This window comes from Lolium rigidum, chromosome 6 (assembly GCF_022539505.1).
Source record: "Lolium rigidum isolate FL_2022 chromosome 6, APGP_CSIRO_Lrig_0.1, whole genome shotgun sequence".
Taxonomy (NCBI): domain Eukaryota; kingdom Viridiplantae; phylum Streptophyta; class Magnoliopsida; order Poales; family Poaceae; genus Lolium; species Lolium rigidum.
Window position 1 is genome coordinate 95,569,834 of NC_061513.1, and position 72,089 is coordinate 95,641,922.

Genomic DNA, 72,089 nt, shown 5'->3' on the forward strand with positions numbered 1-72,089 from the left:
CTAATCTGTCTGAAATCTTTTCGAGAATTTCTCAATCTCGATTCACCATTATGTTTTGAGTGAAATCATGAACAATATTTAAACTTGTCTTGTAGGCAATGGAAACCAATTGAAGATAGATTTGAAAGAAAGCTAAGTAGTTGGATTGGAAAATTGTTGTCTTATGGTGATCGTTTGATCCTTATTAATTCGGTATTGACGAGTTTACCAATGTTCATGCTTTCCTTTTTAGAAATACCGATAGGGGTAAGAAAGATGTTAGGTTACTATCGATCACGATTTTTCTGGCAAAGTGATGGACACAAAATAAAATATCGTCTGACAAAGTGGAACATCATATGCAGACCAAAGGGTCAAGGGGGGCCTGGCATTGAGGTGCTTGAGGTAAAAAATAAATGTTTGCTTAGTACATAATTATTTAAACTTTTGAATGAAGATGGGGTATGGCAAGAATTACTTCGTATCAAATACTTACATGGTAAAACTTTGTCACAAGTGACAACCAAACCACTTGATTCTCCTTTTTGGAAAGGTTTAATGAAAGTTAAAAATGAATTCTTCAGTTGGGGTTCTTTTAAGGTCGGTAATGATACCACAACCAGATTTTTGGAAGATATATAGTTAGGTGACGCTCCCCTATCTCAGCAATATGCTTCCCTTTATAATATTGTCAACAGGAAACAAGTTTCGGTTGCTCATGTATTAGGTAGTACCCCACTGAATGTAAGCTTTCGTCGAATGCTCACACCCAACAAGTGGGTGCAATGGTTGGAGCTCGTAGAGCGCCTCATGGATATTCAACTTTCGAATGATAAGGACTCTTTTGTATGGAATCTTACTACCTCCGGTGGTTTTACTGTTAAATCAATGTACCTAGATCTCCTTGATGATCAAACCAAATACCTACGGAAATATATTTGGAAGATAAGGTTCCATTGAAGATCAAGATTTTTATGTGGTTCCTTCACCGTAGAGTTATTCTAACAAAAGACAATCTTTCTAAAAGAAATTGGGAAGGTAGTAAGACTTGTGTGTTTTGTGATAAAGATGAATCCATTCAGCATTTGTTCTTTGAATGTCCATTAGCAAAAATTATATGGCGTATAATTTATATGCCATTTAGTTTTTCTCCTCCAGCTAATGTTACAAACCTGTTCGGAAATTTGTTAAACGGCATTGCCAAGAAATATCTAGGTCAGATTAGAGTGGGAGTTTGTGCCATGCATCTTTTGGGCTATATGGAATGTGTGGAATGACTTTGTCTTTAACAAACAGAAATCTCAATCCTTCTTGCAGGTTATACCTTTGGCTATTCAATGGATCCGTAGTCCTATCTCCAACCAGAGGAACATCGGGATGCCATGGAGATTGGGTGCAACCGGTTGGAGACGGTAGCGCGGGATTTATATAGCCGGTGCGGTTGGCGACTTGATCGTAGTATCAACTTATGATGTATCACTGGCATCTGTTGTTTTGCTTTTTTCGCTGGTTGATCTTTGTATCGATCTTAGCTGATCTTTGAACTATAATAAGTATGATGTTGATACTCTAAATAAAGTAATAAAATGGCCATATGCATCATTTTGATGCAGAGGCTGGGTATCCCCATTTCGAAAAAAAAACTTGTCTTGCAGGTGAAATCTATTCCTCAAACTCGGGAACTGCTCCATTTGGATCATGAAACTTGAAAAGGGATCTGAATACTCTTCAGAGTAGTACTAGAGGCCTAGATCCTCCTATCCTCAATGTTCCCCGCTTTTTCCTAGATGCACCATAATTCCCATGTCAACTAGGTAGAGAGCTCGTTGACACCCAACAACCGCGGAGCTTAGTGCATGTCAACACAGTCCCCCAAGATTGGTACATGCATGAAGTTTTTTTTAGAACTTAGAAGAAATTGTGTGTTTAGCCTCCCTAGAAACTCAAAAGGACAAGTGAGAGTAACTATTGGCATTCCGAGCGTTACATGCTTGACAACCTCATAACCCATAAAATTCAACCCACAAATGCTATATATACGAGAATCATACTCCACTATAATATAGTGTTTTTTTTTCGAAGTCTACTTTTGTAAAATTTGACCAAGGATATAGAAAATTATCAACATCTTCAATAGTATCAAACACATACAAATAGAAGTATATCTCATTTTCTAGTACTATTTGTTTATGTAATAAACATTGATATTTTTCATATACTTGGTCAAAGGTTGACTTTTACCAAAATCAATATATAATGTACTATATTTTAGCATTTGTGAGGGTAGAAAACCCGTTTAGGAAGTTATAGAAACGAAGTAGAACATTCATTACTCCTAAGTTGAGGACCATATGGATAAGCTCAATGGTTGTAGATTCCCCTTTTGTTTTTTTTAATATACTTAATTGCTAGTTTATAGTAGACTGGAACGAAACTTGTGTTTAGTAGACTCCTGCAATGTCGAAGTTGCATCGTGATTCGTACATATGAGTTGAAAGTAGGTTGTAACTAAGATTTTTTCAGTTGCAGCCCTAGATGAGATTCTAACTACAAAAAATATCTCCAAACCATTAGATTTGCTTCGTGATTCGCGGTAATGGTCGATTGCATCATGGTTGCAACTGAGACTCCATGAAGTCATTCTATTGAGAATGAAGTTATTTCTCACTAAAACGAGAACGAGTCACACCCTAAAATATATCGTCGCCGTGACAGGCCTGTCAACTTAGCAGTTCTTCCTCCATGATGATCTTGCTCAACTTTGAGCAGGTACGAGCACATCTGTAGACCTCTTAGCGAAAGAATTAAGCATCCAACTTCTCGTGGCCAATCCTATATAATCTTCAATAGCACCGCCATATGGCTGGTCGTCTTCTTCCTCGTGAGTGTCATGGTTGGCCCAATGCTCCTGTCCTGGAGAAAATGCAGAGATTATAACAAGCAAGCAATACGAAATGCATAATTCGAAACGGTGCCACCTACGAAAGACGATGATCGACACTTCGAAACTGATCCCAACCAGGTTGTTGTTGCATCAGGTCCCTCCGGAAACGAACAGCAATGGTGGCACGGGAACATGAAGAACAGAAATGGCATATATAAGATAGCGCAAGTCGCCGCAAGGTATGAACGGTCATCTGATCGTCCGAGACGCTCCGCCGCCAGCGGGGGTGCGAGGATCGGACGAGGGAATTTCTAGGATGCCTCCGTCTGATAGAGCATAATAAAGAAGATTTCGGAGCGATCAAAGCGAACCGCGTAGCGACGGGGAGGGGAAGACTTGACCGCGCTGGGGAATTTCTGTTCCTTTTCCATCCATTTTCCTTAGTTATTCCGGGGAGTTGCTATGTATATTGCACTGCTTTCATGGGACTGCATCTCATCGGAATTACATAGCTAGAGTCTCAAGGTTCTGGAACAGATCGGCCGACCTTTCTCGGGTACGCGTTCTTCCGATTTTTTTTTTTTTTTTTAACTGGGTTCTTCCTAGAAAGTTTAGCACGGTTTCGAGCGTTTTACAACTAGCGACTTTTCTGCATTAGCCAGTTAGCTGGAAGATTTTAAATGTATGAGTTTCCTTCACCATCAAATTATTAAGAAGATTCTGTCCGTGGAGTAGTTGTCCCTTTTCGCGAAGCCAGAGCCTATGTTGAAGTGAGAGTGCTCAAGGGAGATAACGTGGGACACGAACGAAAATTGCCTCCACGTCGCTCGTGGCCGACCCCGGGGTGAACCTCTTCTCCCCCAAAAATATCCTAGCTCGGGCATCTGCTCGCCGCCGTCGCCGGTGGTGGTGGTGGTGGCGGCGCTCCCACCGTCGAAGACGGTGTGGGGTGAGGATGGGCACCGCCGCTCCATCTCTTCGCGCGGTGAGGTCGTGGTCTCGGCGGCAGGATGTATCGGTGGTGGAACAGCGGGCCATGGCAGCCGGGGTGGTGCAGGACAGCGACGCAATGCCTGGGAGGTGGCCTAGATGCGGTTGCCTTGCAGCGGTCGACCCTTTGCCTGGATCTCCGCCGCAGCGCTGCTCCACATGGTTCTCGCGGGCGTCGTGGCCAGGGTCGCTCTAGATCTTCCGACCTAGTTCCGGTGGGTCTAGCGTCCACTGGCGGTCGGTAGTGTGGAGGTTGCTGGCTTGGCTTCTAATAAAGAGGGTCTAGCCTTGCTGGGTTTCAAGCACCATGGACAGGTGAGTTTCGTTCTTTCGCTCGAAGATTTCCAAAGTTTGGCGCATGACGGTACTGGTTATCTAGAGTGGTCGTCTTTTCCACACTGTCTACCCAAGTGGAAAAGCGCTCGCGCTGCCTCCGCAACACCTTCAAGACGGACGCGGCACCCAAGGCACTCGACACCGTACATCCTGGTCAGCGACTAGGGCTAGGATTTCACCCGACGTTGTGTCACAAACAATAGACCATCGGACCTTCTAGGGTTCCGTAGCAGAAAAAAAAATCTACCGACAAAATAACATAGCCAAGATCTACTCTATGCAGATGTAAGGTAACGGGGGGATTTCAGTGTTCATACCCTTAAAAAACGAAAGCGTTGCATTCCAAAACGAACTTTGTTGATGAAGGTGTACGGCGTCGTCGATCTCAAGATTGAGTAGAAGTATAGACGATGAAGTGATCCAACTTGCAGCACCTCCGGATTTCTACACACGTACTTTGTATATATAGACGTTCCTCGGGCTTCGGTCCAGCAAAGCAGAGGAAGAAGATTGATCCGGACCGAGGCTCCAACAACATGATGGCATGTCAGGATGGGCATTCAGTTTTAACCGAAATTTCGGTTCGGTTTTTGCGGTTTTTGAACACATTCGGTTTTCAAAAATGGTAACCGAAATTGGCATGAAAATTTAGGAAACCGAAGATTCGGTTAACTGACAAATTCGGTTCGGTTTTCGGTTAAAACCGAATGAACCTACTCACTTGAACAAATAGTAGGCATCACCGAAGAAAGCAAATAGTGATTGACATATCAACACAAAAAGCATCAACTGCGCAAGAAATCGACAAATGAGCACCAATCGTGGAGGGATGTTATTTGGTAGGCTGCGACACTCGTGGTACAGGTGCATCACTCGTGAGCGATTAAAAGGGGTAGCTAAGACTTCGAGCGACGTGTTCTATTATGCAGGCTTCACGCTATATTCAGAAAAAGCTAGTACATCAAAGACCAAAGTCATACATTGAATGAACAATTTTTGGAACATCAAACGCAATTGGGCTTCTATGGAATGATCGGTTTATGCACAAATTGATGGTAGGTTACTCAATTCGGTCTATTCGGCCTTGTTCGGTTGGTGGGGCTAAAAACCGAATTCTACCAAATTTAATTCGGTTAGTATAAATGGAAACCGAAAAAATAGCGGTTAATGGAAAAAACGGAGATTTCGGTTAGTTCGGTTTCGGCTTCGGTTCGGTTTTCGGTTTCACGGTTTTTATGCCCACCCTGAATGGCATGCGTATGGTGGAGAGCTCTCACGCAGTATGCACATTTCAAAACTTGGGAACCACGCATGAAGGAGAGAGAGGGAGAGGAAGGTGGAGCCTCCACCTCAAGCCGCCGCACACCCATAGGGTTTCGGGTGGGCCGGCCCAACTGGGCCGCCGGCCACCTCCTTACCTTGGGACTTGGCGCACCCCTTAGTGGGATGCCACATGGTGGCGCATTTTGGGGGTATCACTATATTTAATAAATTTTTATATTTAATTCTATTAATTAAATACTATAACATATTTATTAAGTCTCCAAACAATTCATAGACTCCGGAACTTATTCTGATACATCTCCAGAATAATTCTGGTGTTCTCTCGTACTATTCCGACGATATCGAACCAAACCTAAGCGTGCCACCCTATGGGCTCGGAAATGCCTAGATCGATATGATCGAGGCATCTCTCCGATCAATGACCACCCGACGTTTCAAGAAAACCATAATGGCCCTGACACTTTCCACGAAATATCTTTATCAGTCGAATCTCAACGTCGAGTCATATTCCCTTTTTCTTACGATAACTAGTTTGTCCGAGATTTGATCTTCGGTGTTTCTTATACCTAGTTCGATCTCGTTACCGACAAACACATTTAGTCGATCCCATGATATCACATCCTCATGACATGGTCACACGCTTGCAAGCTTCGTAGATGTAATATCACCGAATGGGCCCAGAGTATTATGGTGTCATGGAAATTTGAAAAGGAACTAAGCAATGAGATTAACGGTAGAAGAGCGAGATCTTCATCATCATATTTTACCTCCATGGACAGCAAGTTAGAAACGATCTCCCTAAATATCGATAGGTGATTCATCACCGACACACCTTATTGCAACTTGTGCAGAACAATTTCATCTTCACGTGCATCTTACTTGTTAGGTCTTTTGACATGCACATCGTATCCAACTTCTTTCATATCTTTCCTGCAGATTTATCTAGCAAAACTTTCTTCAAAATATTATTGGATAGATGAAGTTGAGTTAAAGATAAAGCCTTACGGTTTTCCTCAGCTGTCCATGTTGGCGGATCTTTCTTACCAAATCCATCGAGCGCTTCGTCCAAATCATAAGGTTGGGCGAGGATCGCCCTTATCTTCACTTGCCACAGAGAACTTTATGGTGTAGCCCAGCTCCTGTAGATAGAACTTCAATGCCGCCATGTTGCAAACCCTAGATCAAACACGGGCTCTCATACCATAAGTTAGACAAACAACAACTTGTATTGCAAGGGGCCAAATGCCACAATATATAGTACAAAATACTTGAAGCACAAGAATAGAAACCTAAATAAATATGTACTCATAGAGACCTACACCGGTAGTAATAATTGTTAACGGCACAACCCTCAAATGCAAAGCATATGCAATTGTAGGATAACGTTGCATAGAAAACAAAAATTTTCCTACCGCGAACACGCAATCCAAGCCAAGATGCAATCTAGAAGACGGTAGCAACGAGGGGGTATCGAGTCTCACCCTTGAAGAGATTCCAAAGCCTACAAGATGAGGCTCTTGTTGCTGCGGTAGACGTTCACTTGCCGCTTGCAAAAGCGCGTAGAAGATCTTGATCACGATCGGTTCCGGCGCCACGAACGGGCAGCACCTCCGTACTCGGTCACACGTTCGGTTGTTGATGAAGACGACGTCCACCTCCCGTTCCAGCGGGCAGCGGAAGTAGTAGCTCCTCTTGAATCCGACAGCACGATGGCGTGGTGTCGGTGGCGGTGGAGAACTCCGGCGGAGCTTCGCTAAAGCACGCGGGAGCTATGGAGGAGAGGGGGCGGCTAGGGTTTGGGAGGGGGTGGCCGGCCACTCAAGGGGGGCGGCCAGGCTGTGGTCTTGGGGTGGCCGGCCCCCTCCCCTTGGCCCCTCATTATATAGGTGGAACCCCAAGAGGTGGTGTCCAAGTCTTCGAATAAGACCCGAACCAAAAACCTTCCATAGGAGGGGGGAAACCTAGCCAAGCTAGGACTCCCACCAAGGTGGGAGTTCCACCTCCCATGTGGGGGGTTGGCCGGCCCCCTAAGGGGGAGTCCACTTGGGACTCCTCCCCCACTAGGGTTGGCCGGCCATGGAGGTGGGGTCCCATGTGGACTCCACCTTCCTTGGTGGTTTCTTCCGGACTTTTCTAGAACCTTCTAGAACCTTCCATAGAACCTTCCGCGACATTTTATTCACATAAAATGACATCCTATATATGAATCTTATTCTCCGGACCATTCCGGAACTCCTCGTGATGTCCGGGATCACATCCGGGACTTCGAACAAATATTCCAACTCCATTCCATTTTCAAGAACTACCATTTCAACATCCAACTTTAAGTGTGTCACCCTACGGTTCGTGAACTATGCGGACATGGTTGAGTACTCACTCCGACCAATAACCAATAGCGGGATCTGGAGATCCATAATGGCTCCCACATATTCAACGATGACTTTAGTGATCGAATGAACCATTCACATATATTACCAATTCCCTTTGTCTCGCGATATTTTACTTGTCCGAGGTTTGATCTTCGGTATCACTCTATACCTTGTTCAACCTCGTCTCCTGACAAGTACTCTTTACTCGTACCGTGGTATGTGGTCTCTTATGAACTTATTCATATGCTTGCAAGACATTAGACGACATTCCACCGAGAGGGCCCAGAGTATATCTATCCGCCATCGGGATGGACAAATCCCACCGTTGATCCATATGCCTCAACTCATACTTTCCGGATACTTAATCCCACCTTTATAACCACCCATTTACGCAGTGGCGTTTGGTGTAATCAAAGTACCTTTCCGGTATAAGTGATTTACATGATCTCATGGTCATAAGGACTAGGTAACTATGTATCGAAAGCTTATAGCAAATAACTTAATGACGAGATCTTATGCTACGCTTAATATGGGTGTATCCATTACATCATTCATACAATGATATAACCTTGTTATTAATAACATCCAATGTTCATGATTATGAAACTAATCATCCATTAATCAACAAGCTAGTTAAGAGGCATACTAGGGACTCTTTGTTGTTTACATATCACACATGTATCAATGTTTCGGTTAATACAATTATAGCATGGTATATAAACATTCATCATAAACATAAAGATATATAATAACCACTTTTATTATTGCCTCTTGGGCATATCTCCAACAGCTCTCCCACTTGCACTAGAGTCAATAATCTAGATTACATTGTAAGGAACCTAACACCCATGGCATTCTGGTGTTGGTCATGCTTTGCCCTAGGGAGAGCTTTAGTCAACGGATCTGCTACATTCGGATCAGTGTGTACTTTGCAAATCTTTACTTCTCCATCTTCGATGTACTCGCGAATCGAGTGGTAACGCAGCTTGATATGCTTCAGCCTCTTGTGTGACCTTGGTTCTTGTGCATTGGCGATGGCACCCATGTTGTCACAAGTATATGACTAGTGGGTCCAATGCACTAGGAACCACACCGAGCTCTACAATGAACCTCTTCATCCATACCGCTTCCGATGAAGCCTCCGAAGCCGCTATGTACTCCGATTCTCGTTGAAGACTTCGCCACCGTGCACTCGCTTAGAGCTTGCCCAGACTCATCGCAGCACCATTCAATATAAACACGTACCCGGATCGTGACTTAGAGTCATCGGGATCGTTGTTCCAACTTGCATCGGTGTAACTTGTTACAACGAGCTCTTGGTCACCTCCATAACAAAGAAACATATCCTTAGTTCTTTTCAAGTACTTCAGGATATTCTTGACCGCTGTCCAGATGTTCCATTCCCGGATCACTTTGATATCTCGCTAGTCAAACTAACAGCATGCGCTATATCCGGTCTTGTACATAGCATGGCATACATAATAGAGCCTACTCGCCGAAGCATAGGGGATCCGATTCATCCTTTCTCTTTCTTCTGCCGTAGCCGGTCCTTGAGTTTTACTCAAAACCTTGCCTGGTAACATAGGTAAAAACCCTTTCTTACTTTCGTCCATTCTAAACTTCTTTAGAATCTTATCCAGGTATGTACTCTGTGATAGCCCTATTAGGCGCCTTGATCTATCTCTATAAATCTTGATGCCTAATATATACGATGCTTCACCAAGGTCTTTCATTGAAAAACTGTTATTCAAATAACCTTTTACACTGCTTAATAGTTCTATATCATTCCCAATCAATAATATGTCATCTACATATAATATCAGGAATGCTACAGAGCTCCTACTCACTTTCTTGTAAATACAGGCCTCTCCATGACACTGTATAAACCCGAAGTCTTTGATTACCTTATTAAAGCGTCGGTTCCAACTTCTTGATGCTTGCTTCAGTCCATAGATTGAACGCTGAAGTTTGCATACTTTGTCAGCATTTTTAGGATCGACAAAACCTTTGGGTTGTACCATATACAACTCTTCCTCAATGTCTCCATTAAGGAACGCCGTTTTGACATCCATCTCGCCAAATCTCATAATCGAAAAATGCAGCTATTGCTAATAAAATCCTTACAGATTTTAGCTTCGCTACGGGTGAGAAAGTCTCATCGTAGTCAACTCCTTGAATTTGCTCGGAAACCCTTTGCGACAAGTCGAGCTTTATAGACAAGTAATATTACCATCAGCATCTGTTTTTCTCTTGAAGATCCATTTATTCTCGACAGCCTTTCGGCTATCGGGTAAGTCTACCAAAGTCCATACTTTGTTATCATACATGGATCCCATTTCGGATTTCATGGCTTCTTGCCATTTGTTGGAATCTGGGCTCATCATCGCTTCTTCATACGTTGCAGGGTCCTCATCATTGTTATCCACAATCATGACATTTAGACAAGGATCATACCAATCAGGAGTGGCACGTTCCCTTGTCGATCTGCGAGGTTCAGTAGTTTCCTCGTTCGAAGTTTCATGATCATTATCATTAGCTTCCTCTGGTGCCGGTGTAGGCGGTACAGGTACAACTTCCGGCATCGCGCTACTCCGATCAACGAGTATAGATTCATTAATCTCATCGAGTTCTACTTTTCTTCCAAGTCACTTCTTTAGTGAGAAATTCTTTCTCAAGAAAGGTTCCGTTCTTAGCAACAAAGATTTTGCCTTCGGATCTCGTGATAGAAAGTGTACCCTATAGTTTCCTTAGGGTATCCTATGAAGACGCATTTCTCCGCTTTGGGTTCTAGCTTGTCCGGTTGTAACTTTTTTACATAGGCTTCGCAACCCCAAACTTTAAGGAACGACAGACTTAGGTTTCTTATTAAACCATAATTCATACGGTGTCGTTTCTACGGATTTTGATGGTGCTCTATTTAAAGTGAATGCGGCTGTCTCTAATGCATAACTCCAAAATGATAACGGCAAATCAGTAAGAGACATCATAGAACGAACCATATCTAAGAGAGTTCGATTACGACGTTCGGACACACCGTTTCGTTGTGGTGTTCCCGGCGGTGTCAATTGTGAAAGTATTCCGCATTTCTTTAAATGCATGCCAAACTCATAACTCAGATATTCACCTCCACAATCAGATCGTAGAAATTTGATCTTCTTGTTACGTTGATTTTCTACTTCACTTTGGAATTCCTTAAACTTCTCAAAAGTTTCGGATTTATGTTTCATGAAATAGATATACCCATATCTACTCAGATCATCTGTGAAGGTTAGAACATAACGATAACCACCGCGCGATGCTACACTCATTGGTCCGCACACATCGGTATGTATGATTTCCAATAAGTCAGTAGCTCGCTCCATCATACCAGAAAATGGAGTCTTAGTTATTTTTCCCATTAGACATGCTTCGCATCTATCAAGTGACTCAAAGTCAAGTGATTCAAGTAATCCATCAGTATGGAGTTTCTTCATGCGTTTCACTCCAATATGACCAAGACGACAGTGCCACATATAAGTAGAATTATCATTCAATTTAATTCGCTTAGCATCAATGTTATGTATATGCGTATCACTACTATCGAGATCTAATAGAAATAAGCCATTCTTTTGTGGTGCTCGACCATAAAAGATATTATTCATAAAAATAGAACAACCATTATTCTCAGACTTGAATGAATAACCGTCTTGCATTAAACAAGATCCAGATATAATGTTCATGCTTAACGCAGGTACATAATAACAATTATTTAGGCTTAAAACTAATCCCGAAGTAGATGTAGAGGAAGTGTGCCGACTGCGATCACATTGACCTTGGATCCGTTTCCAACGCGCATCGTCACTTCATCCTTCAGCAGTTGTCGTTTATTCTTTAGTTCCTGTTTCGAGTTACAAATATGAGCAACCGAACCAGTATCAAATACCCAGGTACTAGAACGAGAACTAGTGAGATAAACATCTATAACATGTATATCATATATACCTTCTTTCTTCTTCTTGACAAGGCCGCTCTTCAGATCCGCCAAATACTTGGAGCAATTACGCTTCCAGTGTCCCTTCTCCTTGCAGTAATAGCACTCAAGCATCGTGCTTAGGGCCGTTCTTAGGTTTCATAGGAGGCCTGGCAGCTTTCTTGCCACCCTTCTTGAATTTTCCCTTAGACTTGCCCTCGTTTCTTGAAACTCGGTGGTCTTGTTGACCATCAACACTTGGTGCTCTTTCTTGATCTCAATCTCAGCAGCTTTTAGCATGCCAAAGAGTTCAGGTAACTCCTTGTTCATGTTCTCGCATATTGTAGTTCATCACAAAGTTCTTGTAACTTGGTGGCAGTGATTGAAGGACACGATTAATCCCCGATCCGTTAGGAATCACTATTCCCAAGTCACCGAGTTTCTTCGCATGCCCTGGTCATGGCGAGCATGTGCTCACTAATGGAGCTGCCTTCTTCCATCATACAGCTCGAAGAAATGTTTCGATGCTTCATAGCATTCCACGGCCGCATGAGTCTCAAAGATAGCTTTCAGCTCATTCATCAACTCATGAGGATCGTGGTGCTCAAAACGTTTTTGAAGATCGGATTCCGGATCGCACAGGATGGCACACCGAACTTGAGAGTACCGAGTTTTCCGAGTCTCGTAAACAGCTTTTACTTCATCGGTTTCAGTTTCGCAGGAGGGTCACCTAGCGGTGCATCAAGCACATATTGCAAATTTCCGCCGCAGAGGAAGATCCTCACATGACGGAACCAGTCGGTGAAGTTGCTACCGTTGCTCTTAAGCTTTTCTTTCTCTAGGAACCGGTTAAAATTGATTGGGGACGCCATCTCTACAACATATATTTGCAATAGTTTAGACTAAGTTTATGACAAATTGAGTTCAAATTTTAATTCAACATAATTAAAAATCTAGGTGAACTCCCACTCAAAACAATATCCCTCGCATTGTCTTAGTGATCACACGAACCAAATCCACCGCACCTAAACTCGATCATCACGAGAAAAAGTGTGATTTCAATGGTGAACACTCAAAGTGTTCATCATATCAATCATATGATTCATGCTCTACCTTTCGGTATCATGTGTTCCGAGACCATGTCTGTACATGCTAGGCTCGTCAAGGCCACCTTAGTATACGCATGTGCAAAACTGTCTTGCACCCGTTGTATGTACTTATCGAATCTATCACACCCGATCATCACGAGATGCTTCGAAACGATAAGACTTGATAACGGTGCTACTAAGGATGAATACTTTATTATCTTGAGATTTTAGTGAGGGATCATCTTATAATGCTACCGTCGCGATCTAAGCAAAATAAGATGCATAAAAGGATTAACATCACATGCAGTTCATATGTGATATGATATGGCCCTTTTGTCTTTGCGCCTTTGATCTTCATCTCCAAAGCACGGACATGATCTCCATCATCTTTGGGCATGATCTCCATCATCGTCGGCGTAGCGTCAAGGTCAATGGCGCCGTCTTCATGATAGTCCTCCATGTAGCAACTATTACAACTACTTTCAAATACTACTCAACATGAAATTTAAAGACAACCATAAGGCTCCTGCCGGTTGCCACAATACAATAATGATCATCTCATACATATTCATCATCATATTATGGCCATATCACATCACCAAACCCTGCAAAAACAAGTTAGACGCTCTCTAATTTGGTTTGCATATTTTACGTGGTTTAGGGTTTTCGATATAGATCTAATCTACCTACGAACATGAACCACAACGTTGATACTAATGTTGTCAATAGAAAAGTAAATTGAATCTTTACTATAGTAGGAGAGACAGACACCCGCAAAGCCTCTTATGCAATACAAGTTGCATGTCGAACGAGGAACAAGTCTCATGAACGCGGTCATGTAAAGTTAGTCCGAGCCGCTTCATCCCACTATGCCATAAAGATGCAAAGTACTCAACTAAAGATAACAAGAGCATCAACGCCCACAAACCATTGTGTTCTACTCGTGCAACCATCTATGCATAGACACGGCTCGATACCACTCGTAGGATAACGTTGCATAGAAAACAAAAATTTTCCTACCGCGAACACGCAATCCAAGCCAAGATGCAATCTAGAAGACGGTAGCAACGAGGGGGTATCGAGTCTCACCCTTGAAGAGATTCCAAAGCCTACAAGATGAGGCTCTTGTTGCTGCGGTAGACGTTCACTTGCCGCTTGCAAAAGCGCGTAGAAGATCTTGATCACGATCGGTTCCGGCGCCACGAACGGGCAGCACCTCCGTACTCGGTCACACGTTCGGTTGTTGATGAAGACGACGTCCACCTCCCGTTCCAGCGGGCAGCGGAAGTAGTAGCTACTCTTGAATCCGACAACACGACGGCGTGGTGTCGGTGGCGGTGGAGAACTCCGGCGGAGCTTCGCTAAAGCACGCGGGAGCTATGGAGGAGAGGGGGCGGCTAGGGTTTGGGAGGGGGTGGCCGGCCACTCAAGGGGGGCGGCCAGGCTGTGGTCTTGGGGTGGCCGGCCCCCTCCCCTTGGCCCCTCATTATATAGGTGGAACCCCAAGAGGTGGTGTCCAAGTCTTCGAATAAGACCCGAACCAAAAACCTTCCATAGGAGGGGGGAAACCTAGCCAAGCTAGGACTCCCACCAAGGTGGGAGTTCCACCTCCCATGTGGGGGTTGGCCGGCCCCCTAAGGGGGAGTCCACTTGGGACTCCTCCCCCACTAGGGTTGGCCGGCCATGGAGGTGGGGTCCCATGTGGACTCCACCTTCCTTGGTGGTTTCTTCCGGACTTTTCTAGAACCTTCTAGAACCTTCCATAGAACCTTCCGCGACATTTTATTCACATAAAATGGCATCCTATATATGAATCTTATTCTCCGGACCATTCCGGAACTCCTCGTGATGTGCGGGATCACATCCGGGACTTCGAACAAATATTCCAACTCCATTCCATATTCAAGAACTACCATTTCAACATCCAACTTTAAGTGTGTCACCCCACGGTTCGTGAACTATGCGGACATGGTTGAGTACTCACTCCGGACAATAACCAATAGCGGGATCTGGAGATCCATAATGGCTCCCACATATTCAACGATGACTTTAGTGATCGAATGAACCATTCACATATATTACCAATTCCCTTTGTCTCGCGATATTTTACTTGTCCGAGATTTGATCTTCGGTATCACTCTATACCTTGTTCAACCTCGTCTCCTGACAAGTACTCTTTACTCGTACCGTGGTATGTGGTCTCTTATGAACTTATTCATATGCTTGCAAGACATTAGACGACATTCCACCGAGAGGGCCCGAGTATATCTATCCGCCATCGGGATGGACAAATCCCATCGTTGATCCATATGCGTCAACTCATACTTTCCGGATACTTAATCCCACCTTTATAACCACCCATTTACGCAGTGGCGTTTGGTGTAATCAAAGTACCTTTCCGGTATAAGTGATTTACATGATCTCATGGTCATAAGGACTAGGTAACTATGTATCGAAAGCTTATAGCAAATAACTTAATGACGAGATCTTATGCTACGCTTAATATGGGTGTATCCATTACATCATTCATACAATGATATAACCTTGTTATTAATAACATCCAATGTTCATGATTATGAAACTAATCATCCATTAATCAACAAGCTAGTTAAGAGGCATACTAGGGACTCTTTGTTGTTTACATATCACACATGTATCAATGTTTCGGTTAATACAATTATAGCATGGTATATAAACATTCATCATAAACATAAAGATATATAATAACCACTTTTATTATTGCCTCTTGGGCATATCTCCAACAGCAATAGCATTGCATTTAAAGAATGACAAAAGTACAAAGAAAATATAATCCAAAATCCGCATCTTGTGTGTCGTCGTCACATTATGAAGAGTCTCGAAAACCTGTTGAGTCAAGCCACACTCGATCGAACAAGTGATCGGCAAAAACCGAAAGACGGTCAGAAAAACAACATGTCAGAAAATATCATAGCACAGAAAGCCTCCAACAATAGAAGCTCAAATGGCAAGAGATGCAATCCATTCTTTTGTAACGTTTTCTGTAGTTTGTAATATCCTTGGATGGCTGTGTGCATCTTAACTATGCAGAAGCTGGGTATAATGCTTAATTTTTTTAATAATAAAGCGCCCCTTATCGAAAAAATAGAAGCTCGAATGGCAAGAGATGCAACGGATTTGGTGAACGCAATGGAAGAAACAAAGCATAAGGTATGACAGAAAATCACCGAAAAGTAGAAAAGGAAGACAATACCAAACGACGAAGTAGGACACAATTTTTTTAATACCATTAGCGGAAAACACAATCAGCAGCAGCCATCCTCCTCCTCGACTGGATGGTGTAGATAAGCGATGTGCCGCAGCTAGAAAAGCCTCCAGCGTGCCGTCCAGACGATCCATGTCCTGCTATCTACATAGCGGGGACCACTGCTGCTGCAACAGAGCCAAGAATTTAAAGATAAAGTCAGAGGTGCGTCGCGAGAGAGATACTATTTATAACCATCTTGTTACGAACAATCCATAAGGTCCAGGTTAAGGCCGTAAACGGTAACCAGAAGAGGCGCCTCCTCCTACCGGAATTGTCCGTGCGGGCCTCGAGGAACTCGCCGAAGTCTGTGGCCTGACAGTCAGGCCTCAGAGCCTCATAGATGATGCTCCAACCATTCAGCGGGGCAAGACAACATGATGTGCGTTATAGTTTCTGGAACGACACAAAGAGGGCACATACCATTACTTGGCCCATGCCGCTTAGAAACCTCCACGCCAGAGGGGAGGTGGTCTCCAAGAAGTTGCCAAAGGAAAATTTTCATCTTAAGAGGTAGCGGTGCTCTTGAAAAGCGGGGACGTACACACAAGGTGTGGCCCCTTAAAAAGGGAGGTATATGCGGTTCTAAGCGAGAACACGCTAGACGCAGGAGGTATTATCCACCCTGCCCGGAAGGCGCTCCGGGAGGAGATTCCGTAATGATTCCCAATCCAAAGCCTCTCTCTGGGTTAGGCCCCGACGAAATTGGATATTCCAATCCCCCTGGGTAGCTTCCGCCACCAAAATAGATGGGGCATCGCAGATGGCAAAAAGCTCTGGAAAGTTGAGCCTAATAGAGGGGTCAAAGAGCCAAGAATCCAGCCAGAACATGGTCCCCCTGCCATCGGCTATGGAGAGGGACAACCTAGCTCTGATCTCGTGCTTAATGACCTGGAGGGACCTTCAAAACTGAGATTCCTCTTGCTGCTCCCTGTCAAGGAGCGGCCAGCCCCAAAGGTACCTCTGGCGGCATGTATGGTCTTGCCGGAAGAAGCGTGAAAGTTCTTTGTCAAAGGTGCGATGTATCCCCTCGGGGAGGAGATATAGCTCCATGATATACATGGGAAGACTCGACAATGAGTCAATGAGAATTGTCTTGCTTCCTTTGGAGGTGAATCTCCCGCACGACGGCTCTACCTTCGATCTCACACGCCCCACCAAGGGGGACAACCCCACCAAGGGGGACAACCCCACCAAGGGGGCGAGGTCCCTAATGAGGATCCTCGAGTCTCTAACTAGCACACCCAGGTACTACCTCCATTCCAAAGCTTAAGATTTATATTTTTTTTGAAAAGTTAAATCAAGTAAAGTTTGACTAAACTTTTAGAACAATCTATCAAAAAATATAATATTTTGTGATACCATACGCAAATATATTTTATTATCTATTTAATAATATTAATTTTATATTTTACATGTTAATAATTTTTGGTAAAAGCTTAGTCAAATTTAACATAGTTTGACTTTTAAAAAATAATAATAATATATACTTCACAGAGAAGATCAACAACTTGCAATTCAAGTTACGAGCGATACACTACTAAACCTCCAGGGTACCCCAAGACCAGTACCTCACTTCCGTCAATGTTAATCTTGAGGTACATGGCCCCAAAACATAGCAGGAGGAACTTGAGATTCTGAATATTAAGATCCGAGCCTTCCAATATGATCATGGGGGAGGAACATGCAGAACAGGAAACGAGCGCGCTAGTCTTCCTGCCGATAGAAAGAGAGCAGAAACCGTCCTACAGACGCAACAGCCTGGAGTCTGGAGAATGGAGATCCAACGAACAGAACCGGAATCTGGGGAGCGGCCGCGAGAAGTCGGGAGTCGTGGTGGAGCAGGCGACTGGAATTCGAGCAGCAGCGGAAAATGAGCAGCATACAAAATTAATCCGGAGCACTGCACCTCTAATCAGGACAGCACCAACAAGATCTGGGGCAGCGCAGCGTACACCAGGCGAGGACCATCAGCAGGGGGAATTGCCACATGGAGAGGAGACGCGGAGGCGTAGCGCAGCCATGGCGCACGGGATTTTTCACGGAGTTGCGACGTGCAAACTTAATGAATGGTGGTACATTAATGTACCTTCTGGTTTGGTTTGGCAGATGGGCAGCGCAGGATGAGAGAGCTTGTCTCTGTGCGGGCTTGGTGTAGGAGCTGATTGGTTCATGGAGAAATGGATGCTCTGTTGTAGTTAAGAAACTGAAATCTTGTATAACTGTTACTGTACCTTCTCTCTTGTGTGTATTTTTACCATGTTCAGATTATTGAGAACGATTACATGATGCACAAAAACTGAAATCTTGTATAACTGTACCTTCTCTCTGTTGTACACGATTTCATGATACCAGTAAAAATGTGTGAACAAGAATACAAATCACAACTTACAAAAAGAATTATTAACAATACAAATATTTGCTCTTCGTACTCAATACAAGACAACAGCTTTCAATTCTGGAAGATCTTTTTGTAAGAATACAAGCCGGATGACTTTAGCAAATTATGGAGCAACTTGAAAAATCTGTGTTGCTACTGGCAACATTATATTTACAGCCTAATTGCTTGATCACTCTGAATAGGGTACTCTTGCAGAGGAAAGCCTGTAGCAGTGGTCTCAAGTTAATCACTAGTTGCCATCACCATGCTCTTAACCGTGGAATTGATTGTTGGAATTCGGCAGTTTTGCTGAAATAAAAGGAACACACCATAAGGGCACTCGACAGGAAAGTCTCAAATTTATACCTAATTTAACTTCAAAGCAGCTACGGTTTCAATGATTCTGTAATCATTAGTCAAGCATAGCCACTCTAGTTATTATGAAGTAACACAGATGCTGCAACCTTAGTTTGGAAGTAGAAAAATTTCTGATGGGGAAGGATGTTTCGAACATAGTAACACAAGCTCTCCATGGTTTGGAAGCTTAGCTTAAATCAACAGAAGTTATAGTCATGGGCATCGAAAATCGCATACCGTTGTTAGCTGGTATGATGTCCTGGTCTGCCCCACGTGCTTCTTCCTCTCCGAGCCATTTCTGGAACCGCAAGGACAAACATCATCGAGACATAACAAAGGGAAACAAAATCTTAAGCTATGAGACTGCTGTAGACCTATATACTTTGGTCTGAGGAAAGATAATTGTTCTGTTCTAAAGAGTAAATACATACTTCAAATAACTCACTGAAGCTGTCATCCTCAGCTTGGTTAAGTAAAGAGGTCGCCTGACTAACTCCATCTGAGAAAGTACCAACACCAGCATCTAAGAAACCAACAAGGCTCTGCATATATTGTGAAATTGGAAGTACTGGGATGTAGCGCACACACCTGTTACCGGAAAAGAGGTACCAGGAGCATCAGTCGCCGAGGAGCTTAAGTATCCATTCTGTTGGCCAATCAGTCTTGCACGTGTGATCCAGTCATCCTCTGGAACCTACCATCCAGGAAAATTTTCAGGTTGTCAACGAAAAATTGTGGGATGGAATAGTCGATTGTGTCATAGTAATCTTTTCTTACTGGTGGAAAATTGAAGGATGGCATAGTTGGCTGTGCTGGTAACGATCCCTGGCCATTTAAGATATTCCCCTGGGTCCGATGACTGCAAAGAGTTCCATTCTGTGGCATAGAAGGACCGTGCTGACCAAGGTCTACAGAATGTTGACAACCAAAACTATCAGTAGCAATAATAACAATAATTTTAATGAAATAATTGAAGTATCGAGAATGTGCGATAAAATATTGTGCAGGTGTTTAATATCGACCTTGACCAACAGTGTGCTGCGAATTCAGTGGTGCTTCTTGGTTGGAAGGACCAGCGTTATTGTTTGCTAGGACTTCGGCTAGTGAGAACCCATTCGGCTGCCGAATGTGATATTGCTCACCAAATTCTGAAATAATTTAATTTTGAGAAACGTATAACAACCAAGATCAGCGATGGAACACACAGTATTAAAATTCACCTTGTTGTGCAGCCATGTCATTAGGATATTTCCATGTTGGTCTAGCTTGTACAGAAGGACATGATTCATTGTTCAGAGGCTTTTCACGGACAGGGCAGTCGTCATTGCTCATGAAGTAATCAGCGGCAAGACCCCCAGAATTCTCCTGCTCGTCAAATTTCTTATACGCGGATATTTTCCAGTCTTCCACTTTACGCTGTAATAGAATGTTTCATTTATCATCGCCATCAGAATGTACAAGTACATGTTTGCATGAACTTTTGGATACAGCAAACCATCTAGAGATTATAACTTTAAGAAACCGTCTAATCACCGAAAAGAATTACTTAACTGGGGTAGCAGTCTCTGGGTGCTAATTTTTTTAAAATATTTTCTCTGATATTTTTATGAATAATTTTTCTTTTTATGGATTTGCATTACGCACACTAGGGTTGTCATTAGCTCCTGCATTTGTTGAATTCCACTGTGCTTGAAGGCCAAGATCCAATTTTCTATACATTCTAAAATGTGTTGTTGTTCAATTAAAATTACTTTTTTTTGCAAGATCTACAAACCTAGAATGTATAAAAATCAAATTCCCCACTTGCAGGGTAATTCAAGCTCATGAACACAATGCCAACAGAGGAGCACCGCAAGGTGGGAATCCAATTTTCATTCATTCTAGGTTTTGAGATGTTGAAAAAAAAAGGGATTTTAATTGTCAGCAACATATTTTTATTCATGACACTAGTAGGAAAAGCCTTATAGATGAGATTCTATTTCTGTGTCGCACCAGCTACTCGTGCGCCACAGAAATAACGCAGCAGACTAGGTACGCCACAAAAATATTTTTGTGGCGCACCCGAAGCTCATGCGCCACAGAAATAAGGTGGGTCCACACCCTACCATCCCCAACCATTGGTTTCGCTATTTTTGTGGCGCACGGTACCATGTGCGCCACAGAAATAAGGCATTCTGTGGCGCACTGTTCCTGGTGCGCCACATAATTAAGGCTTTCTGTGGCGCATGTGGGATGGTGCGCCAAAATTCTATGGCGCACGTGGGATGGTGCACCACAGAAACTATGCATTTCTGCGGCGTACTTGAGCTCCATGCGCCACAGAAAACTTTTTTCTCCACCCCCTGGATCGCCTTTTTGACCTTTGTAAAATATAAAAGAAATAGATAGAAAATTTAAAAAATAGAATCCTTCGAGGTGTCCATGTATTATGTCATCTAGCACCACTAAAAATTAACAAAAATGAATTTTGAATTTTTTTGCAAAATTACGGGGCAAAATCATCAAACTGGATTTCTGGTTGCATACGAACTCGAAAAAAAGCACAATATATTAAAATGTTCCCACGAAAATTCTACATTCGAATTCACCGGGGCTTGCCCGGTTGGACAATTTTTAGAATCCCAAATTCGAAAAGAGTAAAAAGTTACGGCAAAATAAAGATTTTTTCTGCAAAATAGAAAATTCGAAAAAAAATCTGTGGCGCACCAAGTGCCCATGCGCCACAGAATTAAGCTCCGAAATTTCAAATTTCTGCCGTCCTCCTCCACTTCTCCTCACTTCTCCTCCACTTCTCCTCCTTAGATGCAAACTCCTCCTCCTCCTCCCCCTCTCCTCCACCACCACCACCACCTCCTTCGGCCGGCCTCCTCCTCCTCCTACTCCGGTGACCACCACCTTCTCCTCCTCCTCCTCCGGCGACCACCTCCTCCTCCACCACCACCTCCTCCACCACCTCCTCCACCACCTCCTCCACCACCTCCTCCTCCACCACCACCACCTCCTCCTCCACCACCACCACCACCTCCTCCACCTCCTCCACCACCATCACCACCTCCTCCACCACCACCACCACCACCACCACCACCACCTCCTCCTCCTCCTCCTCTTCCTACTCCACCGCCACCTCCTCCGGCCAGCCTCCTCCTCCACCCACCCAACCCACCCAACCACCCACCTCCGGCGACCTTCCAGCGAAATTTCAAAAAAATTGGCGGCCGTAGATCTAGATCTGGCCGCCATTTTTAAAAAAAAATTCAAAAATAATTATGTGGCGCACCACCCGTCGGTGCGCCACAGAAATAAGACTTTCTGTGGCGCATGAGCAGGTGCGCCGCATAATTCTTATTTTTGTGGCGAGAATTCTGTGGCGCACCGCCCATGCGCCACATAATAGCTTTTTTGGTGCGCCACTAATGAGCCTTTTCCTACTAGTGTGAGGCTTATATTTATAGGCAAAATAAACTCCACGGTGGAAACAGATGCTTGATTTGGCGATAAAAGTTTGTTTTGAATCCATGCATTGGTCCTAAATATACGGAAAATAACATAATTTATCTTTTTTGCAAGGAAATCTGTAAGGGCTGGCCGGTTGGTATAAATAGGAACCCAAATTCATGCCCACGAGGACTTGAACCCATGTGGTGGGGTTGTACTCCACTCCCCCAGACCCCAACCAAGTAAGCTAGGCTTCTATACCTCTCTAACATCATTTTACCTTTTGTTCAGCAATGTTGGAGATGGCTTAGCCTATGGGTTAGCCTATATCCATTCAGTATGACACCAAAATGTTTTTAAATCTCCAATAGCAAATCTTGCTAAATGCCTTAGTAAGCGTGACAACATTAGCAAGGTAATTGCCATCACATTACTATTTACTGAATATCAACTGCCTAATTGAGATGGAAGCGGAACAGTATAATATGTATACCTGCACTACGGGAACCCGCCGAGGGGCCGACGGCCGGCAGCCGTCGGCACAACGTACGCTGCCGTCGGCACAGGCCTGTGCCGACGGCTGCCGTCGGCACACCGCCGTCGGCACAATATCGCCTCGGCACAGCCCCTGCCGCCGTCGGCACGGACTCTGCCGTCGGCACGGCGTCCAGCCCGACGGTCGGACAACGCCGTCGGCACAGGTAGCCGTCGGCACGGTCCGAGTGGGGCCCACCGAGCGTCTAACGGCCGTTAGGCCAGGAAGGAGTTGTGCCGACGGCCAAGCCGTCGGCCCGCGCTGCTGTGCTCGGACGGCCTGGAGCCGCCACGCGTCCACAGCCCTTTTCCTGTGCCGACGGCCAAGCCGTCGGCCCAGGTCCATCGGCCCAGCCGCGTCGCCAGGCGCTCCGCCAGCCCAGCTGCCGTCCACTCTTCTATGCCGACGGCATAGCCGTCGGCACAGCTCCTGCCATTTGGCACGGCTAGGGGGCTGCCGTCGGCACAGACTTTACCATTTGGTTTCCCGCGCTTTTCCTGGTCCAGCACAGCAAGCACAGCAAATAATCATCACAAATGGCAGTAATATACATTGAAATGCATCACAAATGTAGCACAGCACATAATCATCATCGTCATCATATCAAATGTAGCAACAACATCATCGTGATACAAATATGTAGCATGTAGCACACACGATCATCATACATCGTCGACACATGGCACACATGATCGACGCACACCCGCTAGACACCTAGCTAAGGGGGAACTAAGATCGGGGGTCCAACCAAGTTCCCGACTTGTAAATTCAGGCGTCCGGCCTTTGTCAAGGTAGACCGAAGTAGAACCATGGCCTGAACCATCGCCAGCGAGGAGAAAACCCGAAGCACCGGGAGAATGGCGGCCGGGGTGCATCGGTGTGCCCTCGCGCGACGAACCAGGAGAGGGTCGGTTCCGCGAACTTCCCGTGCCCTACATGTTTGACAAGAGTTAGCATCTTAGACATGCGAAAGGAAAGCGGTGAAAGCAGCTTAGACAATGGTTAGGCATAGGACTTACCGGAGTCCGTGCGTAGTATGTGGCCGCGAAAGCTTCCCTCGATGGGCACACTGGAGTCGGCCCCGGCCTAGCTGGCTCCTCGGCCGGAAGTGCGATCCTCTCTCCAGTCAAGAAGAACGTCCTGAGCGCCTGCAAGATAGTTTAGATGTCAAGCGCCGCAGATATAAAAAAAGGGGAGGTGGGACTTGTCATGTCTTCGAACCATAAAAGATTGGAACTTACACGACTCGTCGCCTCCTGGTACTCTTCCCAAGCCGCTCTCTTGAGGTCCCACTCTGCTACAACCGTCAAGTACTTCTCATAAGCGGCCGCGTAGGCGGCCTCAAAGTGAGCCTACAATTTCCAAGAAAAGGAGCCATGTCAATTTAGCCATTCAGGGATGAATGTTGGAAAGAAGATGGAAATGAGAAAACTTACATCCGTACGACGGTGTCGAGGAGGCGCGACCGGTGGGTCGCCGGTGGTGAGGGTAGACCTGATCTGCGTGAGGGTCCTCTGGCGGCTTGATCACCCCACTAAGAAGCTTCGTGCGGCCATGCTCCGCGCCGCTCCCCGCCACCATAATCGCCGTCAAGTCGGTCTCCTCGCTCAATAGGATCATCCACCTCCGGATGAAGACCCTTGAACACCGAGCAAGTACTTCTCCAACTCCTCTTCGGCATAGCCGAAGTACTCGGGCAGCGAGGGCTGAGGCTGGCTCAGATCGGGCTGCTTCAGCTTCATCTTCCGCCACCCTCCCACCTCGGTGAGAGGCTCCCCGAGTTCCGCCTCCTGCACAGCAAGATAAATGTTATGTGTATCAAGTAGTAATATGAGGGGAAATAAATGCAAGTTGTTCCATGTATATATGTACCTTGTGCTTCCCGTAGCGCTCGGTGCTGCGGCTTCCCGCACTCGTGTGTTCCTCCGGTGCCCCGGTTTGCCTTGTTGCGCGCGCTCTTGGCGTTGAAGTCGGCGTCTTCGCCAATCCACCTCGCTACCAAGGCCTCAAATGCGTCTTCCTTATTCTCGCACCATAGGGGCATAACCTGAAAAACCATAACTCATTTGAAGAACACATAATGCAATCCCAACTATGCAGCAACATAGAGTCTCATTGAATATTTACTTACCTTGAAGTAATCTTCCTTTGTCAGCTGAGGATCCTCCCTGATATTGTCAGCTTTCTTGACCCTCGTGCCCTGCTCAGCCTTGAAGTGCCCAATGCAGGTATGCTTCTATTGTACCACTCGTTGCCTTGTCAACCTCTCGACAAGCCCTAGTCGATACCGCCTTCCCTTGCTCAACCATCTCATCGTGCACCTTATAATGGGTCTGCAATCATGCATAAGAATAATTGTGAGAGAGACATGAGTTAGCATAGTGTGGTCATCAACTATGAAGTAAACTCGAGAAGCATGCTTTACCCAAAACTTGGTGTACACGGCGTCGGCAGCCTGTCCCAAAGCCCGGGCAAGGAGCTGCCTCATAGTCCGCCCAAGTCTCGGCTAGCTTCTTCTCGCCGCCGGGGACCGGAGTGTAAAAGCCCGGCCAAGTATCGCCTAATAAGAGCTCCAATCATGCTCGACGGCCGGCGAACCCCCTTGTCATATGCCCAATTGCTGCACAATAATCAAAACATTAGTATGCCAATCGGTTATGCACAATAATGAAAACATTAGTACATAGCAAAATGAATCTAAATGTTCAAAATTAAACTTACTCTTTTTCGTTCGGGATGATGAGGGCTTTCGCATCCCGGCTAGTAGGCTCCCTCCTCTCATCGGGGACTTGCGCTTCACCACGAATGCGCAACTTCTTCGGCGCCATCTCCCTCTCCGCCTCCTCGTCCTCGCCCCTCCACCTCCATCTCCACCTCCATCTCCACCTCCATCTCCCCCTCGCAGACCGTGTGTGAGCGGACCGGGAAGCCACGTCGCCGAAGCGAGAGGGTATGTCACCAAGGAAAGGTCCACCTCCACCTCGTCCTCGTCCTCCACCTCCACCTCGTCCTCGTCCTCCACCTCCGCCTCCGCCTCGTCCTCCCGGCTCGTCCTCCACCTCCACCTCGTCCTCCACCTCCACCACGTCCTCCACCTCCACCTACACCTCCACCTCCAACTCCACCCGTGTCATCGTCCGCGTAACGCGAGCCGGCACGCGTTGGTCTTCCACTTCTAGTGGTCCCGGTGAACTTCTCGTTGGCTCATACTCTTCAAAATGGAGTTCATGGATTGCTTGCTTCCGCTCATATTGATCAATCACCTCGCATTGACAAAGAGTAAACAAGTAAGCATTCATGCCTTAATAAAATGTAGACACTAAGCAAAAAATAGATACTAAGCATAAGAAGCATATTGAAAAATAGATACTAAGCATAAGAAGCATATTGAAAAATAGATACTAAGCATAAGAAGCATATTGAAAAATAGATACTAAGCATAAGAAGCATATTGAAAAATAAATACTAAGTATAAGAAGCATATGGAAAAATAGATACTAAGCATAAAGGCATAAAGGACCCTCACCTCGAATCATCACTATCATAATGAGGCATTGGGTTCTCATAACGAGGCATTGGGTTCTCATTTTCACTATCACTATCGGTATCATGTGAGTAATGAGGTTGGGTGGGAATGTCCGGTGGAGTCTCATCATTGAACCCATTGCCCTCATGTAACTTGGTGAGCATTTGTATGTCCTTTAGGTCCACCACTGTTTCACCATGAAGATGTGCCTCATTCTCGAGGTCCTCAAGACCAATTTCTATTTCGAAATCCCCAAAGTTCTCTTGCTCTTGATAAAAAATTCCCTCGTATGTTACAGGGTCAATGTTGTTGTAATCCTCGTCGGAGGGCATGGGTAGCTTACCATGTGGTGATACCTTGAACACGACTTCCCAGCCTTTGAGGTACTCCTTTTGACATGGGTAGGGCAAATAATAAACTTGCTTGGCTTGGTGAGCCACAACAAAGACATCGGCTCCGCTATAGCAGGTTGAAGGCCTAACTTCAACTAACCCAATGGAAGGAGTGCTTCTCTGTCCAACTTGTGGGTCGAACCGGTGGCATTTGAACACAACGAGATTGAGTTCTATGTTTGTCATATTGAATGTCAGCTTGTATACATTCTCTAACCTTCCGTAGTATTCTATGTCATCGACTCCTTTGGTGAAGACCCCAGTATTAATAGTTTTTGGGTTAGGCCTATTCTTCTGGTGATACTCCGTATGGAAGCGATACCCATTCACATCGTACTTCTCATACATTGAGATTCTACGGTTGCAACCCTGGGAAACACATCTCAGCTCATCCGTCATCTCAACGTTGGGATCACCTCCCTACAAATTCAGTTCAAATTGTTTCTTTGCATTAGTTACGTGTAATAAGAGGGACAAGTCACGGATTGCAAAAGTATTGGCTAAAAGGGACTTGTTAGAAATTACTTTTTCGTAGAACCAATCCAGGAATTTTTTCTTTCCGGGACGACTCTCTTTCAAAAGAATCTCCATCTCCGCATCAGAGGGATCCGTCGATCTCGTCCAATATTCATCCTTGTATTGGCTAAAAGGGAGAAAAAACGTATTAGACCAAAATCGAGTTACTAATTGCAAAGTAATTTGTTCACCATTTTACCTTATGAATTTGAGCACTTCTTGCATGTTCGTAACCACATAAAACATTATGCAATCTTTCTCTTCCTTTGTCAAGATGCCCTTTTTAGAGGCACCAGCCTTGCCACCGTGACATTTGAAGAGGAGGAGCTTGGGGTCATGCTTGGGCTCGTCGATATTGTACCGAGATATCGGGTTATGCATAGTGGGAACATCATCCGCATAGTACGTTGTCGTGGCGTCCGCCATCTCCCGGAGGATAGTTGCCTCAGCTATGCATGCTTCAATCTTATTTTTGTTGCCACATTTGTTTCGAATATACTTGAACTCTCTCTCAATACAAAACTGCCAACGATACTCGCACCGGTCCACCCAAGAGTGCCTCGTTCGCAAGATGCACAATGAGATGTAACATCGGAGTAAAGAAACCTGGTGGAAAGATCATCTCTAACTTGCATAACAACTCCGGCACTTGATCATGCAACTTCGCAATCACCGACTCACATATCTGCTTAGCACAGACCGTGCGGAAGAAATGGCTCAACTCCGCAAGCACTCGCCAGACATGCTCGGGGAGATACCCTCGAACCATCACCGGCATCAGTCGCTCAATCCATATATGATAGTCGTGACTCTTGAGCCCGTTTACTTTTCCTGTTGTAAGATTGACTCCCTTACTCATATTCGAACAATAGCCATCTGGGAACATAACGGCGTATTTCAGCCACATCATTGCCTCCTTCTTCTGGAGACTATCAAGCACGTAGTTGGCATGCGGCTTGACCCAATTTTTTCTATTGCCCTCGGGAGGATGCATGTGTAGTCTTTGCCTCGTCACACGATTCTCAACATCGACTCTAGCCTTGACATTATCCTTTGTCTTGTCGGGAATGTTCGAGACGGTGTTAAAAACGGACTCCCCCACATTCTTTTCGGTGTGCATCATATCGATGTTATGGGGAAGTTCGAGATCCTTGTAATACTCGAGCTGCGTTAAGCCCGGCACGTGAGTCCAGCTTGTGTGTCTCACCATATCCCACATATGTTTTGCCGGGTTCTTTACTACGCTGGAGAGCACGTAGCTCACCATCAACAGTTTCACCATTGAACTTTGGTATCGTTTCTTCTTCACGCACAACTTTGCCCTTTGTGAAGTTCTTTTTGTCTCCTCTGAACCGATGCCCTCTTTTGAGGTACTTTCGATGTTTGTCAAATGCGACATATTTGCGACCCGCATTCAGCCAAATGAACTCCAATCGGTGCTCGCACACTCGGGCATGGAAACCTACCAGCTGTACAATGCCCGCAAAATAGAGCGTACCCGTGTAGGTCGTGCATGGAATATTGGAACCAAACTTTCATGACAAAGTTTGTCTTCGTTGCTCGGTCGTATGTCAAGGTCCCATGGTGCCAAGAGTGGTGCAAATCATCCACAAGCGGTTGCATGAATACACTCAAATTCTTCCCCGGGTAATCAGGCCCTGGAATGATCATCGACAGGAATATGGTCTTCCTTTGCATAAGGACTCCGGGAGGGAGATTGAGCGGAATAACAAACACGGGCCAACAGCTGTACGCGGATGCTGACATACCATATGGATTGAATCCATCGGTTGCTATCGCAATTCGACATTCCGAGCATCATTTGCCTTATCGGGTGTTTTGCATCGAAGTTCCGCCATGCTTTACCATCGGATGGGTGCCCCATGTTTAGTCGTCCCTCCTCGTCCTTGAATCTCAACCCGTTCTTATGCCACGTCATCCGTTTGGCTGACTCCTCGGACATGTAAAGCCGTTGGATTCTTTTTATGAACGGGAGATAACGAAGAATCTTCACGGCGACTTTTGTCCGCACCTTCTCACCATTAGCTCTGGTTATCTCATGATACCTAGAGGACCCACACTTGCTACAATATTTGTCATCCGCAAACTCTTTCCAAAACAAAAGACAGCTTTTGGGACAACAATCATACTTCACATAATCCATGCCGAGCGCTTTCAACATTTTCTTTGCTGCATACATGGTTTTAGGCGGACAATGGCCTTCGGGCAACATGTTACCAATCTGTTACCAGATTTTTTTCAAAGCATGCACGGGTGTCTGTCGAACCGGGCCTTGTCGGCTAGTACTTGCGCGATGGCATCGAGCTGAGAAATTTTTGCACCCTCGTATAGAGGCCTCTTAGCCGCAGCCATCATATCATAGAAGGCCTTTGCGGTAGGCTCGGGTTCCTCCGGTTCGGCGGTTCCTCCGGTTCCGGCGGTCCCTCCGGTTCGGCGGTTCCTCCTGTTCCGGCGATTCCGGCATGTAGGCATCGTGGAGATCATCTAGCAAGTATCTAATCCCATCGTCCTCATTGCCATCGATTCGCTGCCTCATCACCTCACCTCCGTCACGTTCGTACCGAGCAAAGTCGACACACGTGACGTAATCAGTGCATATACCCATTCAACCAAAGATGTTTAGTCATATCATCCTTTCCGTGACGATGACGCCTCTTGCAACGAGCGCAAGGGCAACTTGGACGAACGCTCGACTTTGAACCACGCGCTAACTCCTTCACTAATAAATTGGTCTTCCATACCCACTCTTCTGTCATTTCGGCCGAACTAGCACGGCCACCGTACATCCACCCATTATCAGCCATCCTCTCGCTTGATTGGGAGACAAACAACAAATAGTACCATGAAATTAAATGCATCATATTTTTATTTATTTTACCGGGCGAAACGCATGTATCAACCTACATCTCTACTAGGTGGGCTCCTAGCAGCCGCCGGATCCGTAGTTGGCTACGTTCTCCATGCTCTACCCCGGTCCAAGTCAGAATTTCGGCAGCACCTCCCCGCTGCTCTCCCGATACACGTCTCGGCAAAAAACCGAGAGGATGTGCATCCGGAGAACAACGGGGAGGCGCCACCGAAATCCTGACTCGGACCGGAGTAGAACATGGAAAACGTAGACAACTACGCATCCGCCGACTGTCCCGTAAATGCCGCAAGCGTTACGGTTGAAAATATGCCGACCACTAATGCATATTTATCCGCGTAACGCTCGCGGACGGGAAGTGACACCTAGGTTACGCAACTTTACTTGAAAAATGAATCTAGTGATGTAAAAAAAATGCGGAGAGGGGAGGCGAAGTTTTAGCTCACCCTCGGCGGTGGGAGAGAATCGCCGACGACACGGCGGTCACGACGACACGGCGGTCACGACGACACGGCGGTCACGACGGAGCGGTCGTGGTCACGACGGGCGATCACGACGGAGCGGTCACGACGGGGCAATCATGGCGGGGCCTAGTTAAAACAACAACAAAATTAGTTTCCATTTGCTCTATTTCTATTTGCTCTATTTACAACAAAATTATTTGCTCTATTTCTATTTGCTCTATTTACAACAAAATTATTTCTATTTGCTCTATTTACAACTAAATCATCTACAACAAATAGAAATAAAAAAAAGGAAAAAAGGGGGGGGGGGGGAAATGCTTACAGTGAGGAGGGCGGCAGCGGGGACGGGCTCGGGAGGAGGGTGGCAGCGGCGCAGGTGGCTGGCGGCGGCCGGGGAGGAGGGCTGCCGGGGAGGGGGGCCGGGGAGGGGGCTGCCGGGGAGGGGGGCGCCGGGGACGGGGGCGGCCGGGGACGGGGACGGAGGCGGCCGGGGACGGGGACGGAGGCGGCCGGGACGGGGACGGAGGCGGCCGGGGAGGAGGGCGCCGGGGACGGGGGCGCGGGACGGGGGGCCGGGGCGGCGGCGCGCGGCGGGTGGCGGCGCGGCGGCGTGCGGCGGGCAGGGCGTGCGGCGGCGGCGGCGGCGCGGGCGGTGGCTGGCGGCGGCGAGGGGGCTGGTGGTGGCGCGGGCGGTGGCTGGCGGCGGCCGCAGGGAGTGGCGCGGGCGGTGGCTGGTGGGGGCGGGGAGTGGCGCGTGCGTATGAGCCGGACTCGGTCCGGCTCGGTCACATAGGGCAGCCCTAGCTGTGCCGACGGCCTAGCCGTCGGCACAGGTTTTTCATTTTTTTTTTTTAATCTTTTCTGATTTTTTTTCTCTGCAGGACTACAATCAAGTAAAATATAGAATCTGGAAACTGAAAATCTATAGGCATTTTTTTTATTTTCATTTTTTTTCCTTTTAACTGAAAATAAGGTGGTTTTGTGTTAAAAAATGACTTGCGCTAATTACCGTGCAGAAAATCTATAGGCATTATATATTGAAACGGAGGGAGTATTATTATAGGGAGACACACACATTTTGGGGCCATTCCGACCTTTCAATGCTCGATTTCGACGAAAACCTAATTCTTTGACCGCGCGATCTACCCCTTTGACTACATCCCACCGGGGCTCCCCGGTGGGCATATGCCTCTATTTGATCTTGGTTACGTCATAGGTACATGTGATAACAACTATCAGCCCATATGACTTCGTTTGCTTCGCCAACCGTGCAAAACGGGGCCGCCGGGACATGCGGTATGGTCGTACGGGCGCGCGGTTGCACCCGTCCGCGAACGCGCGAAACGGAAAACATTTAGCACATAAAATGACGCGACATAGACCTAAAACCATTTTTCCCTCCATTTATTGAGCGAAGGAAAGTGTCGCCCAGTTCAAATCCGGTCAGTTTCCAGCGGATTCGGCGGGGCACCGCAGAAGCGGGTGGGATTCCCGCATGGCTTCCGCGCGCATATGGCATGTGATAGGTGGTGCGTAGGAGGTATCCTACCGCTGCGCGGAGGTCCCGCGCGATACTGAAATGCGCACCATGTAGTTGCTTCACAAAAAAAAGCCCTTCCGGCACCCCGAAAATGGAAAAACCGTCGCCCGTGGTTCGGATTGGAAATCCGCGACCGGGGCCTTGCTTCCCATCCTAGGGCCCACGCACGTGCCAAATATGGCCTCGTTCCGACAAACTATGTGGTGAAACGGGCCGTTTCCTACTCATTTCCCCTAAAAGCCATAGAACTCCGGACGAGATAGCCCAGTTCGTGAAGGGTTCTCCAAGATAATTGCCGTATCCCAGTTCCGTCTTTTGCAGTGGTTGCTAGGACACATAAAATGACGCCACGCGGCTCCGCTCGATTTTTGGCTCCGTTTGCTTCGCCAACTGCGCAAAACGGGGCCGCCGGGACATGCGGTATGGCCGTACCGGGCGCGCGGTTGCACCCGTCCGCCAACGCGTGAAACGGAAAACATTTAGCACATAAAATGACGCGTCATAGACCTAAAACCATTTTTCCCTCCATTTATTGAGCGAAGGAAAGTGTCGCCCCAGTTCAAATCCGGTCAGTTTCCAGCGGATTCGGCGGGGCACCGCAGGAACGGGTGGGATTCCCGGATGGCTTCCGCGCGCATATGGCATGTGATAGGTGGTGCGTAGGAGGTATCCTACCGCTGCGCGGAGGTCCCGCGCGATACCGAAATGCGCACCATGTAGCCGCTTCACAAAAAAAGCCCTTCCGGCACCCCGAAAATGGAAAAACCGTCGCCCGTGGTTCGGATTGGAAATCCGCGACCGGGGCCTTGCTTCCCATCCTAGGGCCCACGCACGTGCCAAATATGGCCTCGTTCCGACAAACTATGTGGTGAAACGGGCCGTTTCCTACTCATTTCCCCTAAAAGCCATAGAACTCCGGACGAGATAGCCCTCGTTCGTGAAGGGTTCTCCAAGATAATTGCCGTATCCCGGTTCCGTCTTTTGCGGTGGTTGCTAGGACACATAAAATGACGCCACGCGGCTCCGCTCGATTTTTTGGCTCCGTTTGCTTCGCCAACCGCGCAAAACGGGCCGCCGGGACATGCGGTATGGCCGTACGGGCGCGCGGTTGCACCCGTCCGCCAACGCGCGAAACGGAAAACATTTAGCACATAAAATGACGCGTCATAGACCTAAAACCATTTTTCCCTCCATTTATTGAGCGAAGGAAAGTGTCGCCCCAGCTCAAATCCGGCCGGCTCCGGCGGATTCGGCGGGGCACCGCAGAAGCGGGTGGGATTCCCGGATGGCTTCCGCGCGCATATGGCATGTGATAGGTGGTGCGTAGGAGGTATCCTACCGCTGCGCGGAGGTCCCGCGCGATACCGAAATGCGCACCATGTAGCCGCTTCACAAAAAAAGCCCTTCCGGCACCCCGAAAATGGAAAAACCGTCGCCCGTGGTTCGGATTGGAAATCCGCGACCGGGGCCTTGCTTCCCATCCTAGGGCCCACGCACGTGCCAAATATGGCCTCGTTCCGACAAACTATGTGGTGAAACGGGCCGTTTCCTACTCATTTCCCCTAAAAGCCATAGAACTCCGGACGAGATAGCCCTGTTCGTGAAGGGTTCTCCAAGATAATTGCCGTATCCCAGTTCCGTCTTTTGCAGTGGTTGCTAGGACACATAAAATGACGCCACGCGGCTCCGCTCGATTTTTTGGCTCCGTTTGCTTCGCCAACTGCGCAAAACGGGGCCGCCGGGACATGCGGTATGGCCGTACGGGCGCGCGGTTGCACCCGTCCGCCAACGCGTGAAACGGAAAACATTTAGCACATAAAATGACGCGTCATAGACCTAAAACCATTTTTCCCTCCATTTATTGAGCGAAGGAAAGTGTCGCCCGAGTTCAAATCCGGTCGGTTTCCGGCGGATTCGGCGGGGCACCGCAGAAGCGGGTGGGATTCCCGGATGGCTTCCGCGCGCATATGGCATGTGATAGGTGGTGCGTAGGAGGTATCCTACCGCTGCGCGGAGGTCCCGCGCGATACCGAAATGCGCACCATGTAGCCGCTTCACAAAAAAGCCCTTCCGGCACCCCGAAAATGGAAAAACCGTCGCCCGTGGTTCGGATTGGAAATCCGCGACCGGGGCCTTGCTTCCCATCCTAGGGCCCACGCACGTGCCAAATATGGCCTCGTTCCGACAAACTATGTGGTGAAACGGGCCGTTTCCTACTCATTTCCCCTAAAAGCCATAGAACTCCGCACGAGATAGCCCCGTTCGTGAAGGGTTCTCCAAGATAATTGCCGTATCCCGGTTCCGTCTTTTGCAGTGGTTGCTAGGACACATAAAATGACGCCACGCGGCTCCGCTCGATTTTTTGGCTCCGTTTGCTTCGCCAACCGCGCAAAACGGGGCCGCCGGACATGCGGTATGGCCGTACCGGCGCGCGGTTGCACCCGTCCGCCAACGCGCGAAACGGAAAACATTTAGCACATAAAATGACGCGTCATAGACCTAAAACCATTTTTCCCTCCATTTATTGAGCGAAGGAAAGTGTCGCCCCGGCTCAAATCCGGTCGGTTCCAGCGGATTCGGCGGGCACCGCAGAAGCGGGTGGGATTCCCGGATGGCTTCCGCGCGCATATGGCATGTGATAGGTGGTGCGTAGGAGGTATCCTACCGCTGCGCGGAGGTCCCGCGCGATACTGAAATGCGCACCATGTAGCCGCTTCACAAAAAAAGCCCTTCCGGCACCCCGAAAATGGAAAAACCGTCGCCCGTGGTTCGGATTGGAAATCCGCGACCGGGGCCTTGCTTCCCATCCTAGGGCCCACGCACGTGCCAAATATGGCCCCGTTCCGACAAACTATGTGGTGAAACGGGCCGTTTCCTACTCATTTCCCCTAAAAGCCATAGAACTCCGGACGAGATAGCCCCGTTCGTGAAGGGTTCTCCAAGATAATTGCCGTATCCCAGTCCCGTCTTTTGCAGTGGTTGCTAGGACACATAAAATGACGCCACGCGGCTCCGCTCGATTTTTGGCTCCGTTTGCTTCGCCAACTGCGCAAAACGGGGCCGCCGGGACATGCGGTATGGCCGTACCGGGCGCGCGGTTGCACCCGTCCGCCAACGCGCGAAACGGATTTTTTTATTTTCTTTGGTTTGTTTAGGACATATGTACATGGGAAACCATAGGTTGGGCTTACTTTACCATAAAATAGGCTCCATTTTAGCCGTACCAGGAGTTTGCACATACGGATCCCGGATTTTCACCAAGTGCTGGCCCATGTCCGCGAAAATCGTCAACGCCGGGTACATGCAAGGTTAGCCAAACCCTACATCACACTTGTGCACATATGCTAGGGACATATGCAAGTTTTTAAGCGGTTCCGACGCTCCGTCGATCCGTATCTTCGGAAACCCTAGGGCGGGGACCCCGCAGATCTACCCCTATAGCTTTCTCCGTGTGACGGTGTAACAATGGATTTTTTTATTTGCTTTGGTTTGTTTAGGACATATGTACATGGGAAACCATAGGTTGGGCTTACTTTACCATAAAATAGGCTCCATTTTAGCCGTACCAGGAGTTTGCACATACGGATCCCGGATTTTCACCAAGTGCTCGGCCCATGTCCGCGAAAATCGTCAACGCCGGTACATGCAAGGTTAGCCAAACCCTACATCACACTTGTGCACATATGCTAGGGACATATGCAAGTTTTTAAGCGGTTCCGACGCTCCGCTGATCTGTATCTTCGGAAACCCTAGGGCGGGGACCCCGCAGATCTACCCCTATAGCTTTCTCCGTGTGACGGTGTAACAATGGATTTTTTTATTTGCTTTGGTTTGTTTAGGACATATGTACATGGGAAACCATAGGTTGGGCTTACTTTACCATAAAATAGGCTCCATTTTAGCCGTACCGGGAGTTTGCACATACGGATCCCGGATTTTCACCAAGTGCTTGGCCCATGTCCGCGAAAATCGTCAACGCCGGGTACATGCAAGGTTAGCCAAACCCTACATCACACTTGTGCACATATGCTAGGGACATATGCAAGTTTTTAAGCGGTTCCGACGCTCCGCTGATCCGTATCTTCGGAAACCCTAGGGCGGGGACCCCGCAGATCTACCCCTATAGCTTTCTCCGTGTGACGGTGTAACAATGGATTTTTTTATTTGCTTTGGTTTGTTTAGGACATATGTACATGGGAAACCATAGGTTGGGCTTACTTTACCATAAAATAGGCTCCATTTTAGCCGTACCGGGAGTTTGCACATACGGATCCTGGATTTTCACCAAGTGCTGGCCCATGTCTGCGAAAATCGTCAACGCCGGGTACATGCAAGGTTAGCCAAACCCTACATCACACTTGTGCACATATGCTAGGGACATATGCAAGTTTTTAAGCGGTTCCGACGCTCCGCTGATCCGTATCTTCGGAAACCCTAGGGCGGGGACCCCGCAGATCTACCCCTATAGCTTTCTCCGTGTGACGGTGTAACAATGGATTTTTTTATTTGCTTTGGTTTGTTTAGGACATATGTACATGGGAAACCATAGGTTGGGCTTACTTTACCATAAAATAGGCTCCATTTTAGCCGTACCGGAGTTTGCACATACGGATCCCGGATTTTCACCAAGTGCTGGCCCATGTCCGCGAAAATCGTCAACGCCGGGTACATGCAAGGTTAGCCAAACCCTACATCACACTTGTGCACATATGCTAGGGACATATGCAAGTTTTTAAGCGGTTCCGACGCTCCGCTGATCCGTATCTTCGGAAACCCTAGGGCGGGGACCCCGCAGATCTACCCCTATAGCTTTCTCCGTGTGACGGTGTAACAATGGATTTTTTTATTTGCTTTGGTTTGTTTAGGACATATGTACATGGGAAACCATAGGTTGGGCTTACTTTACCATAAAATAGGCTCCATTTTAGCCGTACCGGGAGTTTGCACATACGGATCCTGGATTTTCACCAAGTGCTGGCCCATGTCTGCGAAAATCGTCAACGCCGGGTACATGCAAGGTTAGCCAAACCCTACATCACACTTGTGCACATATGCTAGGGACATATGCAAGTTTTTAAGCGGTTCCGACGCTCCGCTGATCCGTATCTTCGGAAACCCTAGGGCGGGGACCCCGCAGATCTACCCCTATAGCTTTCTCCGTGTGACGGTGTAACAATGGATTTTTTTATTTGCTTTGGTTTGTTTAGGACATATGTACATGGGAAACCATAGGTTGGGCTTACCAGGAGTTTCCACATACGGATCCCGGATTTTACCCCTATAGTCTATAATCTGCCCGAGTTTTGGGACCATTCCCACCCTTCGATGCTCGATTTCTGACGACACATAATAATGATACACTTAAGAACTTGAGACCCACACACGTAACTAGACCCACACACAAACCAAAACACTTAAAGAACTAGACCACACACAAACCAAAGCACTTAAAGAACTACACCCACACACGAAGCAAAGCACTTAAAAACTACACTACTAACACACAAACCAAAACACTTAAAAAACTAAACCCACACACGAACAAAGCACTTAACACTGGGTCGACACATGACCCGTTAGACACATGGAATCGACACACACACATACTAATCAGTTCTCGAAATCTTCGTCCTCGCTAGGGGTGTCCTCTGAAGCGGTACTTGAGAGGTACGAAAACCACCGTTCATCATTTTCCCCCCATGTCGACGCCTCTCCTTTGGCGTACTCCGCGTCATATTCGGCCCTCCTCTCGCCGCATTCCCGCCCTCCTCTCTCTCCCGTACGCCCGCTTCTCCTTCCGGAATGCGCGCGTGGCCGCGACGTCTCCGGGATGGTCTCTCGCGCCACCGTGCCATGAACTGCTCGTCCGCCTCGGTGGTATCAATCCGCCGCTGGCCATCTCCGAACCGCTGCGCTTCACCCTCCGAGCGAAGTAGCGGCTCGTAGAGAGACTCTCGGCTTCCGCCGGAGACCCGACCTCCGGGAAGTTCAATTCGTGGCGCGACCGGCCAAACCTCCAAGCCGCAACGTCGTATGCGCGGGCAGCAGCCTCCTTCGTGTAGAAGGTGCCGAGCCACACACGCACACCACCGGCGGAGATTTCAGACGCGAAATGGCCCGCAGCCCGCTGGCGAACGCCGATGAAGCCCGTGTTGCTACGGCGACGAGGAGCCATCTCGACGGCAGCTGAGCTCAGAGGATTCTGTGGTGTTTTTGGATGAGAGAGTTGATGAGGAGAGAAATGTTGTTGCTGATGTTAGTGTTGAGAAGACATGGCTATATATAGGACGACGAGGGCTGAAACGGCGGGAATAATTGGCGGGAGAGAATGGGCGCGAGAAGAATGGCGGGAGGGAAGGAGGGGAAAAATGGCGGGAACCTGTGCCGACGGCCCGGCCGTCGGCCTACATAGGAAGTGGCGCGAAAAAATGGCGCGAATAAGGGCGGGAAGAAGGAAAATTTGGCGGGGAAGGCTGTGCCGACGGCCTGGCCGTCGGCCCACTTCACGCCGTTTGCCACCTCGCCGACGCCGTTGTCGGTGGCTGTCCGTGGCCCCACCATATGACCATGTGCCGACGGCTAGGCTACGTGCCGTCGGCACGGATAGTGTTTGTGCCGACGGCCAAAGTGTGCCGACGGCGGCCGTCGGTCCTGGTGGTTCCGTGCCGACGGCCAGGCTGTGCCGACGGCTACTTTGCTGGGCTGACGGCGAGCGAGGCTGTGCCGACGGCGGCCGTCGGCACAGATTCTGGCCGTCGGCACGTCGGCGGGTTCCCGTAGTGCTGGTGATATTTATCAAGATTTCTGACGGGAACATACTGTCCATTGATTATTATACCAACAAGATCATATAAATCATTGAATAAGACTTCACAATTTTCCTCTGTAACTCTATAAGAAAAGATCTCATCACCAGGAGCACACGTGCTGGCATGTTCAATCATTGTACTCCAACTCTTTTCTTTCATGCCAGTAAGCTGATTACCAGAAATTAAGAGTTTTATTAGAAATTCATGAAATTCTAGCAGATATTATATTGTAATTGAACATTTAGCATTACATGCAGTTAAAATAATTCCTAGCAGATGATGGATATTTTACTTCAATCCAGCACAATGATCAACTAATATCTAGTGCAGAAAATTCCAAACACCTAAGATTGCAGAAGTATCATCACAACAGAATATTTACCTCTTGGAGACTAGATTTATCTTTGTGATAGTGACGCATCAAGTGCTTCACTGTAGTAATGTTTTTCCCCTCAAGGGCAGCGAAATGTTTTCCATTTTTGGAAATTCCCTTCAATGTATGTACTGCATCTCCCTTCGATGGAAGATTACTCTTTGCATTTGCTGAAATAGACAAAAAAGTTTGGTGCGTTAAGACAAGATTGCTAATATGAAATTGATTCATTCTAACTATCTTTGTATCTGATGGTAATGGTATTTACCATAAATGTACACTGTAATCAATGTAGCATACTATTCAACTATCACATAATATTAGAAAATTACAACATTGCCCACCCTCTACATTACTGAGTAAATGAATGAACATGTCAACCTAATTTTCGTACAGAGGAAAGAAAAGTGTGGTGCGCAATCCCAACTCTGCATACTGTTTTATGACAGAGCTTGCACTTCCCTTCTAAAAACAGAACATTTACTTCTAAGACTTCATAGTTTTAGAGAAAATAATGCCATTGCATGCATCTTCCATGGATACCAATTTTACATTAGCAATCTTTGACATAAGAGTTCATGAAATATATAATATGTGCTGTAACATCTTTTTTTCTGAAATCAGCTTGGCAGCCACTTAAAAAGAGGTGCCTGTTCTACAGCTGACTATCGCAATAATATTGTCTTGAGTAAACTACAGTGCATGAAAATCCAATTTAGTAACTTTAATGTTTTTTGATGTTCAGAATGGATAAATAAATACTCACATCGACTTCGGATGTCTTTGACAACAAAAGGATCAGTGATTGCTTCTTGAACTCTGACTGTAAGATCCTGCCTTTTGACTCTTGCTGTCAAACGCAACTTTTTCAGGTGGGATGTCTCTGTAAAGATGATGGAACCAAGATCGGCCTCACCATTTCTTAGAGTAATAGTTGCCAAGACTGTCTCTTTCCCACTACACATATGTATATGTTTGTTGAATTCCTCTTTGGTGAAATCATCTTGGCCTCTCTCAGTAAAGAATTCGGCATTGACTGGCAAAATCTCAATCTGCACCTTAGAAAGATCACCACCTGTGATCTGCTTCTCATTTCGAAATATTGCTACCCTAGGGTTTTCTCCATTCTGCCACTCTACTGGACAACGAGTGAAAAGTGGATCTTCTGGTCTGTCAGCACCAACAAACCGTAGCCTGACTACCCCGGAGCTGCCTCCAGCTTCAGGAAGACCTTGTGGTACCACCCTAAAATTTAAAGTAGGATGGGAGTGAGAAAGTAACAACAAGATAATCCCTAGGCTATATATAAAGCAAATACTTGGTTTGAATTTCCTTTTGCGGTTTAAATACTTGGTTTGATAGGTTTTAGTATGATAACAAAAAAATACTTGTAAAGAGTAATTTCCAGAGGAATTACGCATATGCTTGTTCCATGCTCAACTTTTAATGGAGGCCTACTTGTAATTTTTATTACTTTTGGATTTATTTGTACTACTATTGATGATTATTAATAGTTTGGCTGATTTTTCGCAAAAAAAATAGAAGGGGGACATATAAGAAAAATAAAACGGCATGTACCTTGAAGTTGAAGGCTCATTAACACCATTAGGAAGCGAAGCTGCTTGTGGTTCCTGCATTGCGTGAAAGAGAGGAAAGGGTTAAGATGTATAGGGTGAGGTTACCGATCGAAAGACAAAAAAAGTTACATGGATAAAGATCCAAAACACTAACCTCTTTCTGGCGAACTGACTGGATCATATCTTGCATGGATACCGTAAGAGATCTTTGGGGATGATACAACAAAAAAAAGATTAATTAATTAATTAATTAAACAAAGGGACAAATTATCCAACACATCCATAGCATGCAAACATGAATACTCAATACATAGACTCTCTAAGATACCATCTCCAAATAGTTAACGCAGTTATGGTTACTGACAGTTTCAACAATCCATGGTTTATTCACTCAACAAATAGAGGAAACTACTATAGCTGTAAAGTTTCCTTTCCAAATATGAGTCTGTATGTTGCTGATACGGAGTAGTATATTCTTGTCATAGAAGGCTATGTACTTTCCATAGGAGAATAACTGTCGGTTCCCACAACAAGCAAGTCAACACTTCACTCGTTACTTTCATCAAATATGTGCATTTCTATTTCCCTCATAATGAATGATACCCTAAGAGAGGAAACTTGTACACGTCATATGACAAGTGTACCTGTGAAAATCCGCCAACTCCTCCGCCACCAATCCCCGTACCATGTTAGGGAGCTGGAGGAGCATGCTCTCCATGGACCCAATCCGCAAGACGAGCACCATCAGAAGTACAAACAGTTTGGCCATATCGAGCTGCACCTGTCGCACGAGTACACGACAAACCTATCACTTGCCGCAGCACAACCGGGAGAGTAGAAGACTATTCAAAATCGAAATGCGGAGAGGGGGACGGGAAGGAGCGGAGCCCCGCTTACCAGTCGAACCATCTGCGCCATCTGCTCGGCCGTGACCGCCCTCGCCCTCCTCTCCCTGCGGCGGCGACCGGGGGGCGAAGCAAACGGCGACAGACAGGTGAGTTGAAGCAAGCACAGGAAGCGAGAGAAGGACCGAGGATTCGAGAAAATGGCAAAGGATTAAGCAACGGATAGGTAGCTAGGGAGGGGAGGCGCTCACATCCGCATCACGAGGAACACCGCCTGCCGCAGCCGCTTCCTTGGGGACGGCGCCGCCTCCTGCTCCGGCGCGAGCCGTCTCTTGTGCGTCATCACGCGGTTTTAGGCCGGGAAGGGCGATGTGAGTTGGGGAAGGGCGATGTGCGGGTGCCACTGCCAGTGGTCGTCTGGTCTGGGACTTCGAGGCGCGAGTATATTATATATATAGTGGGGCAACGGCGAGGCTAGGGCTTGGCTGCTTGTGTGCAGAGAAATTGGAGCGAAGATGGAGCGAGGTGGATGGGCGTTGCTCGATCGGGCGGCCACGCGCGCGCTGCTCGGACCGGGCACCGTAACGCGTGTGCCGTGTGAGGTTGCGAGGTGGTGCGATGTGCGGTGACACGACCGGCTGCCATCCCCGCCATGGCACCGGAGAATTGCAGATCATCACCGCAAGTTCGACGAAAGTGTTCGCACGTACGGAAGGCCCCGGCCGCGCGCGACGTCCAAGGCCAAAACCTGTGGTGGCCCCGGAAATTTTGTTCTTTTTTTCTTTCCTGGAAAGCCAGAAGTTGCCATCCAAACCGTCCGTCCAAGATCGTGCGGCCCAGATTGTGTCGCGCCGTGGAACCAAAAATCTCACTTGCACGCGATAAAATTCTCATTTTCCTTTTCATTGCTTATTCGCCTTTTTATTATTTAATAACTGTTAACTGACAATAAAATTCATCCTTTCGCTGCCCGTCATTTGACCTTTGTCAAGAGAAATTCAAAATGGTTGGCATGATATTTCGAGTTGCACAAGGCATGAGCAATGGTACTAGCATATACTTGCCACTTCCTCACACATGTCACATAGGTTTGGATAGCTAAAGGTAATTTCTTATACCGTCAATCTCCAACCCACATGATGCCCACAATCTGCAAGCTACAACGGTGGTTTTGAGGCTACTACTTTTCTAACTTGGGAACATTCAAACCTGATGGACCTGTACGTGGGGCGGTATGTCGAGCCAACCATTAGCCATTTCCTAAGCCACCTGCGGATCAAAGATTACCTCTCATTCCTAGGACCTAGATGTTATGTTTGAAGTAACCAGAATGCGAGCGTGGCATACCTCAGGGTCTTGCAACCTGTTGTGCATTGTAAACATCCAAAACAAGGGCCATTGTTGCACTTCAAATCTTGTCGAGAACTACATCCACATGAAAATACGCCATTACGTACAAATGCATCTAGAACCATTAAAAATGTTTGATATAAGTGCAAATTTAATCATCAAGCTTGCTAAAGTGATGCACATATGACCCTTTACACGTACTCATGTAGATCTATGAAGTGGCTTGTGATTTGCTAACACAACCATCGGAGGGTGGTCTATCATATCAGCGGACACAAATGTATTCAGGGGTATTCAGCTGAATACCCATTAATTTTCGTAAACAAAACTTAACATTCATCCCACCTAGCCTATTATTTCCAGGCCCAAGAGAAACAATAGATTCTCTCCCTACGTCTCGTGAGGCCTCGAGCAATCCGGCAATACATGCTTGCTCCAGCGACACAACTAGGCCAAGGCGGCGACCGATTTCGGTGCTGATCGAGGTGCCTGCTGCCGCGACACCATCGATGTGGGAAAGCGAGAGGAGGAAACATCGGAGGCCAGGCTGCAAAGTGCATACACTAGCCGCACCAAGTTGTAGAATCCAGTGAAGCACCAAATATCTCGCCTTAGGGTTCTACATTTTAATCCTTACTGAAATCGTTTTCAAGTTCGAAACTAGAAAATCGGAAATTCCTCCACCAGTTAAATAGTTTTTCTCCATATTTATGTGTAGAATGTGACTAATAAGTTGAGAAACGAGATGGTGGCAAATACTAGAAACATTGCTTGGCCTAGGACTGTGGAACGCCATTATATATACTAGGGGAACGACGAGGGTGGGGCTTATCTGCTTGTGTATAGAAATTGGAGCGAAGATGAGAAGGTGTAGCGAGACGGAGAGGCCTCTCGGATGGCCACGTGGTGCTCAGTCCGGCCACCGTAAAGCATGTCGTGCGAGGTTGGGACTCTGCTCGGGCTGGGTTACGCAGTGACACGGCCGGGTTCAATCTCCTCCGCCATGGTACCGGAGAATTGGAGATCACCACCGCTAGTTCGACAAATGCACCTTCTCATCTTAAGACAAGTTGATCTAATCACAAATGCATCTACAACCATCGAGCTTGCTAAAGGGATCCACATATATGACCCTTCTTTCTGTAATTTCTCGTGTGTGTATCAATGAGGTGGCATGCAATCCGCTAACTCGTTTATCAGTTAAATTAGTCCCCCCCCCCCCCCCCAATCCATTAAACGATGTCGCAAGTTAATTTAGATGTATGGACACACGTAGTAAATTATTTCCCACTTTGCCTCACCGCGCCACGGTCGCTTGGGTAGCATGCTCAATGTTCTCCCCTTCCCTTCCCGTTTTCAGTTGCTTCACCATGCTCCCTTTGACAACAAAGACCCTATGACTTGCAACGACACAGGCTCGTTATAAGTCAAGTTGTGAGGCCCACTCGCGTAGGTCTTGGGTCGGAACTGCAAGTTCATGAGGGTGATGTCAACGAGGCTATCGACGGCATGGATTGAGTAATGAGCTTCATGATTACTCGCTGATCACTACGCTCGTAATGAAGTAGCCTCTTAGGCCGCAATATATTCGTCTATACTTTGCTTGCTCTTTCTCTAATGAACCGTAGGGAGTGGCATGCGATCGTATTGATTGGATAACAAAATCGCAGGAAGACACATTGAAATGTGGACACCTCCATGACCATATGCCACGTCATTGCTCCACCAGCATCGTACAAATTAGAAAAGTAGAAAAGATTGTATACGGCCACTTTGGCAAGTTTATGATCCCAATTGGATCAGTTATGAGCTGAAGGACTGTAGTATTGCTTCCACTCAATAAGCCCAGTGGTTTGTATATGTATTCTCATTTCGTATACAAGGCTAGTTATAATGTCAACTTGACCAAGTTTTTGCAGAAATATTCCGACATAGAGAACATTAAATTAGTATCACTAAATCTACCATGGGATGTTTTTTTCATAATATATTATTTGGATATTTTCGATGTTATCATTTTTTGGTTAAATTTAATGAGTGTTGACTTATGACAAGACTAGATGACCTTTATACATACACTAGCACAATACTCGTGCGTTGCAACAGATCGATAAATGATAGATGGCTTTCCTGAAAAATAGATTAAATACTAGTACATCTGATCCAAATTAGTTGTTCAGGTTCAATGAATCAAGACAGATTTAGAGAACATTTTTTCTTAAATTTGCATTAATTAATTTGAAACAGAGGTGGTAGAAGGTTGGGTCTTCTGTTTCCAAATTAGTAGAACTCCGCAGCCTCGCATGATGACACTATTTTATCCTGCCCTCTTACTCAGCTCCAATGGCCGATCGATCGATCCCAGTCGACCTTTGATCAAATGACTGCTCTAATTCACACTTGTTTTGTTACCCCCACCGCGACGTAGTATGGAGTTGGACATCGATCGATCTAATTCACACATTGAACAACCGATCCAAATAGCACATGACATATGGATGGCCACATTTCATTCTCTATTGGATGGTAAATCATGGACGTACCAAAATTACGAAAGGAATGATGCACGCACGTGCATATACGTTTCTAATTAAGTAGCCCGCCCCATGGATCGATCTATGTCCGGGTGCATTTATTTTCTTTGCAAGGATCGCGTGCTCTTGCCGATAGAGTATCAAGTGCAATCCCATCTAAATCCTAGTACTAGTCTAGTGTGTTTTATTTTTTAGTGTAAATTTTAAAATTAAAATTCAAACTAAAACAGGTAAAATACACTAGTGAAATCCTAGTGGAATCTCATCTTGATACCTTACTTGCCCAGCGTGCTGATCCAATCAGGCGAGATTCAATCTAAATTCTGTCTATATATTTGGCCACGAAGGTATGAAGCCGGCTTCCATCGAACAACTTCATTGACGTAAGAATTATCGTTTTTTTACGTACCATCATCACCTCTAGCAATTTAATAGTAAACATGGATACTGCCGGGTAAGAAAAAAGAGCCGGATAGCCACAATCATCGGTTCGTCGTCGAGCCTTCTCTTTTTTTTTCATGATATTTTGGTCAACTCGGCATTTCGCCCTGTGCGATAACCATTCTCTTGCTATGTGATCTTGCTCATCACAGAGCATATGTACTAGCAGTCTAACACAGAATCCTTTTTAGCTTCGACAGAATTAAGCATTCAACTTGTTCAGAACTTCAGATCAATGCTATACAATCTTTCCGATAACATTGACGGCCCATTGAGGAGAAATGGATACACTACCATATATGACTGGTCGTCTTCGTGGTAATTAACCACTGCTCCTGCATTGAAAAAATGCAGAGATGATTAACTAACAAGGAATACGGGTATGCATAATTCGCAAATGGTACTGCCTACCAAAGAAGATGATCGAGACTGATCCCAGCTAGCTTTGATGCATCGCCCCTCCCTGAACAACAATGGTGGCAGAAGCGAGCGAGAGCCTTTACAGTGTGTTAGCAGCGCACGCGAGCATGAAGAACACAGGCATTGTGACATCTTATATAAGTTATACCGCAAGCCGCCGCCGGAAGGTGAACAAGTCTTTCATCAATGGAGACGCTGCGCCGCCCAGCGCGCGTGCGAGGATCGGTCGAGGAAGTTCCTGCGACGCTTTTGTCTGATATAAATCAAAGAAAATGAAAGGGACTTCTGGGCGATTGAAGTGAACCGCGTAGCGACGGGGAGGGGACGACTAGACTGCGCTGTGTAGGACGGGTAATTTCTGTTCCTTTTCCATCCATTTTCCTTAGTTGTTCCGGTGAGTTTCTGTGCATACAGCATCTCGTCGGCATTGCGTAGCTAGAGTCCCAAATTTCTCGAACAGATGGGCTATGGCCTTTCTCGGGTACGCGTTCTTCCTAGAAAGTTTTTTTTTTTTCTTAACTGGGTTCTTCGTAGAAAGTTGAGCGCGGTTTCGAGCGTTTTACACTAGCGACTTTTCTGTATTAGCCTGCTAGCTGGGAGATTGTAAATCCATGAGTTTCCTTCACCATCAATTTTTAAGAAGATGCTGGAGTAGTTACCCCTTCTCTCAAAGCCAGATCCATGTTGAAATGAGAGTGTTCAAGGGAGGCGACACTTGCCATCATCCGCCAGTGGGGCGAGTTCATCACCCCAGGCGTCCTCTTCCTCTACATCGGCAGCTGGATCGGGTGGGTCTGTAGGAGCTACTTCATCCATGTCGACCTCACCACGGTGGCCGGGGTAGAAAAGGGTTCTGCTCCACCGCCGGTGACTCTCGGTAGGTTTCTACAGAAGTCCATGGCGGTCGAAGCTCGAGGCGTGGGGTGCGTCTCGGTTCTGGAGGTTTCCCGGCAGGAGCCCTCGATGGCGGTACGGTGGCCGCCGCTGTTGGATTCAACGGACGCGTTCCCTCCTCTTCGGACGGGCTCGCGAGGGACGCAGATCTGCCACGTTCTGGTGGGCGAGCTGGAAGTTGCGCTGCCGGCGACGCGGGCGGCGGCGCCGGAGGCGGGGAAGGAAGTCCAGGAGCTAGGGTTTGTCTCCTCGCCTGTTTCCCCGGCGGGCTAGGGTGGGCCAGCCTTTGTGCCAGTTGAGCAGGTTGGGCCGGCCCAGGAAGTTGGAGCTCTTGTCACTCAGAAGCCCAGTGGGGGCGGGGGTCGTTGGATGGGTGCCACGTGCCCCTGGGGCAAAATATTGCGGTTGGAATGGACTCTCCGTGCGTGCAGGTCTGTGTGGACAAGTTTGCCCCTGACCGATCAGTACTTAAATGGTTCTGGAGACCGGTTGGAACCCTAGATCATTCGTTTGGGTTTCCAGCCGCCTCTCGCGACTTAAACAGGTTGCGCCGCCGAGCAACCAGATCCCCTCCCTCTCATCCCCGCTCTTCCGCTCCGATGGATCGGGATCACCGCGCAAAGAGGCCCTTCGCCTGAGGTGGGAGGAGGCAGTGGTGACTGGCGCAGGGAGCAAGATCTGCGGCAGCTGTTGGACAGGGAGCAAGACGAGCAGCATCGCCAACAGAGAGAGCGCGAACAGCATCAGCGGCGCGAGGAAGAAGCCCAGGCCAGGGACCGACATGGCAGAGAATATCGGCGCCCACCTCGTCTGAACCCGCGAGGGCGCAAGTCAGGGCGAGGCAGGGACCAAGAGAGGCCGGCCACGCTCGTGAGGGGCGGGGGTTGGGCGCGAGCTCTGAGGTCGGGGGATCACAAGGCAGTGAAGTTACCGACATCATTTGCTACAACTGTGGCAAGCCCGGCCATATTCAAGCTGACTGCAAAGACGAGCCCTTTTGCATCAAGTGCAGTAAGGTCGGACATGTTTTAGGGATGTGTGCTGCACTGTCTAGAGCGGCGGAGCCCTTTCGGATGGGGTTCGGTTCTTATGGTCGTGGTTTCATGTGCCTGAAGAGGAGCTGTTACCCCCGGTGCCCAACGCGGCACTTGTGTCGATCAGCAAAGGCGAACTGACAGAGGGTGTGTTGGAGGAACAGCTGAAAGACCTGGTGGAGGAAGATTGGGACTGGAAGGTCCAGAGACTTAGCACGGGGGAATTCGCTGTGGTCTTTCCTTCTAAGGAGAGCTTGAGGCTGGGCATAAGGGGTGGTGGCCTAAACCTTCCTTCCAACAAGCTTCACGCAACGGTCACGGTCTCGAGCGGGGACCCTGCGGCTATCGAGCATCTAACGGAGCTTTGGGTGAAACTCCTGGACGTCCCCCAACCTTACAGGAATGCGGTGCGGATTCTTCTGGCTACTAGGGACTTGGGCAGGCTGATTGTGGTGGAGGAAGCAGGTTTTGAGTCCCCAACTGCGCCGATCCGGCTGTTGGTGGGTTGCAGGGACCCGGCAAACCTCCCTCCCTTCATTATGCTGTTTGTGAACTCACAAGGTTTCAAAGTCAGGTGATTCCAGAAAGGGGGATCGGAGACAACCTGCCGTATCTGCCTCCGCCTCCCAAGTATCCGAGGGAGGACAAAGATGACGAGGAAGAAGACAAAGAGAGTGATGGCTGGGACGGAAGAAGGGGAAGGCATGCCCGGAAGGACAAGGAGAAAGAGGCCACTGTGGTGAAGTCTAGCTTGCCGCTGCAAGGAAAGCACAAATCCGTCTCGGTGTCCACGGTGGAAGGGTCCACCTTAGGCACGCGCGAAGATTCCGGCGCATATGGCTCCAAGTTCCCACAATCTGCTCTGAATCAGTATGGGTCCAACCTGATGGGAGACGCCGACATCTTTCCGCTCCTTGCTAAACTAGCGACACCTCCGGTGCCTTCACCGGTGATTTCTGGGATCCTTGAAGACTCGGACGGGGAGCATCCGCCGTTTTCATCCTCCCTGCTCTCTGATACTGCTTCCCCGGATGCGGCTGCATCTGTCAAATGGCAATCGCCTGGGAAGGCTATACAGCTCTCGGCGGAAGATCGCGCGGATGCTGGACTCAGTCCCACCTAGGAGTCAGACCCGGACATGATGCGGGAGAGAGAGAGAGAGACGCAGCAAATCCAACTTGCATAGGCCTTCCAAGGTGCGTGCTCAAGCGGGGGCAGGTGTGGCAACACAACTGCTTTTTGAAGATGAAATCTACAAGTCTTGCGGGGAGGTGGAGGGTGATGCGTTGCTGAAAGGTGATGCGGTGGACTTCTTGGCGGCTCCAGTCGCGCGGGCACCAAGGAGCAGGCCAGCAATCAAAACGATGGTGCGGAGGAGCCAACAGACAGGCAGCGCGTCGGCCGAACCGGTGCTACAGAGGGCAATCACGCGGGCTGAAGAGAAGGACCCAAGTAATCAACAAAAAACAGTGCATAATTTCGCTATCTTATAGAATGATTGCACTTGCTCGCTGTAGCCCAGGACAGTTGTATTACCTTCCCTTCCGCGGTGGGCAATTCTGCCCCTTTTCTTTCTCTCTTAAGTGCGAAGGAGGTGGCCCAAGCCGAGTTGGCCCTGGCTCGTGACAAACTCGCAGCGGAGCAAGCACAAGCAAAAGCTCAAACGCATGCTTGTTGTGGATATACTTCATAGGTATACCATCGACATGGTCCGATTCCGGCAAGCCCGGGTGGCCCACAGATGGTGGTGATAGCATATGGCCCACCGGGCAGCCCAGTTGTTGTTGATCAAGATGGAAGATGTCCAACCCAGGAACAAGGAGCCGGATCCGAACCGCCCTACGAAGGTAGCCGGATCCGAACCGCCCTACGAAGGTAGCCGGATCCGAACCGCCCTATGAAGGTAGCCGGATCCGAACCGCCCTACAGAGGTACCCGGATCCGAACCGGCCTACAGAGGTACCCGGATCCAAAGAGGTCTATGCCAGGAGACAGATCCGTGAAGGCCCATGAAGGAAGCCGGATCCATGACGACAAGTTAGGAATAGGTGGATCCTTGACGTACACGGCAATGTAATATTCCGTAGTTAGGCAACTTGTATTCCGGGTAGGACTCTCCGTAGAAACCCTAGATCCGGGCGCCTATATAAGCCGGATCCCGGGAGCCCTGAGGGGCAGATCTCGAGCTAGAAGCGAGACAACCACAACTCATTGTAACAACGCGAAAGCGCCCGGATAATTCCGGACAAGCAGCAGTAGGCCCCGTCCTCGTGCGAGGTGTTCCGAAGCTGGGTAAATCGCGTACCACCGTCCTGTGTGCACTCCGCCCTATGGCCCCTACTTCTTCTCCCCTCGTGAGGATCCCTCCTCCGAGGTACCGTCGATTAGGCAACGACAGTTGGCGCCCACCGTGGGGCCTGCGGCGTCTGGAGGCCGGAACCGGGCAGGTTCCTCATCTTCATCTGCGAGACCGTTGATTTCGACGGAAACGCACTGGTAAGTAATGTAGCTACGACCGCCGCCGAGCAGGACGGAGCTGCAAAGATCCGATCCGAGTCGCTGGAGCTTTCCACGGAAGAATCCGCCTTAGACCTGGAAATTTCAAATTCTGGTTTTGGTAGTCGGATCCGCACCTATTTTTTGGTAGCCGGATCCATACCTATTTTTGGTTGCCGGATCCGCGCCTACGTTTTTGGTAGTCGGATCCGCGCCTATATTTTTGGTTGCCGGATCTGTGCCTACGTTTTTGGTAGTCGGATCCGCACCTATATTTTGGTAGCCGGATCCATACCTATTTTTAGTAATCGGATCCGCACCTATATTTTGGTAGCCGGATCCATACCTATTTTGGTAGTCGGATCCACACCTATATTTTGTAGCCGGATCCATACCAAAATTTTGGTAGGTGGATCCGCACCTAAATTTTTGGAAGTCGGATCCACACCTAAATTTTGGTAGGTGGATCCGCACCGACAGGACCACTGCGACAATCAATCTCGCACCGGCTCGACGGAACGCCGAAGAAAAACCGCCACGACCGACGTTGATTCCGCTCCAAACAGCTAAGTCCCTATTTATATTTAATATTTTAAAATTTTATGATCATGAGATTAAGATTGGTTCACTCATATCCTGAGTCTTTTACTGCTTTCACTGTTGGTCATATCTTTCCCACGATTTGCCTCGCGCTCGTGAAAAAAAAAAACTTTGTACTGTTTTTGCCGCTTAAGGCTCCAGTACGCTGCAAAAATTCCGCTTTCGGGCGTTAGCTTAAGTTTTCTGGCCTACACGTTTTCTGTTGTTTTATGTGTGGATTCCTTAGTAGTGACATCTCGGTACTTAAAACCGGCCTCTGTTTCTAAGGTTCTTGATTGTTTCGCTATTAAGCGCTATCGCCTCAGCAGATGTTCTGTGTTTAAAGTTTTCCGTCTCGCGAAAAGTCAAGCATATAAACCAGAAGAACGGATAAACCAGCACTTGCTTAAAACATATAAATTACATTAACTGTTCAAGATAGTCGAGTTTTTTCCGCCTTGACAGTTTTATGTTGTTCAACTCGCTGCATAGTTTCAGCTTTAAAACATTTGTTCAAAGGCCGTTTTTGTTCCGCCTTACATTTGTTCGTTGAACATGATCAAAGAAACAATTTAATACAAATATGTTTTTATGTTTATGTATCAGGTACATGACACTTGGACGTACAACAGTCCTCGATTTAAGGTGTTTTCAAGCAGATCTAGCACCGCGCGAAGCCCCAGGGGAAGCTAGCCGGATCCAATGAGAGAAGGTTAGGCGGATCCGTAGCATGCACAGCTGGAAAAGCAACCTGAGTCTTGATTCCGCTATGCTTAGCCGGAACCAACCCTCGGGGGCTGCGATTTTGATCTTAAGTGAAAAGTGTGTTTCCTTTCGAGTATTAGTGCTGGAAATTTCCGCCTAGATGCTTGGGATTTACACTATTCCTTGGTCACATACAAAGATAAAGCTACTCTAAGAGCTCCAAGCCGGATTTTCAAGTAAATTCACCTTGGCGCTCGGGGGCTACATCGATGAAGTTCTCTTTGGAGCAACTAACCGAAAAATTTCCACCTTGATGCTTGGGGGCTAAGTTTCTGAGCATCGAGTCTCCTTGGAGCAAGTCGACTCAACGCTCGGGGGCAACATCCTGAGGTGAAGGGGAAAGTGGAGGTGTACCCAGGGGCTCACTTGAGACCATGGCATACTTCACAGTGGCAAGGAGAGAAGATGTCTTGCATCACATCGTAGTCGGTGATGGGCGTGTTTAGGAACTCGGTGTTCTAGGTGATCCTATTAAGGGAACATAGTTTGTTAGTTGTGCAAAGTAGTGTTAAACGATGAAGTTGGACAATGGTGGAGGACTGTGTGCTAACCGAGACATGGCCGTGTAGTGCTCAGCTTCGAGGATGATGCGCGCATTTGGTCTCCTCACACCATTGAGCTTTGCTAAGATCGTGGAGCTTGCTAATGGTGAACCACCTATCCCTCCACTTCGTCAAGTGTTTGTACACCTGAGTTAAGCTAACGTCAGCACCACAGTGATCGGGAAGAGTCTTGGCCACGGTAGTCATATGAACTTCTTTGAAGGCCCTTGTTGGTTCGCATGCTAGTCTTGAGAGCCATTTCATTGTATCCTTATGTGCATCCTTTATTGCCTTCTCTGTGTCAGTGTGGTACTTGGGCTTCGTCTTCTTTGTGATGGCAATCCTTGCCGCCACCTCTGTCCCGACCTTGGTGACAAGGCTATGCACATGACCCTCCAACACTGGCACAACTGGCAGCTAGGTCTTCACAAAGGGTTGTGAATCATGCTCTTTCGAGGGGATATGCGACTCTCTGACGCAGATCATAGTCTGGATAAATTCATCGCACATGGAGTCCTACAATCACCACAAATCAATGCAACTGTACTAATAGAACTAACACTAAAAAACTCGCAGCCACTAATCCACTAACAACTACATGAATCAAGATTGGTACAAACAAGAAATTGGAAATAATAGTAGTGAAAGTTCATCATGTAGCTATACAGTTTGACACTACTAATCCTACATAACCGATGAACAAGCACTACACATGCAAAACCTAGCCAGATCTTCCCTACCACTATACAAGATCTAATCCTAGCCGACCAAGTTGGTCGTGTGGTACCTTACAGTCATCGGTGGAGCCAAAGGAGACCCTTGAGAAAGAAGAGGAAGAATCTTTGCGAAACTTCCGCCGCATACTAGAGTTTTGTGCAATGCTTACTTGCCCTGGGACCGGAGATGGAGCCCGAAATGGGGAGAACTGTAGGGTTTAAAATTAGGCGGTGAGAATGGAGGATAGAAATAGGGGAGGATATCCAACGGGAGTTGAGGAAATCATTCTTGCACCCCTTTTCTGTTTCCACTGCACGACACAACTTCTCAGACTCCATCTCCAACCTCGGACACGCTCTTGCAGGCAAAGATTCCTTTTTTGCATCAGCAGAGAGCAAGACGAGGGTGGCTCGAGAGGAAAGGCTGATTCGAGCATTCCTCTCGGGACCCAGATATTAGTAAGGGTCGCTCCACCTCTTGTGTACTACATTGTAAGGATTGTAAAGATCGCGCCACCACTTGTACTACATTGTAATCATCCATAACAGCACCCCATCAATTTTTTAGAACTATTCCACACATAATTGCCCATTACTTTTTGAGACAAATGCATCTACAACCATTAAACTTGTCGGGAAGTGCAAACCTAAACATCAATCTTGCTAATGGGATCCACATATGACTCTTTATGTGCTTCCTCATATGTAATATCGATGACGAGGCATGCGGTCCAATAACTTGTTGGGCCTAGGGCAGTGGCGGGCCCAAAAAAAAGTTTCTGTGGGGTTAAAAAGTTTGACCAGGGGCATTCATGTTATGAATTCAAAAAAGCTTTGGAATAAGGATTTGAATAATTTTAGTGGGGGTCTAGCTCTTCTTGGATCCACCCCTAGCTCAGGGTAGTGAACGGACTGTTAACCTACTACAGACAAACACGAAATTTTCCATTACATTTTGAGACAAATGCATGGACCATTGAACTAGTTAGGTAATTAGTGCAAATCTAATCATCAAGATTGCTAAAGGGATCCACATATGATCCTTTGATGTGCTTTCTAGTATGTATGTCGATGAGGTGGCTTGTGATCTGCTAACGCGTTGGGTCTAGGGTGGCCTATGATCTGTTAACCTACTACAGGCCAACACGACAAGTCCATATGCCCAAACTCTTAGTTGTTAAAGCTCTAAATTCCGCTTTGCCTTGATGCCCCACCATGCCCCGTTGCCTTGTTTTTTTCGAAATGGGGGTCTTCCCCGGCTTCTGCATCATGGTGATGCACACGGCCTTTTTATTAAAAATATTCAAAATAGTATTGTTTACAAATCACTCATCGACGAGGATTGATACAAGAATCAACCATCGAAAGGAAAACATAGCAAGACTACAAATCAACATAGCCTTCTAGTATGACGCCAACCAGCCTGGCACAAGATATCCTGAGCGACCATCAGGAGCCGTGTGCAGCTAGAAGCCATGGCATCCCGCTGTCCCTCCGGAGAGAGTAGGGCCCAGAGTTGGACCCAATGGGAGACCATATGAATAACCTGCAAAAAATGAAATGAATGTTTCTTATTAAAAATTATATCATTCCTGCTCCTCCAAATAGACCAACATAAAGCAGAAACCCCAATCCGGATAAATGCTTTAGATTGTCTATCTACTCCATTCAACCAGTTACCAAACATATTAGTAATATTGGTGGGAGGTGGGAGAGCATAAGTAAAGTTCACAGTACGCCATAAGAGTTTAGCTAAAGGGCATTCAATAAAAAGGTGTTGAATGGTCTCCTGTTCCCCACAGAAAACACACTTTGTACACCCATTCCAATGACGTTTAGCTAGATTATCTTTTGTTAGCAACACCTTATTACTCAAAAACCACATGAAAATCTTAATTTTTAATGGAACTTTAACTTTCCATAAATATTTTCGCAAGAAGGGGGTATGATCACTCATAAGATCCTCATACATCGACTTTACTGTAAACAAACCATTAGATGTCAAATTCCAAATAAAACGATCCTCATCTTCATTCAGATGCACCATCATTAATTTCCGACATAGTTGTAACCAGGAAGACCACTTATTACCATTTAGCAATCTTCGAAATGTAATATTCAAAGGCGATTGACCAAGAACTTGTGCAACCGTGACATTCTTATGGTGGGCAATATTATACAATGATGGGTATTGTTGGGCTAACGGAGTCTTGCCTAACCAGGTATCTTCCCAAAAACGAGTACTGCTACCATTACCCACCTTGAAAAAACCCCTGGAAAAAAACTCCTGTTTGACCTCCATTAATCCTTTCCAGAAAGGCGAGTCAATAGGTCTGGCATGAACCTCCGATAATGTTTTATGTCTCAGATATTTATTATGTAGCAATTCCTGCCACACCCCATCCTCATTAAGAAGTTTAAACAACCATTTACTCAATAAACATCTATTTTTGATCTCTAGGACTTCTATACCTAAGCCTCCCTGATCTTTCGGTCGACAAACGATATTCCATTTTGTAAGCCGGTATTTTCTTTTGTTGTCGTCGGACTGCCAAAAGAATCTAGATCTATAGTAGTCCAAACGTTTCCTTACCCCAACAGGTATTTGAAGGAAAGACAACATAAACATCGGTAAGCTAGTTAATACTGAATTGATAAGCACTAACCTATCGCCATAGGATAGCAACTTCCCTTTCCAGCATCCTAATTTACTCTCAAACCTTGTTTCAACCGGATACCATTCAGAGTTCTTGAGTTTCTTGTAATGGATTGGGATACCTAAGTATCTAAAGGGGAGTTGTCCAGCATCACAGCCAAAGATCTGTTTGTACTGTTCCTCCTCCTCCTTTGCCTTGCCAAAACAAAAAATCTCACTCTTATGAAAATTAATCTTGAGTCCCGATAATTCTTCAAAAAGACACAAAATTAATTTCATATTGATCTGCTTTGTTTAGGTCGTGCTCCAAAAAAAGGATAGTATCGTCACGCATACTCGTAGTATAGAGAGACCTCCCTCAACCAAATGTGGAATGAGTCCTCCAATCTGACCATCTTCTTTGGCTCGCTCAATTAAGATGGCAAGCATATCTACTACAATATTAAAAAGCATTGGAGACAGCGGATCCCCTTGTCTTAAACCTTTTTTTGTTTGGAAATAATGACCAATATCATCATTCACCTTCACACCAACACTACCACCTTGAACAAAATGTTGTACTAATCTACCCCATTCTTGAGCAAAACCTTTCATTTGTAAAGTTTGTTGTAAAAAAGGCCATTTCACTTTGTCATATGCTTTTCGAAATCTATCTTAAATAAGACACCATCCATCTTCTTCGTATGTAACTCGTGAATTGTTTCGTGGAGTATGACTACCCCTTCCAAAATATTCCTACCTGGCATGAAAGCAGATTGGGTCGGTTTAATTACTCTTGGGGCAATCCCCGATATGCGATTAGTACCAACCTTAGTGAATATTTTGAAACAAACATTAAGTAAACAAATAGGTCTATATTGTTGAATCTGAACCGCATTTTCTTTCTTGGGTAGTAATGTGATAACCCCAAAATTCAGTTTATATAGAGGCAAATCCCCATTAGAAAACTGAGAAAAAAGGGCCATCAGATCATACTTTATTACTTCCCAAAAATGTTGATAGAACTCAGCCGGAAACCCATCTGGCCCGGGGCCTTTGTTTAGTTCCATCTGAGAAATAGCTTGACGTACCTCCTCTTCAGTAAAAGGGGCTGTTAAGATTTCATTCTCAATTGCCGAGATCTGTGTAATGTCATGAGTCTCCTCTTCATTTAAAGAAATATTTGTTGGATTAGGTGCTCCAAACAATTTCTTATAGAATTACGTAATATAGACCTTTAGATTATCTTCCCCAACAATCGTCCCCTCTTGTTGTTCAAGTTGGAAGATTTTCTTCTTTCGGTGTTTACCATTTGCTATAAGGTGAAAATATCTCGTATTATTACCCCCTTCCTGAATATGTTTAACCTTTGCTCGCTGAGCCCATTTGGATTCCTCATCTCTTCTTAGTTTGCTCAAACTCTCATTTGCCTTTTTTAGTTCTTCTGTTTCATTATTATTCAAACGTGTTGTTTCGGCTTTCAAATCTAACTTATCAATAATGTTTAATAATCGTTCTCTTTCTTTTCTATACTTTCCGCTCGATTCTTCGCCCATCCTCTAAGAAAACGTCGTAAATGTCTTAACTTATTCAACCAGATATCCATTGGAGTAGCTCCACCTATAGCTGAATTCCACTCCTTAACTATCATATCAAAGAAACCCTCTTGACGCAACCAATGTAACTCAAAAGAGAACTTTGCTTGATTACCCAGGTGTGCTTTGATGCCTGAATCAATTAGTATAGGAGTATGATCAGACTCAGCTCTAGTTAAGGCTCTAACAGTTACCAATGGAAATTTTTGTTCCCATGAGATTGATGCAAGAACTCTATCTAGCTTCTCATATGTAGGCTCAATTCTTCTACTCGCCCATGTAAATTGTCTTCCAGTAAGAGCAATCTCGCGTAAATTCAAGTGTTCAATAATTGCATTAAAAACAAAGGGCCAACGCGCTTTGAAATTATCATTATTTTTCTCCTCACGTTTACGAATAATATTGAAATCACCACCTACCAACATAGGTAGTGTTTCAGATTCACAAGTTCTCACTAATTCAGCCAAAAATTTAGCTTTGTGCTCATCTTGGGCAGCCCCATAGACAGGCACCAGGATCCATTCAAAGCCATCATTCTTACATTTAATATGTAATTTAACGCAAAAATCTCCTGTAGTTACTTTTACCACTTGTAGCGTATCGGAGTTTATTCCCACTAGAATACCTCCTGAGCGACCGTGAGGTGGTAAACAAAACCAAGAGAAATTATATCCCGCTGCCAATTGGTTCAAAAAAGGAATCGAGAAATTGGATCTTCCAGTTTCCAACAAAGCTATGAAGTCCAACTTATGTTCCCTAATCGCCTCTTTGACAAACAAATGTTTAGCAGTATCTCCAAAACCTCCTGAATTCCAGTTAATACCTTTTAGGTTTTGCATTGTTACCATTGTTTCTTGATTCTTTTCCTAGTGCTCTTGCGGATATTGTTAGTATCATAAATTTTGCGTTGCCTACTTTTCTTAACTTTGACCACTGGTTTGAGATGCTCAAGGTGATCATCTAAACCGAGAGTGGTGTCATCTTCATCCACCAAATCTTCACTAAGGTTGATACTTTTGACAATACAAGAGTCTCCAACCCTTCATTCATATTTTCATTGTCATTATTTTTTTTCTCTAGAATAGTTAGAATACGTTCTTCTTCTATCAATTTAAGCCCTTTAACCGATTTACCTATCTCTCCTGCTGATTTACCTAGAGATATACCTAGGCGATCTGCTCTCCTAGCAATCTCAGAATCTGGAATATGAATGATAGAGTGACTGGGGATTGCGAACTTACCTGAAAGGGAAGATTCATCACGCAAACTCGCCATCTTAATTGCCTTTTCCATCTGAGGCATGTCTGCATTAGGCTGGCCACCCAGCCGTGTACTCGATCTCACAACAGAAGTAGGCTTCGGAATACCCCCAAAGGCAATTACCTCCTCTATGGAAGGACAATGAGAAAACGAGTCATTCTCCACTAAAGATAAATCGCAAGAAGGAAAATGATTTTTAGGTGAATACTCGAAATGTGTAGGTAACTCACCATTAGCCTTCATAGATGAGGCATCCCTCATTGTACTCTGAAGACCCACTCCGAATTTCTCTCCCTTATTCTGAACCATGGAGCATCCTTTATCACCTGGTTGCAAAGGTAACTCAGTTGACATAGAAGTCCCCAAATCAAAAGAAGAGGAAATAAAATCTGAACAAACAGATGACACACCAAAGGCCATACCATTGCCCATTATATCAGATCCTCCCAGATTCACTCCTACCGAACTCATCATTGCCTCATGACTGACCTGGACCCCATAGACTGTTGGTGCTACAGTGTTGATCACCGGTGGGATTTTCTGCGGCAACACAGACGAGGCCAGCTTGTTGGGTTCAGCGACCATGGCCACATTCGATCCAGCCTGGGCCGCAGCGCCACTGGGTCCTCTGTCCCCTGCGCCTGGCGCGACCTCCAGCAGTGGCCCCGCGCCTGCCCCAACCCCAACACTCACCTGCTGTAGTGCAAATGGCGACTCGCCATTGGTCTGCAACTCCCGGAGTGGCCCTGGTCGACCACTTGGCCGTGAACCAGAGCTTCCAGAGCTGACGTCTGCCTGCCCTTCCGCGTGGACCCCAGCGATCCCCGGCAGACGATTGGCCGAGCTTGTCCTCGCGCCAGGCTTGGCGGCAGCATCTGTCCCGCTGGCCGGACAGGTGGCGACACGCCACTGGAATACTGCACAGCAGGCAGCACCCCTGGTCGGCCACCCAGCGGGGTTCCAGCACTGCGAGTACAGATGGCAGACAGCCCGCCAGCGTGGGCCCCTGACGCCCTGCCCCTCGGCAATCCCGAGGAGAATAGGACAGAACCAGAATCTGCATTGCAATCAGTGTAATTTTTGTTTTTTAGTGACTGATTTGTGTCATGCAATATAGAAGAAGTATATAAATTTATTTGTACCGAATTTGAAACACAACCAACATTACCTATCGGAGATAACGGCACTTTAAGTGACCCAATATCAATTTCATCCACTTGTTCATTATGCTCTTGCATCCCCTCAACACCATTTTTTGTAGCATTTCCACCATGACCATCTTTATTAGATGTTGCCTCATCCTCTCCACCTCTAGCATCCATGTCCATATCATTGTGTCCATCAAACTCGCCCAAATCATGATTTGGGTCACCTCCCCCATCCTTGTCATTAGTTGCTTCACCCATATTCACCTCCTGAGCAACATGTCCTGGCTCCACCTCAAAACGAAGTTTGTAAAAACCCCTTCGAATGAAAACATCACTATCCGCGGGAATAAGATTGCGGTCCAAGCATCCAATCTTGATCCTAAGCAATTTATTCTTACGAGTGAAGGGCATATCTACATCCAAAGTTTTACCAAAAAGAGAACCAATTCCCCAAAGAGACAAATAATCAGATCTCATATCTGCTGGTACTCCATCAACACGAACCCACACCTCAGGCAACATATATAATGGTTCCTCTACTGAAGACCAAAAATCAAAAAACAAAACAGTATCCTTCTGAGGGCAAACATAAGAGCCAAAATTCTTGAGCCTCTGCACTTCATGCTTACTTGGTAACTTCACTCTATATATATTATCCTTATAATGAAAAACCTCCCAATGAAATTTGTCATAAGGCACAATTCTCTTCATATGATCAATGGTTGACACTCATCTCAGTGTTCTCCCCCTCCGCTTCCCCTTTTCGGTCGCTCCCCCGTCAAATGCTTCCCCATGTTGTGGTATCATCTCCTTCTTCCTTTTGCACGCAACGACACCGTGGTTGTCAATGGTACAAGCTCATTAGAACTTAAGATTTGAGGCACACTCGCTCAGGTCTTGTGCCGTGACTGCTATTTCATGAGGGTGACGTTGGCGAGGCTATCAACGGCATGGATTGAGTAGTGAGCTTCATGAGTACTCGTCAATCACTACGGTCGTAATGAAGTAGTCACTCATGTCGCGACATTTGCCTCTGATCTGCCTCCTCTTTCTCTTATGAACCGTGGAGAGTGGCATGGGATTGTATTGATTAGATAACATGGAGGAGGCATTGCGCCATCGCCGGAAGATACGTTGGAATGTGTACACCTCCATATAGCACGTCATTGCCCCGTCAGCCTCGTATATATGGGTAAAGTAGATAAGACCGTATACTGACTCTCTAGCAAGTTTATGAACCCAATTGAAGCAGTTACGACCCGAAGGATTGTACCACATCTATTCATTAAGCCCAATGGTTTATATATGTATGAATTCCCCTTTCGTTATGTTTAAATCATGCTCTATATCTATGTATACAAGGCTAGTTAGTCTTGTCTTTAAGTTTAACTTAACGTAAACTCGACCAAGCTTTTGGAGCAATATTTCAACATACAGACCACTGAATTAGTATCACTAAATCTATCGTGAAATGTTTTCATATTATATATGTAAATATTTTGGATATTGTTGTTTTTTGGTTAAAACTAAAGAGGGTTGACTTAAGACAAGACTAAATGACAATTGTACGCGATCATAAAGGTTGTATGCATTATTTTGATGCAGAGGTCGGGTATTTTCCTTTTTTTTTAAATGACCATTGTGCACATGCGTAGACTTCCCGATAAGAGAAAAGAGCCGGAGAACCACAATCCTAGCCTCGGCTACATATCCACATCATTTTCGGAAAGTTTCGTTCTCAAGCCAGGTCTGTTCTCTTTCTGTTTTTCCTGATATTTTGGTCAACTCGGCATTTCCCCCTGTGCGATAAGATAACCATTCTCTTGCTCATCGGAGAGTATGTACTAACACATAATCCTTTTCTTTTTATCTTGGACAGAATTAAGCATTCAGCTTATTCTGATCAATCCTATACAATCTTTCCGATAATATTGCCGGCCCGTTGGGGAAAATGGATACACTGGCATATATGACTGGCTGGTCGTCTTCGTCATAACCCACTGCTCCTGCATTGAGAAAATGCAGACATGATGAAGATGAACTAATAACAAATATGAAATCATGTAGTCACAACTCACAAATGGTACTGCCTACCAAAGACGATGTTCGACTGTTCCAAGCTAGCTTTGGGGCCTCGCCCCGCCCTAGACAAACAACAATGGTGGCAGAAGGGAGCGAGAGGCCTACAGTGTGTAGCAGCGTAAGCGAGCATGAAGATGAAGAGCAGAGACACTGGGGCATCATATATATACATGAGCCGCCGAAAGGTGAACAAGTCTTTGATCAATGGAGACGCTGCGCCGCCAGCGCTCGTGCGAGGATCGGACTTGGAAGTTCCTGCGACTCTTCCGTCTGATAAACCACAAAATAAAAGGGATTTCGGGGCGATTAAAGCGAACCGCGTAGCGACGGGGAGGGGAAGACCAGACTGCGCTGTACGTGCAATTTCTGTTCCTTTTCCATCCATTTTCCTTAGTTGTTCCTGGGAGTTTCTGGGTATTTTGTACTGCTTTCATGGGACTGCATCTCGTCGGGATTAGGTAGCTAGAGTATCAAAAAATCCTGGAACAGATCGGCCGGCCATTTTCGGGGACGCGTTGTTCCTAGAAAGTTGAACACGGGTTCGAGCGCCTTCTACACTTAGCGACTTTTCTGCCTTTGCCTGCTAGCTGGGGGATTGTAAATGCACGAGACTCCTTTGCCATCAAAATTTTAAGAAGATGATTCTCAAAAAAAAAAAAAATTTAAGAAGATGCAGCCGCGTGGAGTAGCTGTCCCTTATCGCAAGAAAAATAAGAGCATCTCGAGTTGCCTTTGTTAAATATTGTTCAGCAAAAGCGCCAGGTCGATTATTTAGGGACACCGCCACGTGCCGTCTTTTTATTGCGGTCTTTCCAAGTAGCGTCACCCAAAAGGTTATCTGAAAAAAAAAACCAAAATTAAAAATTTCTTTCAAACTTGTTAGGGCATATAAGATCCATCTTATCTTAACACTACACGAAATAAAACATGATGTACAATAGGCTATTTTTTAGTCTTATCTATATCCTAAATTTATGGTGAGAGGAATCATACTAAGAGATCATCTCTTAATTAAGAGACGAGACACCCTTTTTCAACTTTCTCTTTCCTCCACCTCAGCACTTATCCTACGTGGAACCGCTAAGATACCATCATTGCACATGTCCTTATGTTTTACATAGTTTTGAATGAAATTAATCTAAACTTAAACTAAAATCTATTGGCGTCCGTTACGGTCATTGTGGTAGTAGTACTAGAAGTACCGGTAGTCAGAGTCGCCAACCACGTTCTTTTCGTACGGATCGGTGGGCTCGTCCTTCGTTACGCCGCTGTATCCAGCGTTGTTGTCGTTGCTCGTGAGGTCGACGAGGGGCTAGCCGAATTCACGGATCGTGCCGCAATGACATCCTCAATGTTCCCCTCCCACGCCTTGAAAAAGTGATAGGATAATTATGAGCTCGATTAAGATTTTGGGCTTAAGGTTATAGGTGCTTAAATTTGTAAGCATGCTATCATACATGTGATGCCTCATTACAGTGTCCACATATATGTGGTATTAAGTATATTTAAGTACTATGGTGCAACTCTTTCCAGCACTAGGAGACATATCTAGCATGATCTACTTGTACGGGCACTACAATTGTCATTGATCAATTGGACCAATGATTTGATCTTATTGATCCAAGCTATTTATGATCTAATTACTCACTCTGTCTCATAAAAAAGTTGCGTGGTGATAATTTTGCAAAAAGATCCTTGTCCTTTTCACTTGATACCCGCAATCCCTGGTCGCTTCCTACCTCGTCTCCAACCCCGACGTCTCCTCCTCGCCTCTGCCCCTTCTCATCTTGCTATCGACCCCGCCTCTCTCCCCTTGATTCGTTGTTGCGCCCCATGCCCCTACACTCCCCTTTGCCGCTGCGCTCCACCTCCAACACCGCCTCTGCTAGATCCGTGCAAAGGGTTAATTTTTTTTGACCTTTCCCACAGATCCGGTGGCGATGATGCCAGGTCAGGTGCTGGAGAAGCCGTATGTGATGGAGGGTAACCCTAGCTCCAACCCCTCCTTGTCGCTCTAGGATGTGGTAGAGGCGGAGAGAGATCGGGGGAGCGGGAGGAGTGGGATGACATGTATAGCAGGCGGTGCAGAAGAGTGGTGGGTGCTTCAGGGGGAGGAGGAGGAGGCCGTCCGGGGGGTGGAGGAGGAGGAGGCCGGACTGAGGTGGGTGGAGGAGGAGGCCGGTCGAATTGGGTGGAGGAGGAGGAGGAGAAGTGGAGGTCGCCGGAGGAGGAGGAGGAGGAGGAGGAGGAGGTCGCCGGAGGAGGAGGAGGAGGAGGTCACCGGAGGAGGAGAGGAACTCGCCGGAAGAGGAGGAAGAGGAGGTCGCCGGTTTGAGGAGAGGAGGGAGGAGAAGTGGAGAAGTGGAGGAGAGGAGGAGGAGAAGTGGATGAGAGGAGGTGAAGTGGAGGAGAGAAGGAAAAGCGTAGGAGAGGAGAATGAGAAGTGGACGAGAGGAGGAGAAGTGGAAGAGAGAAGGAGAAGTGGAAAGTGAAGGTGAGGAGAAGTGGAAAGTGGAGAGGAGGAGGTCTCTAGAAAATTCAAATTTCGGAGTAACATCCTGTGGCGCATGGGCAGCTCCATGCGCCACAGATTTTTTTTTAATGAATTTTCTATTTTTGCAGAAAAAATCTTTACTTCGTCGTATCTTTTTATTCTTTTTGAATTTGGCGAATCTAAAAATTGGCTAAATGGGTAAACCTGGTGAATTTGGATATACAATTTTCGTGGGAACATTTTGATATATTGTGCGTTTTTTTCAAGTTCGTATGCAACCATAAATCCATTTTGATGATTTTGCAACGTAATTTTGCAAAAAAAGTCGAAATTCATGTTTGTTAATTCCCAGTGGTACTAGATGACATAATACATTGGCACCTAGAAGGATTTTATTTTTTGAAATTTCTATCTAATTCTTTTGTATTTTACAGTGCTAAAAAGGGCGATCCACGGGGGGGGGGGTTGTGGAGTTGCGTAGGGAGCAAAAAAATCTTCGGTGGCGCATGGAGTTGATGTGCGCCACAAAAATGTGTATTTTCTGTGGCGCACCAGCTCATGTGCACCACAGAATGTCTTAGTTCTGTGGTGCACGTGGTCATGTGCGTCATAAAAATAGTTAGACCAATGATTGGGGCAGGCAGGGGTGGGGCCCACCTTATTTCTGTGGCGCATGTGTGGCAGGTGCCCCACAAAAATACGCTATTTCAGTACCGCACATTGTCTGGTGCGCCATGGTGCGCCACAGAATAGCATCCAATCTATAACTAGTTTCCTACTAGTGAAGGGGCCATCAAATGTCTTTCAACCCTAGCTACTTCCAAAATGTACATCAACAACAACATCATCATCAAGTCCATCACCTCCAAGCATGCATCCCCTCGCCTACGCCCTGGCAGGACACCACTACAACTTGTACTTGCCAACGTAGTTCCTTAGCCAGAGGATGCGGTGTGGTTCGATCATGCCCACAAAACTGCAACCCTGGGCCTTGTGGTCGACGAGGTGGCTCGGCGCCACCATGAAATCCTCCTCGGTGAAGCCAAGCATGTCCATGAATGCATTGTACAGGTCAGGGTGCATGTCCGTGGGCTTGTTGTTCCTGATGGCCCGTGAGACGTCCTTCATAGCTACAGTTCGTCGTCAACGAAGGCACCTATCGTCCTCTTGCCGGCGGGCGCCTTGTCAGGCACGTCGGTAGCCTTCTCAGGGCTCCCATCGAGGATGATCGTGTCGGACTCCTGGGTTTCAGCATCCTCAGGTGAAGGAGTAGCTGCAGCCGAGCCCAGGGGCTTACTGGATCCCATGGCGTACTGATAGGGTTCGTTGCATGGAAAACAAAAAGTTTCTACCGTGAACATGAACAAAAACCAAGATCCAATCTAGGAAGAAGCAAGATCTAATCTACCAAGATCGAAGCAACGAGAATATCATGAGACTAAGCCTCGAAGATTCCAAAGCCTACGAGATTAGATCTCGTTGTTGATGTAGTCGATCGTCCGTGCTGCAATCTGGCAGCACTTCCGTACTCGGTCGTGCGTACGGTGTCGATGAAGTCCGTCCTCTCCCCGTTCCAGCGGGCAGCGGAGGTGTGGTAGATCTCCACGGAATCCCAGCAGCACGACGGCGTGGTGGTTGTGGTGGAGGAGTAAAACTGCAGGGCTTCGCCTAAGCCGGAGCAGTTGTATGCAGGAGAGAGGGGGCGGCCAGGGTTTGGTGTCAGGGAGTAGTTTGGCCGGCCACCCCCTCCCCTCTTTATATAGGGGGAGGGGTCGGCCTAGGGTTCCCCCTTGGCCCCATGTAATATCCCAGTATTTGGGGTTACAAAAAGAGAGGAAACAGATGTGTGCATTGCATTCATGCATAGAAAATCCGGGGAATTTTCGCGCTTTCACATAAAACTTGTCACAGTAACTGAAGTTTCACTTAACTTGCTGGAATTGAAGCAGATCATCAAGTTAAGCGCTATAAACTTCACTGTGATCATTGTTTAAAACCCATCAAGGTGATCGAGGGTTATCTTACGTCAGTGGAATTGAGTTAGTAGTAGACGTGAGTGCAATAAACTTCGACATGACCTTGGTTGAACTATTTGATTTTGGGGAACACAATTGGAATTCAATTTAAATATGAGTGATAAGAATTTAAACTGAAATTGGAATTGGAATTGGAATTCTAGACAAATATATAACATACAACATGTTTAATCAAACAAAATATAAAACTCAAAATAAATAAAGTATTTAACATTTAATTACATCATCCAATATTACAAGGTTCATAAAGACAAGTAATTCATGATTAAGGATATTCTACAACAAGGAAAACATTTCTTTATTAATATTAACACAATAATACAAAGTCTTTACAAAAATAATAAAGAATAAAAATATAGTTACAATTACAAGTATAAGAAAAGAAAATCAAATCCTAAACTAAACTTGAAGATCATCATCTCTTGTTTAAGTAAGACCCTGCAAAACAAACAAAGAAAACAAGAAGAAATGGTAATGCCAAGTGGCTATGTTAAAAATAAAGAGAAATGGAAGAGGGAGATATTTTCTCAGCCGTGCCTATCCCCAAGGGGAGATGCATCTACCCAGGACATGCAACGAGCAAGCAAGCAGCACACGCACAAGGTTGCATATGTGTGTTGTCAACCACAGGGAGTAGATGGGCAGGGTATATATATTGTTCTTCTTGCAGCACACAGCTGCCCAAGCACCCCATCTTTCTCATACCCATCGACCAGCCAAGAACAACCAAGAACAGCATAAGTTCTTCATCCAGGCCATTAAACAATCCTCAAGAAACAAACCAGAAATGAAAGAAGTAGATAATCACCCAAACCAAGCCAAAGCAAGTATCAAGATCAGGAGGAGCAGGCTCAAGTCGAGGGGGTGAAGATTCAACAATCCAGAAGCATATCAAGATCACCATCAACCAGCAAAGTTATGCCTAGCAGAGGGAAATAGGTATACCAAACTCATTGAGCCTAGTACTTGGATTTATTCCCCAAAAGGCATCATATCATCCAGATCTAGTTTATCAAACATGAGTTGTTTGTGATGATTTTAACATCATTTGATCATAGTTATGATCCAAGTCTAATAAATCACCCTGCATAACTACCAACAACACAAATCTTACTAAGTAATAAACATCCCCGTGCACACTCTTAGGAGGCACCACAGAAAGTATTAAATCCTAGTAGATAGCATATGGGTAGTAATTGCAAGCAATGAACTAGACAAAGATCAAACTATAAATCATCAGTTTAAGTCATGAGAAGTGATTCTCTCAGATCTGCACATAAGTGCTATGCAAGATTCATCATAGAGAATTTTAGGCACCATAGTATCTGTTCTTATTTCAATATGTGCCTCAACTTATGCATCACTGGCTAGGCAACAAATAAAGCACAAGTATCTGTTCTTATCAAAGGTACATCTTATAGTAAAATAAATGCCTGGATGAAGGAATCATCCAAATAGGGGCATCATCAATATATAGCAAACCTGTAGAGCAGCCAATTATTATTGAACAAACTGTAGGAACCCACTTAAGGTCCAGGAAATCACCCCAGGCCAACCAAGTAGTACACGATTCATGACAAATCCACATCAATCAAGCGAGATAAGCCACCAGGATAATCATCAAGTAAACTATCCTCTTCTAGCAACCATATTTGCATCTTATATGTATACACCCATCAATAAGTTACACAGGTGTGTAACTGAAATTTCAGTATAATGAATGTTCTATTTGGACAGTAGAAGCAAACCAGTAAGCTATATCTTCCAGGAATGAGCAACCCATTCAAATTCAAGCATCTCCCTGTAGCATTGCCTAGCTATTGAATTAGTACTTGTCAATCTCAAGTAAACCATACACCTGTAAGAAACAAGACTTGCTCCTTACATAATTAAACCACTAAAAATAGTCAACTGAATGCAAACATTTAGTTTTGGCAGAGTTAAGATACCACTGAAATTACATGTGCTGGGATGAGCACTCATTCAAATAGAGGCACCTAATTAAGCATAGTTCACCTATCAGTGAATTTATTACTTGACTAGCTCAAGTCACAGAGCACAATAATCAACACATATAATTACTAAAACATGATCAACTGAAACCAATCTTTAATTAGCTCCACTACTATAACCCGAATTTATACCACACACAAGCACAAGACGCCAGGACATGGTCATAGGCAGAGTGGAGAGGAGAGGAATAGCTCACAGTAGTGCATACGAGTAGAGGAAGAGGCCGACGCCGGGGTTGCGTCTGCGGCACCGTCCCGCCGGCGTCGAGGTCGAGGATGCAGTAGGAACAGCAACATCACCACCACCATCACGGCAGCAGCAGCACCACCACATCAACACTGCAGCCACACCACACTAGCACCACTCCACCGAAAGCAAGAGCTCAGGAAGAGCGAAGTAGTGCTCGTAGGCGACGAGACAGAGCAGCAGGAGGCGTGGCAACCAGAGAACCACACCGGTGACCTAGCCACGGCTAGGGTTGCCGTGAGGCACGTGTGTGTGAAAGGGGCCGGCGGCAAGGCAGCGGTATATGGTAGGGAGGTACGTGGCGAAGCCACGCCGGGGAGCAGCGTCGGAGGAGGAGACTGGCGGCGGTCAAAAGACCACCAATGGCGACCTAGGGTTCCAGGTTGGGGAAGCACAAGAGAGGCCACGAGGATCAAATCAAAGAGAGGGGAGTTGAACAGCAGGTCGAGGCGGACCAAAGCCCTCTCTCGCCGACGCCGGAGCAGGCAGGAGGCGGCCAGGAAAGGGCGGCGCGGCGGAGCCTGGGGCGTCACGGGAGCGTGCGCACATGAGTAAGCGAAGAGAGGGATGCCAGTAGGGGTTCGGTAGAGGAGAGAACAGCGGAGCCTCGGCGGCGTGCGGCGGCGCCGGAAGCAGCCGGTGACGGCCGGTGCGACAGCCGGCGGCGCGGCAGCAGCGCATCGCCAGAAGAGCAATCGTGCGCGAGCGTGTGAGATGAGAACGAGTGAGAGAGTCGTGTTGGGCTGGGCTCGTACTTGTACGCGTTTGACTCAGCCGTGTGTGTACGTTTATACTACTAGAACCAATTAGCCCAATCAGCTTTAGTCCAAGATAGAATCAACTAGTATCGTAAGTGAGTATAAATTGCCCAATTAACTCTCATCTTAATAACTAATGTGTACGCGTGTCCCTAACCATATAAGTTCATTGAATTATATATAACTTGTACTTACATGTTAGTGCATTTATGAGTGCCTATTTTTTTTAATTATATTACAGATTAAATAAAAACATTTAACAATAATACAAGTTGTTTTCTAACTTCTAAAACCATTATGAATATTACTCATGTTTATATTGATTGAATTTTTAAAATGCTCAGAATACTATTTCACCCTTAATCATGTAATATAATTCATCATATTCAATAAATAGAACTTAGTTTTTGATGTTGAATTAATAAAAAAATCATTAAGTAAATAAAGAAAGCACTAAAACTAATTTTATTTTATCATTATCTTATTAAATCCTTATTAGAGGGATTTAAATCCTGATTAATAATTATCTTAATTATTAAGTCTCTAAAAATAATAAAATACCAAATCCAATATTATTTTTATTTCAAAGTTATTAATAACTTCAACTCTATAATGAAGTTATTACCTTAAGAATTATATGCTAGATCAGGAAACCCAGTTCCATTATCAACAAAGTGATAACCTCATAATTTTATGTCGAACCCTAAAACCCTAATTCAATTATGAACCAAAGCCTAGCTCCACTATTTCATCTAAACCCTAGTTTACTTTTAAACCAAAACCCTAGAGTATTACATGTGATCATATTACTTCCTTTTGACTCATAGATCCATAGTAACAATTAAATGCTTGTCATGCCCACATAAAATGTAGAAACCCTATCTCTACTAATTTAGCATTACATGTATGCACCCCATCAGACCTAGATGATCAAGTAGAGTCAACCAAGTATAAACCCTAGTTCCTATCCTTAGAGACAACAACCTTAATTATCCATATTTAGCATCACACCCTTGTGATGAACCATAATAGCAACCATGCCTAATACTGTGCATCATATACCATCACTAAACCCCATTAGTGTTAGATATTTATGAACCATCTTATTTAGGAACCAATTGTTCATTATCTAATGAAACCAATAGTAAACCCTAGACCACCCAACTCTAATTGAGATACTTATTATTAGTTAAGAAGTATGTTCTTCAAAAGTTATTCTTTTGAAGAAAATATAGAATAGTCATCAACTATACCTAATAAGACCTATAAACCCTAGCTAGCTATCACCAACAAGATGAACCAACCTTGATAGCAACCATGTATAAATAATTGCTTAGGATGCCTAGGCTTAACTCAAGCTTACAAGCCCTAGGTGTTGATGAATCCAACATTGTTGGGATCCATCTAATCCTTACTCTAGAACCCAATTAGAACCATAGTAAACCATAGAACTCCACAATCCTAATTATCATACTTGTTCTTTATCAAAGAACATGTTCTTCAAAAGTTATTCTTTTGAAGTATATGATAAGCAATCATTAACCATGTCTTATAGTAATCAAACCAACAACTATCCATTACATGATAGGATTATACCAAATCTTATTATTGTGTGCTATTAATATTATTGTTATGATGTAATGCATTACTTGTTTATGATTCTAGGTAATCAACCCCTAATAAGAACCTTGTTTGTGAACCATCTCTAAAAGTGCAACACACTTTGAACTAATCATTACAACTCACTAATCCTAAATCATCGGGGTTAGGTCATGCTTAGAGCAATTGCATCTCATACTTATGCATTATCGCATCCTTGGCAATGTTTTAAACATCGTCCTTACCGGACGATGATGCTATTTCAGAATTTGGAGTTATTGCGTATCGAAGACCTTGTCTGCATAATCTTGCAGTCAAGAAAGGCAAGTTCATCACTTGCTCATGTCATTTGAGTATCTTTATCAAATTACTTGCAAAGTACTATGATTATCACTATTGCATAAAAACCAAAACCACTACTTTCATAACTATGAATATGACTATGTGGTGGGCAATGGAACCATGGATTGTGTTGATATGGTGGAGGTTCCATTGCAAGGGTTTATATCCATCTAGGATTAAACAACAAATGTCGCCGAGTGATTCTTGTGCCGTAATACCCGTGTTAACCATAAGATCTGGAGTGGGACGGAATAGTCAATTGTATTTCCACCTCTTGTACATCAACGGATGCGCTTTACCGTAGACCCTTGA

At 46.1% G+C, this 72,089-nt stretch overlaps 1 protein-coding gene and 1 long non-coding RNA gene across 2 annotated transcripts; both read right to left on the reverse strand.

Annotated features, from left to right (window-relative positions):
• Positions 1–18,564: 18,564 nt before the first annotated feature.
• On the reverse strand, positions 18,565–42,141 carry LOC124662988. Its single transcript, XM_047200758.1, has 15 exons — positions 42,050–42,141; positions 41,851–41,905; positions 41,598–41,734; positions 41,108–41,159; positions 40,955–41,007; positions 40,143–40,621; positions 39,386–39,546; positions 38,980–39,171; positions 20,120–20,318; positions 19,922–20,047; positions 19,677–19,807; positions 19,488–19,593; positions 19,331–19,398; positions 19,137–19,197; positions 18,565–18,851 (listed from the first exon to the last, which is right to left on the reverse strand). Exons 1-15 carry the CDS (start codon positions 42,139–42,141, stop codon positions 18,814–18,816), a joined length of 1,950 nt encoding a protein of 649 aa, XP_047056714.1. The 3' UTR covers positions 18,565–18,813.
• LOC124665298 lies at positions 23,763–24,178 on the reverse strand. Its single transcript, XR_006990524.1, has 3 exons — positions 24,111–24,178; positions 23,889–24,017; positions 23,763–23,801 (listed from the first exon to the last, which is right to left on the reverse strand). It is a non-coding gene; the product is annotated as an uncharacterized LOC124665298 (long non-coding RNA).
• Positions 42,142–72,089: the final 29,948 nt, after the last annotated feature.

Bases quoted from the DNA above. Each gene is read 5' to 3' on its own strand.
- LOC124662988 (XM_047200758.1), bottom strand. From the start codon at position 42,141: ATGACGCACAAGAGACGGCTCGCGCCGGAGCAGGAGGCGGCGCCGTCC. The intron at 19,399-19,487 runs GTGTGTGCGCTA...GTACTTTCTCAG, and splicing joins TACCTCTTTTCCGGTAACAG to ATGGAGTTAGTCAGGCGACC. The intron at 19,198-19,330 runs GTATGTATTTAC...TTGCGGTTCCAG, and splicing joins GCTTCAGTGAGTTATTTGAA to AAATGGCTCGGAGAGGAAGA.